This window comes from Psammomys obesus, unplaced genomic scaffold, assembly GCF_907164565.1.
Source record: "Psammomys obesus unplaced genomic scaffold, mPsaObe1.curated_primary_1811, whole genome shotgun sequence".
Classification (NCBI taxonomy): Eukaryota; Metazoa; Chordata; class Mammalia; order Rodentia; family Muridae; genus Psammomys; species Psammomys obesus.
This window is the reverse complement of record NW_026596051.1, coordinates 15,359,604-15,425,980: the sequence shown is the minus strand read 5'-3', so window position 1 is coordinate 15,425,980 and position 66,377 is coordinate 15,359,604. Positions and strand designations below refer to the sequence as shown.

General features: G+C 48.3%; 5 protein-coding genes across 9 annotated transcripts in view; 2 read left to right on the top strand and 3 right to left on the bottom strand.

The window, feature by feature from the left end:
* Nucleotides 1–7,635: 7,635 nt before the first annotated feature.
* CUNH5orf52 (chromosome unknown C5orf52 homolog) lies at nucleotides 7,636–12,981 on the bottom strand. Its single transcript, XM_055624058.1, has 3 exons — nucleotides 12,627–12,981; nucleotides 9,423–9,531; nucleotides 7,636–7,800 (listed from the first exon to the last, which is right to left on the bottom strand). Exons 1-3 carry the CDS (start codon nucleotides 12,872–12,874, stop codon nucleotides 7,636–7,638), a joined length of 522 nt encoding a protein of 173 aa, XP_055480033.1. The 5' UTR covers nucleotides 12,875–12,981.
* Nucleotides 12,982–13,075: 94 nt separating this feature from the next.
* Nucleotides 13,076–21,203, top strand: Dusp18 (dual specificity phosphatase 18). Of its 3 annotated transcripts, none has more exons than XR_008722015.1 (3): nucleotides 13,076–13,362; nucleotides 15,608–16,446; nucleotides 20,347–21,203. XR_008722015.1 is itself a non-coding variant. In XM_055623970.1 (2 exons), the coding sequence occupies exon 2, from the start codon at nucleotides 15,677–15,679 to the stop codon at nucleotides 16,241–16,243; it is 567 nt and encodes a 188-aa protein (XP_055479945.1). In that variant the 5' UTR covers nucleotides 13,076–13,362; nucleotides 15,608–15,676; the 3' UTR covers nucleotides 16,244–21,203. The 3 variants fall into 3 exon arrangements, 1 of the variants encoding a protein (XP_055479945.1); XR_008722014.1 differs by having other exon boundaries at nucleotides 17,947–21,203; XM_055623970.1 differs by having other exon boundaries at nucleotides 15,608–21,203.
* Nucleotides 21,204–25,848: 4,645 nt separating this feature from the next.
* Slc35e4 (solute carrier family 35 member E4) lies at nucleotides 25,849–33,473 on the bottom strand. The gene is made up of 2 exons (XM_055623969.1): nucleotides 31,478–33,473; nucleotides 25,849–26,784 (listed from the first exon to the last, which is right to left on the bottom strand). The coding sequence occupies exons 1-2, from the start codon at nucleotides 32,094–32,096 to the stop codon at nucleotides 26,351–26,353; spliced, it is 1,053 nt and encodes a 350-aa protein (XP_055479944.1). The 5' UTR covers nucleotides 32,097–33,473; the 3' UTR covers nucleotides 25,849–26,350.
* A 2,481-nt stretch (nucleotides 33,474–35,954) lies between these two features.
* On the bottom strand, nucleotides 35,955–51,417 carry Tcn2 (transcobalamin 2). Of its 2 annotated transcripts, none has more exons than XM_055624240.1 (10): nucleotides 51,323–51,417; nucleotides 50,756–50,961; nucleotides 47,519–47,711; nucleotides 46,328–46,497; nucleotides 45,234–45,395; nucleotides 43,997–44,169; nucleotides 43,694–43,880; nucleotides 42,289–42,460; nucleotides 38,323–38,438; nucleotides 35,955–36,469 (listed from the first exon to the last, which is right to left on the bottom strand). In XM_055624240.1, the coding sequence occupies exons 2-10, from the start codon at nucleotides 50,817–50,819 to the stop codon at nucleotides 36,408–36,410; spliced, it is 1,299 nt and encodes a 432-aa protein (XP_055480215.1). In that variant the 5' UTR covers nucleotides 50,820–50,961; nucleotides 51,323–51,417; the 3' UTR covers nucleotides 35,955–36,407. The 2 variants fall into 2 exon arrangements, with proteins under 2 accessions (XP_055480215.1, XP_055480216.1); XM_055624241.1 differs by having other exon boundaries at nucleotides 50,756–50,958; nucleotides 51,323–51,411.
* A 10,033-nt stretch (nucleotides 51,418–61,450) lies between these two features.
* Nucleotides 61,451–66,377, top strand: part of Pes1 (pescadillo ribosomal biogenesis factor 1) — a 16,376-nt gene continuing 11,449 nt past the window's right edge. For both annotated transcript variants that reach the window (XM_055624238.1, XM_055624237.1), the window contains exon 1: nucleotides 61,451–61,541. In XM_055624238.1, the coding sequence (XP_055480213.1) occupies nucleotides 61,518–61,541 (24 nt within the window). In that variant the 5' untranslated portion in view covers nucleotides 61,451–61,517. The remainder of the gene's footprint in view (nucleotides 61,542–66,377) is intronic.

The following is a 66,377-nucleotide window of genomic DNA, read 5'->3' as shown; positions in this document are numbered from 1 at the left end:
GGATGGATGGATGGATGGATGGATGGATGGATGGATGGATGGATGGATCCAATACAAATAGGTGAGGGGACAAATGAACAGGCAGATGGGTAGATGTATAGATCAATGAGCATATGGATATGACCTAAGAACCTTGAAATCACTCTTAGCAAATGGAAGCTTCCACAGACTGCACTCTGATTCCAGCCGCCGTGCCCCTTTTCCAGGTGGATTCCACTTGCTGCGGATCCACCACGCTAGAGTTCTGAGACCACTGCCCCTAGCTGGCAGCTGTGGGGAGCTATGACGTGACTGAAGGAAGGCTTCCTGCTTGCTGTCGTCAACAGCTCCAGCCAAGGGGTTTGGGGATACAAACAGGAGGCTGCAGATGGTCATTCCTCAGAAAGCAGTTTCTTCAGCCAACCATGGCTGAGGGTAAACTCTGACAGAAAGGAAACTGAGGCCATGAGGCTGTAGGCTAGCATGTGAGCAGCATGCACTGTGCTGGCAAACACCTTCAGCTCTGTCTGGGTTTCCTACCTATAAATGGGTGACACCAGGTAAGTGTATGAGGAATGACATAGGTAAATATAAAACAGTGAGTGCTTGTGAAATGGAAGGTCCCTTCCTTTAGTCCTTGATTGTGGAGAAATTCTGGAGAGGGAAGGAACATGGCTGCTGCTCATCTGACAAGTTTTTGTTTGTTTGTTTTTGTTGTTTGTTTGTTTTTCCAGTTGAGAATCTGTCCCAAGTCCTTTGAGGTTATAAAGTGCAATCAAGGGCAGTGGGCTTGGAAATGGATGTATTTACAGTAGAGCTTTAGGCACCGGATGTTCAGCAGAGTCCCTGGTGGTGACGCTTACAACTCCCATACCCTTTGAATCCTGGACAAATGCCACCCATGCCTCCCTTGCCTAATAGCTCCCATTCTCCCAGGATGACAAGTACAGGTCTGATGACGAGGCATTACATCTGAGGCTGTGCAATCCTGGACACTAGATTGAGGGTGAGCTGTGCTGAGGGCTTCAGCTCTCAGTCCTCCACCTCAGTGATGAGCCTGGGAGCCGGGGATTAAGCCTGAGAGACGAACTTCAGCACGAGGCAGGTTTAGATCTGACTTTGACACCTACTAAATGTGCATCTTTGGACAGGATTCAGGCTCTGAGCTTCAGATCTTGCCCATGAATGGGGGCTGTAAAAAACACCAGTTTCTGTTTTGAGTATTCAGTGAGGTCATGTTTGAGACAAGCAGAGCCTCGTGCCTGACACGTGTGTGTTCAGTGGTTTTGTTTAGTTTACATGCTAGGGACAGAACCCAGGTCCTTGCACATGCTATTCACGTGCTCCCCCATGAAGATATGTTGGTTTTTTATTATTGGAAGGGGTTTCTAGGTTGTATTTCACGTGATCTAAGTTCCACGTGTGCAGCCACCCATGTATCCACTGGATGATGGGATCTTCGAGCACTTTCTATTCTCCGATACGATACCTCTCCAGTCTTGTCACCTCCTGTGACAGTCATTTTCCTCCTGTGACCCTTCTGTCCCAGTGCCCGTGCAGCCCCTCCTGAATAGAATCCTTTTGCCCTACTTATGAAAGGACATCCAGCTGGCCAGAGGTGGCTCAGCAAATGCCTCACTGAGTTGACACCCCAGGTCCTTTCCCCTACTCCATTTTGGGGGTCTCACAACCTTGGGTGCTCTTGTTGGTGTGTCACCAGGGGTAGGCGCCAATCCCAGTGTCTGCCTGCCTCTCACCTCTCCTCCTCCTCCCCACCCTTTGCACCACCCCCTCCCTGCCTATTCATGGTTGTGGGTCAAGATGTGAGCTCTCAGCTTCCTTCCCTCCACCATTATGGACTCTAACCCTCTAAAACCATGTTTTGGGGGCTTGGGGGTTGTTTTGGTTTGGTTGGTTGGTTTTGCTTCATTTTCAAGATAGGGTTTCCCTATGTAGCTTTGGCTGTCCTAGACTCGATTTGTAGAGGATATCCATCCGCCTGCCTCTGCTTCCATGAGTGCTGGGATTAGAGGCCTAAATGCTCTGTTTTATGAGCTCCCCTGATCACCATATAAAAGTAACTAAGACATTACAGTCCCTTATTTGTGTAGTGTGTGTGTGTGTGTGTGTGAGAGAGAGAGAGAGAGACAGAGAGAGAGAGAGAGAGCAAAATTGCCACCGTGTGTTTGTGGAGGTCAGAGCTTGATCTCTCGTTCCACCATGTGGGACTCAGGGCTTACACATGTGGTTGGCATGGCAGAAAGTACTGGGTCATCCTGCTGGCTCCATGTCGCTAACTTCCCTTTTTGCTGACTCTTCTCTGAAATGCTGGCTTTCTCCAGGTGCTGGGTTGATTACTCCACTCATTTGCTCTCTTTATGTCCTCTTGAGGCTACTGATGATGTTTGCTTGCATCCCTGTGAGAGCATCTGGCCCACATCAGTGCCTCTGAGTTGAGCAGTTGAGGAGTTACCAGTTAGAGGAGCCCCACTGCCTTGCTCTTTCATGGCTCTCGGGTTTCCATGTTGTGGTTTGTGCATTGGCTGCTTTAGGTAGCTCTTCGGATTTCATTTCATCTGGACATCCTAACAAGCAGCTCACTCTTGAGAACTAGATCCCCACTGCCACTCAGGGGGAACAGCTTTGCTACAGCAGTAGCAACAGCAAAGCATGCAAGATGCCTGATTACATCAGCAGTTACCACAAAACAGAAAGCGCTAAAACTAATAACGTCTGCACCATGACGTTAAAAATTAAGAGCAGGGGCTGGAGAGATGGCTCAGAGGTTAAGATCACTGACTGCTCTTCCAGGGGACGGGGGTTCAATTCCTGGCACCCACATGGTAGCTCACGATTATCTGTAACTCCAAGATCTGACACCCTCACACAGATATACTTGCAGACAAAACACCAATACAATAAAATAAAAATAAATTCGTTTTTAAAAAATTAAGAGTAACCAGGAAAGGATGGAATCAAGGTATGGGGAGAAGTAGAGAAGTAAAAGCAAAAGAAGAGTGCAGAAGAATGCTATGAAGGAGAACAGAAAAGAGTAAGAAATTAGAAAAAGAAAAAAGAAAATAAACAAAGATTTCCCAATGATGAGAAAAAAATGTAATCAAAATTAGATAAATGTAGAAAGGGGAGATACAAAATAAAAATGTGACTACTTTAAGAACAACAGTAAGATACAGTCAAATCACTATTCAAATGTATATTAGAAAGAATAAATGATGAAATATGAAGCCAAAAAAGAAAAAGAAAAAACAAAGACAAAGTTGCCCAATAATGAAAAATGCGTAACTGAAATTAGATAAAGGCATGATGTGATAAAGAATAAAAACAAAAGTTATTTAGCATGTGTGTGTGTGGATGGATGTGAGTGTATGTGTATGAGTATTTGTGTGGTGAGTGTGAGTGACTGAGTGTGTGTGTGTGTGTGTGTGTGTGTGTGTGTGTGTGTGCTGATCTCCACAGCACACATGTGGAGATCAGAGGGCAACTTTGAAGGAGTTGGGTTTTCTCCTATCATGTGTGGACTGAACTCAGGACATAGTGGCAAGCACCCTTATAGTCTGAGCCATTTTTTTTTTTACTTTTTTAATTAATTTTTTAATTACAGTTTATTCACTTTATATCACAGCTGTAGCCCCTTCCCTCATTCTCTCCCAATCCCACCTTCTCTACTTCATCTCTTCCCATGCCCCTCTCCATGTCCACTGATAGGGGAGGTCTTCCTCCTCTTCCATCTGAACCTAGTCTATCAGGTCTCATCAGGACTGGCTGCATTCCTCTGTGGTCTGGTAAGGCTGCTCCTCCATCAGGGGGAGGTGATCAAAGAGCCAGCCACTGAGTTCATGTTAGAGACAGTCCCTGTTCCCATTACTAGGGAACCTACTTGAAGACTGAGCTGCCATGGGCTACATCTGTGCAGGGGTTCTAGGTTATCTCCGTGCATGGTCCTTGGTTGGAGTATCAGTCTCAGAAAAGACCCTTGTGCCCAGATATTTTGGTTCTGTTACGCTCCTTGTGGAGCTCCTGTCCCCTCCAGGTCTTTCTATCCCTCCCTTCTTTCATAAGAGTCCCTGCACTCTGCCCAAAGTTTGGCTATGAGTCTCAGCATCTACTTTGATACCTTGCTGGGTAGAGTCTTTCAGAGGCCCTCTGTGGTAGGCTCCTGTACTGTTCCCTGTTTTCTCCCTCTTCTGATGTCCACCCCATTTGTCTTTCTGAGTGAGGATTGATCATCTTATCCAGGGTCCTCCTTCTTGCTCAGCTTCTTTAGGTGTACAGATTTTAGTATGTTTATCCTACAATATATGTCTAATATCCACTTATAAGTGAATATATACCACGTGTGTCTTTCTGCCTCTGGCATGCCTCACTCAGGATGATCTTTTCTAGATCCCACCACTTGCCTGCAAATTTCATGATTTCCTTGTTTTTAATTGCTCAGTAGTATTCCATTATGTAAATGTACCACAATTTCTGTATCCATTCCTCAGTTGAGGGACATCTGGGTTGTTTCCAGATTCTGGCTGTTATAAATAAAGCTGCTACAAACACAGTTGAGCAAATGTCCTTGTATACTTGAGCATATTTTGGATATATGCCTAGGAGTGGTGTAGCTGGATCAATGGAACTAGATATCAACAGAAACCACAAGAATGCATGTAGACTAAACATACACACTTAATAAACAGTGGTTCACAGATGAAATCAGGGTAAAATTAAAATATTACTAGAATCAAATGAAAATGAAAGCACAACCTATTCGAACCCTTGGCACACAGCTAACTAAGGTAGTTCTAAGGGGAGCGCTCATAGCTAAATTTACACTAAAAAAAAAAAAATAAGAGAGATTTCAAATAAATATCCTAATGATGCGACTATAGTTATCAGAAAAACAAAAACATCACAAGCCTGAAAGCAGGAGACAGCAAGAAATAATGACTACCCAGGTATAAACTGATAAGGACTAAAAGAATTGGGTGGGAAAAAAAATAGGGTATAGGGTGGTTCATAACCATCTATAACGAGATCTGGTGCCCTCTTCTGCATGCAGAAGAACATGCAGGCAGAACACTGCACACATAATAAATAAATCAATAAATCTTAAAAAAAAAAAAAAAGAATAAGGCATAGACAGGCCAGTGACTCCGACATTATATAGCAGTTTCTTAATTGAAGCAGTCCCTCCATGAGGGAGTGGGAGGCTCACAAGACTGTAAAGGACACAAACTCCACATGCTTGGGAAAGCTGAAAACTTAAAAGATCCCTGAGGCTCTTTTAGTGCCAAGGTTAGGGGACCCATAAGCTGCGCTGCAGCAGATGGCGACGCTGACCCACAGAGCCTCCTGGAAGAGAGTCCCAGAGCTGCAGATGGGCAGAGAGGCCCAGGCTGGCAGCTTTTGTGAGTCATCACCACCCCGGGTCTGGCTGGCGGTGATAAAGCTACTTTTGAGTTCCTGCTCCCATAAGTAACCCCTCAGTCATATTCCTGAAACTAGAATAGATGAGCCCATTAGCATACTTACATTCATCAGGTTGGGTTCTGGTGTGACTGGTATTTTTGGTCTGTCATGGGTTCCCCACCTGGGGTGTAGACAAATGCAAGTTGCGTTGCCTCAGGAAGGCTCCCATCTGCAGTCTCAGCTCTCAGGATGGGAGAGGCATGCGGGGACCTGCAGGTAAAAGACGGGGCTGCCAATATGGCTCAGCGGGGAAAGGCACTTGCCACCGAGCCTCACACCACATGGGCTCACTCCATGGTAGAAAGAGAAAACCAGCTCCTGAAAACTGTGCTCTGACCTCCACATGCACACGCGCACACGGACATAAACACAAACTTAAAAACTTTTAAAATAATTATCGACAAAACTCTAGCTAGCCTAACCAAAAGAAAAAGAAAACTCAAATTAATAGAATTAAAATATAGAGATGAGTGTTACAACAGACTTCAGTGAAATCAGAGGATTATTAGGAAGTACTTTGAAAACTTACATTTTAAAGAAAACTTACATTTTAAAAACCGGGGAAGTCAGCTTAGTGAGGTGGCTCAGAGACTTGCCACGCAGGCCCGACAATCACATTCCATCCGCAGGAAGCCATAATAGGTGGTAGGAGAGAACCGGATCCTCCAGGCCCACTGTTCTCTGCCCCTACATCTCCCCTGCAGGTGGGAAGAGCCACACCAAACCTGGGCCACATTTTCTGGTGGACGTGGAAGAAGGAAGCTTTCACTATTTGCCTGCTTGCCCTCGCTCTTGACGGCAAGTTCATCTACTCTGTTGCTAAGGCACTGCATCGTTCGTATTAGAACCCACTTCTTTGGGATTCCAAACTGGAGAGACTAAAGAGCAGCAGCTCTCCGGGAACCCTCTGGGGCTCCAGCACCAGATGGGAGCTGCCGAGACATCCAGCCTCATTGACTGAACGACTTCTTGGCCTATTCATCAGGAAACATCCATGCCAGACCACTCAGCTCACAGCCTGTAAACCACTCTAAGTCCTGATAAATCCCCTCTTAATATATATCTATGTTCATTCTATCAGTTCTGTTCCTGTGGAGAACCTCGACTAATATAACATTAAGATAACTTTAAAACATTGTAAGGCTAGAGGCATAGCTCGATAGTTAAGAGCACTTACTCTCTTGCAGCAGACCTAGGTTCAGTTTCCAGAGCCATGCCAGGAGTCTCAGAGCCTGTAACTCCAGCTTAAGGGGATTACCACCCTCTTCTGGTCTCATCAGGCACTAGGCATATACACATCTGCAAGCAAACACTCTTACACACAACATTTTAATAATAAATATTTTACAAATGTAAAATCTTTTTTTAAAATAGACAAATTATTTATCAGGGAAGCACCAATTAAAACTTTTTGAGATTCCATCTCACTTGAGTCAGAATGACTATGATCAAGGCAGCCAACAGCAGCAAATGCTGGTAAGGGCACACTGCCAGTCATAATAAAGCTACTGCCACCACTACAGAAATTAGAGGTTCCTCAAAAAAAAATAAATAAATAAAACTACTATATTACTGTAAAAGTAACTTTTGTTCGCCTGATATAATTGTTATCTCAGAGGTTTTACTGCCTGTCTGCTAACCTAGGCCTAGTCCTGGAAGCTTCTAGCCTCCGTACAATCTGATCTAGGCCTAGAATGTTTTCAACCTCTGAGACTTACTGCTGAATTAGCTTACCATTTCTAGCTCTTGCTGGACTCCTCTTCTTTTTTTATAATTTACTTACTTATATTTTATGTGCATTGGTGTTTTGCCTGCATGTGCGTCTATGTGAGGGTGTCAGATCTTGGAGTTACAGACAGTTGTGAGCTGCCATGTAGTTGCTAGAAATTGAACCCAGGTCATCTGGAAAAGCAGTCAGTGCTCTTAAGTGCTGAGCCATCTCTCCAGCCCTCTTTCTGAACTCTTGTTGACTGGTTCAGTTCAAGCTGTTCTGGCTTAAACTCCTCTGCAAATGGGGACGACAGAGCAAAGCAGATCAGAAGTGACCTTTGGTGCTCCTACCGTATCCCTTTATTGCGCTACAGTGGTGGAGAGCAGCATGTTCTGAGTCTCCTCAGCTCTCCCCAGGGTGGTTTTGTGCTTCCGAATGATCTGCCCCAGTTACGATGTCTGGCCTGCCACCTAAGTGGAGCCCCTGGAAGTCCGTTGGCTGTCCAAGTACTGCTGGGTGCTCAGGGATTCCCGCTTCCAGCGCAGCATCTTTCTCAGCTGGTCTGACATGAACTTTTTTTTCAGGTGCTCGTATAAGCCACTCATCTTTCTCTTGGTCTTGTCGGAGGAGTGCATCTTATGAAAAACAGAGGTGGGTTTAGGATAAACAAGTCATGTAGTAGCAAGAGGCGTCTGAGGCGGCTGACCTGGAGGTGGCATGGTGCCTGCTCAACCCAATAGTAACTCCATGAAACAGCTAGGATTTCAGGGAACTCAGTTTCCCTGTTCGTAAAGAATGGACATTGGGCTGGATAGATTACCATGGTGCCCTCTGGTGCTCTGCAGTTTAGGAGCCTGATTTCAACCTTAACCGTCTGAAGATTGAGCTAAGGAAATAGGGATTAGCAGGGCCAGGAATAGAGAACTGGCCTAGCATATAAGAAACCCTTGGTTCACTTACAAAAACCACAAAATAAATAATAAACAGAGAAAAACTGTAAGGAAATAAAAAAAAAAATGGAGGCTGCTGGAGCAAGGAGGTCCTTCTTGTTTTATGAATTTTTTTTTTTTTTTAAAGACAGTAGCCCTGGCTCTTCTGGAACTCATTCTGTAGACTAGGCCGACCTCGAACTCAGAGGTCCACCTCCCTGTGCCTCTCGAGTGCTGGGATCAAAGGTGTGTGCCACCGCTGCCTGGCTTCCATCTTGTTTCTTTCTCCTTTCATAAACTCTACCACCATGTCCCTATTAATAATTGTGCTGTTTACGTATTGTCTGCAACTTATAGATACATATGCTAGCTAACTTGTGTCTACACCTCACCTGTGAGAGCTCTTCTATCACAGGGAATCCTAATTTCATCCATTTCATAACTCCTGTCCTAGACTGTAAGGTCTGAATGGACAAATCCTTTCTCACTCAGTTGAATTCAATTGTGTATTACCATGAACTGGCTGCAGGAAGGGATGTGGGGGCCCAACTGTAGGCAACCTCCCCAATCCAATCAGAATGTGAAATAATGCTCAACATTTCTAAGCCAGGATCGAACGTGAGATACCCCTAAAGTAGATCCAGACTTCAAAAGACAGATGGCAAAAGCTGCAAAGGAAGCCAGGAAGCATCGGCTGTCCTGTCCTGTCCTGTCCTGTCCATCCTGCTGTGTGAACTCCACTTCCTTGTTTTACTTCAACGACTTCAGGTTTACATTACAGAACCCATAACTAACAGTTTCAAACCCCACTTTACAAATGAAGAAAGTGTGACTCACCCAAGATCACATAAAACTGGCCCATCTCTGGGTCCCGTAGAGTCTCTACTGGACCCTAGCATGGGAAGCTTAACACTGGGAGCACACATGGAGCCCTGCTTGGCTTGTGTCTTCTTGTGGGTTTGTTGTTGCTACGGCTAGCCTCAGTTTTCCTCTGTAAATGGGATAAGTTTTCAAAAGGGAAAAAAGCTAACCAGACTAATGCTGATGTCAGTTCGAGCTGTACAGCCTGAAGCTCTGTATGTGGGAGATACTGTGTTTCAGGAAACAAAAAAGACATGAGCCAGGAGGCAAGGTCTTCCTCTCTGAGTCTCTTCAGCTAGGCAGAGGCATTTGACACTTTGGGCAAGACACCAACCCCATGTGCCATCTGTCTCCTCTGGAAAGATGGGGCCCCCTATTAGCATGAGGAAGGAAGGAGAGAGCTATGACAAGTGTGGAGTGGTCAGGCCACTAAGAGGCTCCAGCACAGAACCTGGTGGATACTTCACCTCCATCTCGTAGATGCGCTGTGCGTTGAGGTTGTCCCGAATAATCACCCGAGATAAATGGCTCTTGGGTAAAAGTTTCTTCACGTTTGCATCATTGGCACTCAATCGGCTAGAGTGGAGAGGGAAAGATGGGACAGGTTAGACACAGCAGCTCAAGGCCTGATTCAATAGGTGCTGGGATGGTGGAGGGTACCTCTTTGGGTTTATTTTGTTTTTGAGACAGGGTCTTGCTTTGTAGCCCTGACTGTCCTAGAACTCGCTCTGTAGACCCAGTTAGCCTGGAGCTCACAGAGAGCCACCTGTCTCTGCTTCCCAAGTACTGGAAAATGCAGGCCTTTGCCCTCCAACTACCCCTGCCCCATTCTCCATTGTTCCCTTTCCCCTCTCCTCTATTTCCTGTGGTTGGCAATGGGGTGGAATGTAGAGCAGCGCATGCCAGTCAAGCGTTCTACCACTGAGCTCCGCCTGCAATGCTGGGCAAGGCCAGCTGTGAGAAAATCCAGGCTAAGAGCAAAGGTGGAGAGTCTCAGATGAATAGACATTGGAAGGGGAAAAGATTAAAGGAGAGAGGTGGAGGTAGGGGATCTTCCTTTGCAGCCTAGATCGAAAGGGGATCTGGGAAGAGGGGATACAGCAGAACAGGATAGAAAAAAAAGAAAGAAGAATGTGTGCCTGTGATCTCTGCACTCGAGAAGCTGAAAGCAAGTAGGAGAGCTCAAGACCAGCCAGGGCTACACAGACAACTGTCTTTAAAAGGAAGAAAGGAAGGAAGGAAGAAATTTAGAAAAAAAAAAAAAAGAAGGGATAAGGGAGGAATTTAGGTAGACACAGGGTTAGTTAATAAGGAAAGTCTAAGGAAAGAGTTCGGGAAATGTTTAAAAGAGGGAAATCTGAGGTGCTACGGGGCTTTTGGGACTCTAACAAGTGTGTTCCACGTTTTGACACTGCAAAACAACAACGTCGTTGATAAAGTTCACCCTTGGGGACCATGCAATCAGTGAATGTTTATGTTTGCTACGTCATGTTGTGCTGAATGTTGGTATTCATAGGAATCCTGGTCCCGTGGCTGGTCTCAGGGGGCTGGAGACACCTACAAGGATGGAAAGTACTGAGCAATATGAGCAGAAAAGAGAACTGGGAATGAGGCTCAGCTGGTAGAATGTGTGCCTAGCAGGCACATAGTCCTGGGTGGTCTCCAGCACCAGTAAAAACTCACCTATAATCCAGGCACTTGGGAGGCCGAAGCAGGAGGATCAGAAGTTCAAAGCCATTCTTAGTTATACTGTGAATTTAAGTCAACCTGGGCTCCATGTCTCAACAAATAAATAGCAAAGGATGTTGCTAGCCAGTGTTTTCATTTTTTTTATAATTTAATCACATTATGAAGTGTTTTAAAATAATTTTCCCTTTAAAAATAATTGTTCATTCATTCTAAAACTTGGAGGCCAAATGTCCAAGGAAGCAAGTGGATAATTGTGCTCTATCATCTGATAAAATACATGTGATCAAGTATAAAGCAGGTTACAAAATGAATTTTTTTGTGCTGTATGTTATTTAAAAATACAATATAAATACATTTATATGTGGATTATCTCAGCCTCTCTCAGTTGCTGTGATAAAACACTAACCAAAAACAACTTGAAGAAAGTGTTTACGGATTATAGTCACTCATCAAGTAAAGCTGAGGCAGGACCCAAGGAAGGAACCTGAAGGCAGGAACTTAAGCAGAGGCCGTCTGTGGAAGACTGCTTACTGGCTTGCTTTTTTGACTTGCTCAACTGGCCTTCTTAGACAACACCTGCACCACCCAAGTTGGCTGAATAGTCCTACATCAATCATTAGGAAAATACCCACAGACTTGCCCCCAGGCCAATTGGGCAATTTCCCAACTGAGGTTCCTTCCTCTAGGGTAACTCTAATTTGTTTCAAGTTGACAAAAAAACTAACCAGCACAGGACCTTAAACATATACATTAAAATGTTAACAGTGATTGTTTCTGATCATTTGTTTTGCTGCCCTGGCTTCTGTTTCCTTGGTGGTGGTGGTGTTTAATTAGTGTACATTACTTTTGCAATGATCCACAAACCATTTTAAAAGAAACCTGAGAAATGACAGATGTGCTAGTGAAGTGTTCCCTGAATACAGACTCCCAACCAAACAGCAGCAAAAAGGGAAGAACTCCACACACATTTCCACGAATTGACTGCAACAGAAATGGCTGCCAGATACACACAAGAACGGAAGGAACCACAAACACGAAAGCTTACACTAAACTCATGGTTAGCACATCAGAGCAGTAAGACCATCTTAAAATACACCACTTTTATAATTAAAACCAAAAAAAAAAAAAAACATATAGTCTGTGTGTGACAAGGTCTTGCGCATCCAAGCTGGCCTAAACTCCCTCTAAAGCTGAGGGTGAACTTCAATTTCTGATCCTCCTGCCTCCTGCACCGGAGTGATATGATTACAAGCATGTGCAACCATGCCCAGATTAAAAAGAAAACAAACAAACAAAAAAAACCTATAGAGAAATTAGAAAATGTTTTCCAATTTATTTTCTGTCAGTATGTAAGAACTGTCTTGGTGTGCTTACATTTATAAACTACTACAAAGAAACTAACATCCCAGGCCTACTTCTATTTTTCTGGCTTTTACGTAGGATTACTCAACATACCCAGGTGCTGATGGTTCAAAGGTCAGGAATTCACATACAAGTCTAAATCCTATTTTCAACAAGAGACTAAATATTTAAAGACCCTCTTTATTCAGTGATGCACCAAATTCATCAAAATCGGAAATGAAAAAGGAGAAAGATGTTAACATAATCTCTTCCAAGTAATAAATAATGGTCATTTTGAACCAAATTGCTTTTCCAGAATAAGTCCTCTGTAGGAACTTGGCTGATCCTGGGTGAGGGGTTGAGGAAGTAAGCGTGGGCTCGGAACCAAACAAAGGGGAACTGAAGGCTTTTCTGGGACCGCTGGAGAATGGAAAGTCAAAAAATTTGGCCCTGAGTCCTAAGCCTCCCCAGGCGTCACCTCAAAGTGTGCTCGGACTGCAAGGTGTCAAGTCAGGATTCCATTCGAAGGTTGGAAACCTGACAGGGCCTTCAGCCCGGGGTCCCGGCTTCTGAGGGTCCCACAGGTTGGCCTGGGGGATGAGTGGGCGGAGCTACGACCGCTCTGCACATCCGAGCCACACCTGGCTATATAAACCAAAGGGGTCCGCGGCCTCAGGAAGCGGGTCTGCGGCTGGACGCGGACGCCATGGTCCCACTGCAGGCTGTCTAGTCTCTCGCGCCGGAAGTCCGTGCCGTGCCCGGTGGTCTCCTTGGCAACGTGTTCGTACTCCGAGTTCAGGTTCCATTTGACCGAAGGCCTTCTGGTCTGTGTAGAGGAATCTGAGTGGATGAAGTACGACTTGGGAGAGCGAGCTAAAGGGAAATCCATGACGGAAGGGAGCGCGGACGCGGAGCAACTTCCTACGCTCAAGTCTAAGGAGGAACTCTGCGCGTTACCCGGGAGACGGCAAGCGGGCGGGGCCTGCGGGCGGCGGAGCTCGCCGAGCTCGCGGCGCTCTTTGTGACGCTCGGCCGGGCGCGTTGCCTGGGTGACGGGCGAGGGGCCGGGCCGAGCGATGGCTTCTTCCGGGCTCCCTGAGACACGCCGCCCGGCGCGTCGCCGTGGAGACGGGCCCGTAGGCCCTGCGGCGCGCCACCCGGCTTTTCCGCGAGCCCTGGCAGCTGCGCGAGTCCTGCGAGGCCGCGGCCCCCACCGCCACCCGCCCCAGGCCCGGAACTGCCCATTTTTGCGCGAGGAGGAGCCGTTGCCGCCGAGATCGGGGATCAGGACGGGCCCTCCCTTTCTTGGAGATGGTCGCCCGCGGCTCCGCCCTGCCTTGGCTCCCTGAAAGATTCCCGGGGTACCGCGGGAAGGAGGTAAGGTCGTCGGAGTCTTGTCACCACGTAGGGAATCATTCCGAGGCCAACTCCCGAGGAAGCTTCCCGCTCATCCAACTTGTGGACTCTGTTCCACGTTTATAACCCAGAACTTAACCAACGCCCCACCTGTATCTGCCAGCTTTCTCCAGAAAGCGTAATACACCAGACTTCAGAACTTGCTGTCTGATGGTGAACAAACGGTTTTCCCTCGGGTCTCGCTTGCCAAAGGCCTGGTTGAATGTAAAATGGGAAAACAATCGTGAGCAAGTTTCTGTTTCCTCCTCGTCAAACTGTTCAGATTTTTGTGGGAAGTGGAATTGGGTTTGTTCTTTTGTTGTGTTTTTTTTTGGTTGTTGTTGTTCTGCTTTTTAATTTATTTAATGTGTATGAGTGCTCTTATCTGCATGTACACCTGTCTGCCGGAAGAGGGCAACAGATCCTAGTAGAGATGACTGTGAGCTACCAGGGGGCTGGGAGCTGAATTCAGGACCTCTGGAAGAACAGAGGTCTTAGCTGCTGGGCCATCTCTCCAGCCCCTGTGGCTTGTTTTGATTTCTTTTTGAAAGAGTTTAGGTAGTCCAGGCTGGTCTGGAACTTTGCCTCCTCTTTAAGGTCTGCCCTACTGTCTGTGATTGCCCGACTATCCTTGCAACTATAACCCCCAACCTGAAGCAGATACCTTTCTTTCTCATTCCCCACAAGGCTTTGCATTTTAACTTTCCTACTAACCCACTATAAGGTAGGTGTGTTGCTCCTATTGGTCAACAGTTTGAAGATCTTATTTGGCTTTATTTTCTATTCTAAAATTGCACAACATTTCATTCTGTACAATAGAACGTACCATTAAGCCAAGCAGACGTGGTCTGTGGTTTGTGGACAGACAAGGACTGAAAAGAGCAGAAGCAAAAACATCAGTCACTTCAAAGTCACATTTCTTGGAAGGCAGTAACAGGGAGAAAGAACAGTAGAAAAATAACTGACTGGCCTGAGGTTATGAGGTTACTTTTGTTATGAGGGGATTAAGACTGGTGATATCCTTATGCTACCTGGAACTGGCCTTCTTGGGAAATCCCAGTTTCTCAAAGGTTAATTTTTAAGTAGACAGTTTTGTTTCAGTGCGCCCCCCCCCCCAATCTAAAAACAAACAAAACTCTGTAGTCTGTTTCCCTGGCTCTTTGTTGGGGGGAGGGGACCATGCATCTGGATCCACCTTCCTCTTCTGCCTCCTGAATGCTAGTATTCCAGGTGAGCACCACCAGGCCTTATTTTTCACTTGCTCTCTGTTGACTTAGAGGTCATTAATATTAGAAGTCACACAGCTGATCAAATAGATGACGAGTTTCCATTAGTCTTGCTGTAGATGACACCATCTGTGTGTCTGGTTGTGTGGGTACTCCTCAGGGACTGAGGTCTCCCTTTAGAAGATGGAGAGACTTAGCATATTGTCTTCCCTTGTTATCCTTAACCTTTAGGTCTAGTTCTATAATGTAGTTGGAACACATTCACCCTAATGTTCTTTCAGCAGCTGCATTTCCCTCAGCTTCTAACCACCCTTTTTATCCTGAACCCACCCCAGTAAACCCAAGGTCTGCCCCTTCCTTTGTTCATGGTCCCTCTGGCCATAGCTGACTTCCTTCCACTCCTTTAGCTGAAGTCCCTTCAATATCTTCTGTATTGTATGGATGCATTCCCTGTCAGTTGAAAAACCTACAGACTATAGGAAAGGGTAGAATAGAAGGCAGGACATCCTCAGGCAAAGAGGGATAGAGCCAAGCACAGGAGATTCGCCTGGGTAGGTGTGAGGGTGACATGGCACCTGAGCAGAGGTAACCAGCCATGTGGCAGAACTTAGAATAGAATAAATAGGTTATTTTAAGTTATGAGCTAGTCAAACAAGTGCCTACCTATATGGCCTAAGTATTTGTAAATATATTTTGAGTCTCATGAGTCATTATTCCAGGAGTTTAGGGACCGGAGGAAAAGCTGCCCACCCTACTAGAGTCTTTTCGATATTCCCCTCATGTTAGCTGTTCTCATTTCCAATGTTTTCTGTGTGGAAAAACCCTGAACACTCAGGTAACAGTTTTGGCTTAGTGACACAAACTTCAGTGTAACTAATGAGTTCTTTGCCTACTTCTGCACGGTGGTCACAAGACTGCCTTGGCTAGCCTTAGAGGCCCAGCCGTCCATCCCAGAAGTCTTTTGAGTTCTCACCCTCCAAACTACTTCTTCCTTCCTGCAGTGTTCAGTGGGCACAGCCTAGCAGAAAGATGCAAGTTTAACACATCACAGCTATTGACCTGTCACCTTGATGACTTCACCTTTGGGTGCCTTCCCAGTTCAGTTCCCACAGCCTTCCATCAGTGGCCTCTCACAGATCACCAAGAGCCTATTTATCAGCAATGGTGTGGCTGCCAACAACAAATCCCTACTGTCCAACAAGCAGATCACCACGGTCATCAATGTCTCAGTAGAGGTAGCAAACACCTTCTATGAGGACATCCAGTACACGCAGGTGCCTGTGGTCGACACTCCAATCGCACGTCTCTGTGATTTCTTCGACCCCATCTCTGACCACATCCACTCGGTGGAGATGAAGCAGGGCCGCACACTGCTGCACTGTGCCGCTGGCGTGAGCCGCTCAGCTGCCCTGTGCCTCGCCTACCTCATGAAGTACCATGCCATGTCCCTTCTAGATGCTCACACTTGGACTAAATCATGCCGGCCCATCATCAGGCCCAACAGTGGCTTTTGGGAGCAGCTCATCCATTATGAGTTCCGGCTGTTTGGCAAGAATACAGTGCACATGATTAACTCTCCAATGGGACTGATTCCAGACATCTATGAGAAGGAGACCCGCTTGATGATTCCTCTGTAAGCCAACCCACCAGCCCCTCTATTGGGGTCAGCCATAGAGCTCTGTCATTAACAGCACACCAAGGGCTAAACTTGAACATTCTACTTTTGTTGCTCCAGGAGCACACCAGATGGTGCAAGAAAAGAACTTTTACTCTTGTGACCCAGCCAGGTTTGGTGGTGCATGCCTGTAACCTCAAATGGCTGAAGCAGAAAGCTCGTAAGGTGAGTTTGAGGTCAGCCTGGGCCACATAGTGAGACCTGTCTCACAAACAAACAAAAACCAACAATTGCTGTGTTATAGCCCGTTTTTAGAGGTTAAGTCTGTTTATTATAATAGGGTGAAGGTAAATTTCTGTTGAGTGATAGGTCCCAGCTGCTGTCTAGAGTGTGGAGGAGGCAAGTGGCGCCAGGCCACAGAGAGCAGTGCCCAGTGCATATGGCAGACCCAATTGGGCCCCTGCAGCTTCCCCCCTAGGTGACCAGCCCAGAGGTGACTGTCACAGTTCCACCTCACTCCTTCAGAGGCAGAGCCTTAATTAAGCATCCTGGTTCTCTCCAGTGTCTCACAGTAAGTGCCAGCCTGCTAGATGAGGGGCCTTCAAGCAGAGCTCCAGAGGCCACCCTTTACCACGTGGCCCAACTCTGGTTTTCTAGATCCATTTACACAGTGGTTGGATCACAGATCAGTAGTCATTAGCATAAATGCAATTCTACCTGCACATAACCTTTTGTGGGGTTTTTGTTTGTTTTTGTTTTTGGTTGGTTTGTTTTGATTTTTTGAGATAGGGTTTCTCTGTGTGTAGCCCTGGCTGTCCTGGACTCACTTTGTAGACCAGGCTGGCCTCAAACTCACAGAGATCTGCCTGCCTCTGCCTCCCAGAGCACTAGGATTACAGGTGTGCACCACAACACCTGGCTCAGCCCTCTGTTTATACGTGTGCTCAGAAGCCTGTATGAGAGAGAAGAAGAGATGGCTTAATCTTTGCTAGGCCTCATCTGAGAGGCCTTTTCAGGAGCTTCCCACTTTGCAACCTAGGAGTTGAGCCCTTATGCAGAATTACAGACTATGAGATGCAGGGTCCCAGGCTGGCTGTCTCTTCAGGAGCTCTGAGGTCAGAGGTTAGAACAAGTGAGTTGGCTCCAGTAGGCCCTGAAATTCAGGCCTGCTCAAGACTCGTTGGTGTCAGATCTGACTTTATAGGCTTTATAGGCTTTGTTTTTGTTTGTTTGTCTGTTTGTTTGTTTGTTTAAGATGTGGTTCCCAAGCTGTGTAGCCTTGAGCTCCCATTAACCTTGCCTATACTTTAGGAATGCTGAGCTCACAGGTGTATGCCACCATGCCCAGCCAAGATCAGGGTTCTAGTTTGCTTTTTGTAGTTACAACACTCAGCAAAAGCAGTTTGCGGAGGGAAAGAGTATTTGACTTACAGGTTATAGTCTGTCATGAAGAGACATCAGGACAGGAACTCAAAGCAGGAACAGAAGCAGAACCATAGGGGAATGCTGTTTACTGGCATGTTCCCTGTGGCTTGCTCAGCCCAATCCAGGACCACCTGCCCAGGTGGCACAACTCACAGTGGACTAAGCCTTCTTATATCAATTCCTAGTCAAGAAGCTCCACAGACGGGCCCGTCTCAGTGGAAGGTCCCTTTTCCCAGGTGACTGTAGTTTATGTCACATTGACAAACACTAACCAGTTAGTCTAATCTAGAGCTTTTTCAGGCCATTTTTGAGGCAAACAGCAGCAAGACTGCCCTGTCAGATGGTTTGATGCAGAGCTGAATACAAGGAGATCTTCTCCCACGTTAGTGGGTTCCCTGGAGCCACAGACCTGGTAAGGGGAAAATAAGAAGAATTTATTAATCTAACACATGGTAAAATGGTAACCAGGTTGTCTTATACCGAGAGGCCAAAAACCCCATCATTGCTTGGCCTTTCAGGCTGGCTGCCCAGCCGTGGGAGCAGTCCCACCATGACTGCCTCGCTGCAGAGGCCCACAACCCAGCAGCTGCTCAGTCCACGAGGCTGGGACTTCATCACTTCTAACCTGGCCCCCACAACCGTTGGTTGTGAGGTCAGCGGAAGAAATGGAGAGGATAAATCCATTTGGAGGCCAGCAGGAGGGCTGAGAGCACCATGAATGGTCTTCCCGCTTTCCAGTCCTCTTTCCCTGAGCTGCTTCCAAAAGATGCCAACCACGCTTGGGCGGCTCTTCCCACATCCATTGAAGGCAACCAGGACAAGTCTCCAGGTGTGGCTCCCTACTCAGCTGAGTCTAATTTGTGGCAAATTGACATTTAAACAAACCACCACACTTCTCAAACCATGGCCCATTTTCACAAAGGGGCTGCCTAGGGGTTAGGTCTGAGGCAGGCAGGGGAAGAGGGAGACCACTGCTCTAGAAAATGTCGCCTTTCAACAAGAGCAACTCCCACACCCTACTTACATCCCTTTCACACGGCTGGCAGGTGTGGCCAAGCCCTTGACATCTCACCTGTCCAAAGAACTAGGCCCTCTACACAGCAAGAGGGCGTGCAGGGCCCCAAACGTACAACTCTCCAGATTTAAAAGAATGGTATTCAGATCTTTCAGTCGTTAAAAAAAAAAAAAATCTGGGAGTAGAAAGATGGCTCAGTGATTATAAGCACTCAACTATTCCTGCAAGGACCTGGGTTCAGTTCCCAGCACCCTCATAGTGGCTCACAACTGTCTGTGGCTCCAGTTCCTAGGAATCCATTGCCCTTTTCTAACCACCTAGGGCACCAGGCACACATGCAGTACAGATACATACATGTAGGAAAAACACTCATACACAGAAAATAAAAATAATCTAAAAAAAAAAAAAAAAAAGCAAAAACCTTCAAGCTGGGTATGGTGGTGCACTCAGGGAGGCAGAGGCGCAGAGGCAGGCAGATTACAGAGTTGGAGGCCAGCCTGGTCTACAAAGCAAGTCCAGGACAGCCAAGGCTGCACAGGGAAACTGCCTGGAAAAACAAACAAGCAAACACCTAAATTAAAATGTAAACTTAACTTGAATTCACAATACCCTGGTCATCCCACCCACAAGTGAGACTGAAACCCCAGGCCCCACCGATGCTGGGCAGGTGCTCCCCACCAAGCTAATCCCCAGTCCGGTTCTTTGAAGTTTGTTTTGGGTCAGGGTCTCTCTCTGTAACTCTGGCTGGCCTATAACTCGATATGTAGTCTAGGCTGGCCTCCAGCTCACAGAGATCAGCCTGCCTCTGCCTCCTAAGTATACATACTACCACCACACCAAGCTTATTCCATAGGTGCACAGATTTACGTATTTATCACAAATCAGTTCTACTGCCCAAAAGATCCCTTTTGTGGTCAGACCCCAGCCCAGCCTCTGGACAGCACATACCTGTGTAGATCCTAGGGTTTGCAGCTCTTGGTGCACCCTGTGTCTTTGTTCTGTGGTATTGTGTATGGCTCTGCCATACTTTACTCACTGAAGTATATTTGAGTTGTCAGTTTTAGGGGATTATAGATAAAATTACTGTAAATATTTGTATACAGGTTAATGCGCTGTGACCTAAGTCTTCATTTCTCTAGGGGGTACTCAGAATGGGATACTAGTCATATGATGACGGTGTGTGTATTTATTTTTATTTTTAAAATGCTAATGTGAAAGAAGGCCATTTTGCCTTCTCACCAGAATTGGATGAACACTGATCATATTCACCCTCATATCCTCTTATCCCCTCTCTACTTTTCCTGAACCCCTCTTTCTCCCTAATAAGTTCCCCTCCATGTTTTATGACCTTTCTGTGGCTTTATAAAGAAGTGTTCATATCTTTTTTGTTTTGTTTGTTTGTTTTTTGAGACAGGGTTTCTCTGTATAGCCCTGGCTGTCCTGGAACCTGCTTTGTAGACCAGGCTGGCCTCGAACTCACAGATCCACCTGGCTCTGCCTTGAGAGTGCTGGGACTAAAGGTGTGCGCTACCATGCCCAGCATGTTCATGTTCTTAATAACCCTGAATCCAGTTAGTGCTGCCATATGCTCATGGGTGTGGGATCATCCACTTGGGTGTGGGCACCTGATCACCGGCCAGATGGCCAAAGGAGAGTGACCCTCTGCTCCTTCCTCCTTCCCTCAGCAGCCATCAACTGCCAATAGCGCCCCACCAAGGGTGGGGCTTGATCTCTGTGTGTGTATCCATGGCTGCTACGAGCTGACTTTACGGCAGCCAGCCTACCTCCTCATCCTCCAGCTCTGACGCTCTTTCCACTATGGGAGCATGAGAAGGAACAGGAAGCAAATTGGCATCTCCTGCAGAATTCCAGCACAATTGACGTTTGTTGTAAAGATTGCCAGCTGGAAGTTACCCTTATTTTTTGTTTGTTTGTTTTTATTTTTGTTTTTCAAGACGGCTTTCTCTGTGTAGCCTTGACTGCCCTGGACTCGATTTGTACACCAGGTAGGCCTTAAACTCACAAGAGATCAACTGCCTCTGCCTCCCAGAGTGCTGGGATTACAGGCATGTGCCAGGAGGCCCGGCTCTGGAAGTTACCTCTCTGAGTCATAGATATTTTGTGTTAAAATAATACTGAAACATGCTTCTAGCCTAAACATAAATGACCTTCAATTGTGCCCTTACTCCTGGGAATTTTCTGGGAATTTCAAAAACAAGACTAACCTTTATTTTAATTTTTGCAGTAAAAATGTCTTAACTTCCCTTGCAACTCTGTGCCCTAAGGTTTCACCTTAGCTGTGATCCTGATTCCTGGAAACGAGCCATAATCACGTTAGGCTCAGTTCCAACACTACCAGAAACAGTGCGTATAGCTGCTATAAAGACACTGAACTGTGACTCTGAGACTCTGAGACACACGCTCTGGGGAGTGTGTCCTTTCTGCCCCTGCCCCTCTTTTTCTAAATCCTTGTGCTTAAAATGTTTGTTTGGTTTTTTGTTTGTTTGTTTGTTTGTTTTCAATAAACTCTAACTCTGCTTCAGACCAGCTCATTCTGAAATTTTTTTCTACTTGGAGGTCAAGAATCCAGCTCCACTTGAATGGAGCTCCACTCTAAAACTGTCGGGGAAGCCCAGAGGCTGCCTCGGGGAGACAGAATGTGTCTACACTGCAGCCCTTGAACAAAGGAACCTTCGAGATTATCTTCTGGGAGCCTGTGCAGATTCACACAGGAGCTGGCCCATTCTTGAACACACTCGGTTGAGCTTCATAACTGAAGGAGAAAAGAATAGACGCATCTTGGGGCATGCTGAGCCTGAGGGTCATGGAGCCCAGGTTTAAGGGTAAAGCTGGAAGTCAGGACTACCTCAGTGTGCTCAGCTTGCCTCATAAGGAATTAGCTGAAAACAAATGAAAGAGCACTTTGTGGGGACATTAGTACAGGGTTCTGCCATCCAGGGTTCTGCCATCAAAGGTGCCTTTCCCAACTAGTGGTTAGCAGAGGCGAGGTTGTCAGGGGTCCCTGAGGTGAGCAGTGTCCTGTCCTCAGGCTCAGCTGCTCAGCAGAAGCCTCTCTGGGTGGGCAAATGTTAAAGCACACATCCCTCAGACTTTCTTTTGGTGTTTTGAGACAGGGTCCCAATATTCCAGGCTGACCTGGAATGTACTTGCTCTGTAGCCTAGGCTGATCTCAGACTTAAACATATAGCAATCCTGCCTAAGCCTGCCAAGTGCTGTGGTTATAGGCATATAGTGTTTCTAGAAAAGGGGAACATTTGCTGTATAAAATAGTGTTCTGATAACTGAGCAGAAGAAGTCCAATTTATAGAAAATGGCTGACAAAAGCAGAAAGGTGTATTTGAAGACAAGACCTTGAAATAGGTATTTAAAACCACAGGAAGCTGCTCATTTCAATTTATGTGTTGTGGACTGGGGAGTAAGAGGGTGAGGGAGTGTGTGGAGAGAGGTGAGGACATGAGACCAGGATTAGCAATCCTTTCTGGCCTCCAGAGTGCTGGAATTACTGGCCTATGTGGCCTGCCAGGGAGAGGGACACATCAGGTTACTTCAGGTTACGATTTGGTAAGGATTAAAGCACAGGCAACCTCCTTGCCATACCAGTTACAGTTGCCTGTTTGGGAACGTGGGCCATCCTTCCTTCCTTCCTTGGTTTCTATTAAGATAGTCACTTAGGAAACCCTGTCTGGAAAAAGCAAACAAACACTTAGTATCTGTCTGACAGTTGGAACTTTAGCAGTTTTATTTGTAACGTCACAGTAAGGCCTAGTGCAAAGGCTGGTTCGAAATACTGAATTTGCAGATTTTTTGTTTTGTTTTGTTTTTTCAATACAGGCTTTCTCTGTATAGCCCTAGTAGTCCCAGAACTCCCTCTGTAGACCAGGATGTTCTCCAACTCAAAGATCCACCTGCCCACCTCCCCAGAGCTGGGATTAAAGGTGTGAGTCACCACACAAACTTAGAGACTTTTTAAACAATCCATTGTGCCCATAGCTCTTTCACCATTGTCTTCTTAGCCCTGTGCCTTCTGGTTCAGCTCCTCCAGAATTTCCTTCATGGAGGCTTAACCTGAAGGTCTGATTTCTCAACAAAGGAGTGGTCTGGGCCCGATGGCTCAGTGGGTGTAAGGGTTCACCTGTAGAGTTTCCTGGGGGGAGAAAACAGAGCAAGAAGAGTCCTTTGTTTTGTTTTGCTGTTACTGTCGGTTTGGTTTAGGTTTTGTCCCCGTGTAGCCTAGGCTAGCCTCAGAATCACAGCGTAGCTGAAGATGACTGAATTTCTAAACCTCCTGAAGGCTTGAGCTACTGGCGGGTTGAACCTAGGCTAGTATTTTGTGCATTCTACTAATGGAGCCATATCCCCAGTCCCAAGGAAGTCTTCTAGAACTCGAGTGAGAGCTCGCCTAACAATCCCTAGCCCTGAAAAAAGGAGTCCTTGTTTGCCCTGGCCTTCTAGAATGACAAGCCAAGGGTACCAGGGCAGGGTGGGAGGGGAGCCCTGGTAGCTAAGGCCGAGACAAGGCTTTGCCTGCAGTCCACAATGGCAGGATGCCCAAGCACAGCTTCCGCTTCCTGGCTGCCCCAAGACCTGGCAAGGAGCCTGGGGGCCCTTGTTCTGTCCAGCAGGAGCATGCTCCAGGCAGGATCATGCCCTGGGGCACAGGAACAGTGGAGAGAAGACCAAGTTGCCCAGGGGAGGAACTCAGCTCACTGGCATCTGTGAATATGTGACACTTGTGCCTCCCAAGCTGCTCCCTTGGAGCTATAGGGAGTCAGGTTTCACTGCTGCCCCATTTACAGCTCAGAGGCATGGGAACAGAGGGCTCTTGCTCCAGGTCACAGCATGCCAGAGGCAGGACTCAAAATCAGGTTCTGCCCCCAGTTCTCCTGCTTTTCACTACTGCAGTAGCATAACCCTGTCCCCATGTTCGCTTTCCACTATTTCTGATACGGGTCTTTGGGAAGGGCAGTCTCCGCTGTCAACCTGATAAGGCCTAGCCTTGTCCAGGCAGGCCTCTGGGTTTGCCTGTGGCATTCTGTCTTGACTGGCCTAACTGAGGTGGGAGGATCTGCCCACTGTGCTTGGGTCCTAGGGGGAGACCAGCACAGGGAGTAATCGCTCCCTGATCCCTGCCTGTGGATTGGATGGGACCAGCTGCTTCAGCTCCTGCACTCGACTTCCTTGGCATGATAGACTGTAACTTCAAACCTGAGCCAAGTAAGCCCTTTCTTCCTCAAAAGCTGCTTTTGTCGGGGAGTTAGCAAGTATCAAATGGTTAATCCCAAAAATAAATTCCTGCGCTTTCAATCACGCGCCGTTCCATGTATTGGTGTGATGTCATATCCTCCTCCTGCTTGCCCAGATCACTGGGTCATCTCTGTCCAGTGTATCTTCACAGATGCCTACAGTCACACAGTAGGCATCTTACTTATGGTTATCAGATGTGGTATCACCATGGCTGTGTATAGGTAACTGTTATTTTACTTAATAATAGCCCACAAAACAAGAACAGCAGAGCGAACTTTTCGTTTTGGATATGCCCAACAGCAGCTTTAAAGTGCGCGCTTTAAGTGAAAAGGAGTAAGCTGTCGCCTTAATAAGAAAGGCATTGAACACTGACAGCTAAAGTCAAGACTTGTCAGAACAAGTCTGTGACGTGAGAAAGAAGAAAGTTACTTGTCTAGTTTGCTGTTGTACCTCAGACCGCAAAAGTTAAGGCCAAGTGTGAGATAAAGGTTTAGTTAAGTAGAAATCACGTGAAATGCTTGTGTAAAAAGAACATAGCCAGTATAGGGCTGTTATCTGTCATCAGTGGAGGTCTTGCAATGGCTATTATAGCTGCTTCCTACCATACCCTATGCCAGTGCTGAAGACAGTGGTCTGGGAGCTGGGTCTGGCGAGGAAGAAGAGCTGATCCAGCTTTCAGGTAAGACTAGCCTAGGATCCTGCTGTGAATGGAAAGGTGTGAGACCCGAGCTTTCTGCAGCTGCTCTGTGTGCTCCTGCTGGAAACTTGGAGGGCCTTGGAGCATAAATTCAGTGACTGGTAATAAGTAATCTTAGGGCTAACACCTAAGATCCAAGCACAGATCCATCTAACCCGTCCTGTCCCTTTACCACCGGGCAGCAGGCATCTCCTAAGGCCAAAGAGCCTGGAGGGCTGGCCAGGGAGGCTCCTGTGGCACGGGGGAACCCCTCTAATAAGGAAAACAAGGATCCCCTAAAAGGCCCCCCCCCCCCCCCCCAAAGCACCTCTCCTGTCCTGCCTGAGAGTGGAATCCAGAGATGGGCAGGCTGCATAGGGTGGGACAGAGCCAGCCAGTGGCATCTCTGAGTCATAGAGGGGTGGGTGGCAGTGACTCAGCAAGGCCCTCTAGAAGACCAGCCTGGGTGGAGACCGAGGCTAGGAAACCCTGTGCCCGTCTGTGCTCCTTGGCATTTATCACCTGGTCCTCTCCCACCCAGCCTCAGGCTACCCTCCCTATGCCCTGGCACAGGAGCTGCTTTATGAGTTATGGCTGTGTGAATGAATATGTCAGTCTTCTCTTGCCCCCGGCCTACTCTAATGCTAGCCTCAAAAGGAACCCATTTCCAGGTGGATCTGCAGCCATGGTGGAGTGTCGGGTGGGGAGTAGCCACCTGAGATGACAGGCATTTGGTACCGGTTACCCCCTCCTTCCTTGCCACTGGGCTCATTCAGTCTCACCATAGGACTCACTGTAACCCTGAGCATCATTAACCAACGCTCAGGAAGGGGCTAGAGATGGTAGGATGCTGCTTGCCAGCAATGCTTGAAGCTCCAGTATTGCATAAACTCATTGTTATAGATGCAGGAAGATCAAGAGTTCAAAGTCACCCTCAGGTACAGAGTGGCTTTGAAGCCAGCCTAGGCTATATGGAACCTTATAGCCCTACTTCTGTCCTCAGTGCAGAGCATGTGTTCCAGGAAGAGCTCTCCAAGGGAAGAGTGCCTGGAAGATGGCAGAGGCGGGCCAGGGTAGGGCAGGCGGGGCCCGCTACCACCATCCTGAGGCTGGACAAAGGATTAGCACTGTAGAGAACAGTGTTATGGAGGCCAACACAGGACCAGGGAGTTGAGGAGAACCACGTGGTCGCCAACCACGCCCTTTTATGTTCCCATGGCTATAGCCCCAAGGAATGACACAGGTGTCCAAGAAAAAAATAGTTTATTTGAGGATGGAAGACCCAAATCCGGGGGAGGAAGCACCAGAGCGAGGCTGCAGCAGCTACCTGAAGTTGGCACAGACTACCCTGTCTATACGGGAGCCCAAGAATGAAGAAGCCTCCTCTGGTGTCCCTCATGGTCTCCCCCGCCCCACAGGAAGGATTGTGCAACTGCTGGGCTTTCTCTTCATTATAACACGTTGAGGTTTTCTAAGTTTGCTCAGCAATCTTCATCATAGTAGTTGACTAGTCACGATTCATCTAACGAGCATATGTGGCAGACTTGGGACCCACCATCCAGTGGCAGGCTTTGTTGTGACAGGAGGTGGGTCTCTGAAAGTCCTTGACCTAGCCTCCCAGGCAGCCCTTCCAGAGGGCACCTCCTTTCCCTAGCCTGGCAGACATAGCACCTCTCTGTTCAGTTCCTCATGGCCATTCAGAGTCAGGCTGGGGCTGTCCAGGTATGGCTCATGAGCTCCCCCAGGTCTCAGGGACCTTTGCCAGGCTGGTCCCTGTTCCACAACCCCCGGCGGGTAGCCCAGGAGGCCACAAACTCACAGTTGTGATAAAGAAACATTCCTGAAAGGGTGAGTGCGATGCCCAAGTAGCTGAGAGCGCTGAGGTGGCTGCCAAACAGGAGCCTGGACAGGATGAGATTGCCCACAACAGTGAGGTTGCCTAGCACATGGACGGTGAGGGCGGATGTGAGTGCCAGCAAGGAGAAGCTGGCAAGGTTGTAGACCACAGACAAGAAGCAGCTGAGCAGGACACAGGCCCAGAGGCGAGGGTCAGTGGACGGCAGCGGCGGGGCCGTGCCAGCCTCCAGCACCAGAGCCGCGCCTGCCAGCAGGCAGAGGCTGGGCAGAGAGGTGGCATACAGCAGAGTCATGGCGTCCAGCCTCGCTTCCTGCAGCAGAGCACCTGCAACCGGAACAGTGACCGTCATCACCTGCTACAGAGACAGCACCCGCTGACCCAGCCCCATGTAGCCCCGTCCTCAAGAGCCCGCCTCCCGGAAGCCGGCCCTGACTCTGAAAAGCCTCAGTGGCTCCTGCTCTGAAGTATGACTTGCAAGCAAGTGGTGGAGGAGCCAGGCCACCTGGGCTTGCGAACTGTGCCCACTCCTCCCCCGTAGAGTTGGGTAAAATATGACATTTTCACAAAGGGAGCATATACAAAAGTCTTGTGTGTGGCTCAAAATGTAAAGAACAAACTCATCTCTGTAGTTCCAGCCAGGAAGCAGGGACAGGACAGTAGAGGACCCAGCTATGGCACCTGCCAGCTTTACCAGGACAAAAAGGTGAAGGGGCTAGGAAGGGAAGAAGAGCGTACAGAGGTGGAGGAGGAAGGAAAAAGGAAAACCGACGTTTAAGAAAATAGTTTTGAAAAAGAAAATAGTTTTGAGTGAAAAAGAGTGAAAGCAGTTATCACCCCATTCACTTATGACCACAGGGTGACAAGAACTAACAACACAGTCATTGTTGGCTCTTGGCAGCCACTCACTGTTTATGATCGAGAATCGGGGTTTTTGTTTGTTTGCTTTTGTTTTCTGACACAAGTTCTCATGCAGCCAAGGGGGGCTTTGAGCTCTCCATGTTACTGAGACTTGCCTTGAATTCTTCACCCTCTTGTCCTCCTGCTATGCTGTCAACCCCAAAAGCTGGGATTACAGGTGTGCACCACAGGGTCTTCTTGATAATCTGCATATAATCTCTCTTTTTTTTAAACTACCAACAGTGGGGCTTGCCAAGATGAATCCAGAATTAAAAGAAAATCTTTGTTTTCAAGGACAGAGGGGATCCTGCTGCCCACACATGGGCATGGCTGAGTCACAAAAAAAGCATGGCCACCACCAAAGGCCAACACAGCCCGGGTGAAATGGCAGTATGTGCCCCAGGGCAGAGACTAGCCCAGAGCCTTCTCCAAGTCTCAGCAGAGGACAGGTAATAATTGATGCCGGTGCCATCCTGGGCCTAGATTTTAGATCGCTGTGTTTCCTGATACATGCTTTCCAGAGAGCCCCACAGTGCTTATGCACAGCCAGTGCTCAGAAGAGGAAATGGTATGATTCCTCTCTGCTGTTTGGGCTTGGTTCTCTAGGCAACAGTCTCGCTAGCTCAAGCATGTGTAGAAATGAACAGGTAATCAGAATGCCTCCGCTCATTTGCTCCAAATGTAGTACCCGAGGAGCTGTCCACGGCTTGGGCCTTCCAGACACCAGTACAGGAAGGGTTCTAGCTTCAGGCAGACTTCACCCTCAGGGACAGGCCCTGCATCTGTCCTGCATCCTGTCCAACCCTCCCCACCCCACAGCCTACTAGAGAGCAGTGATCCCCGTGGCAGAAGTGACCGACTCCCCAAACGTTAGCCTGCTGCCCTGCCTCCTCGGTGACCCCGCCCTTGCCAAAACCCTCTACCTCATCCTCTGCGTTTCCAAAGACATTCTGTTGCTGTTTCCTTCTGGTATCAGGGGTCCAACCCAGATCTTTCCCCAAAGAAAGCATCACTGGGCTACACAGCTCCAGCCCCTCCAGAGGCATTTTCATTTAGTGATGTGTATGTGTGTGTGTGTGTGGGGGGGGGGTGAGCTGTACTGAGACAGGGTCTTTAACATCAAAAATATTACATTGTGTGTAAGCATGATGTGTGTACATGCATATCACATCCATGCAATTTGTGTGATATACGTGTGTGTCTGTGGACTATGTGAGGGTCACAGGACAACTTGCAGGAGTTGGTTCTCTCCCTCCGCTGTGGGGTCTGAGGATCTGACTCTGGTGATCTGTGCAGCAATTGCTTTTACCCACTGAGCAGTCTCACCAGCCTTGAGACAAGGACTTTCCAAGGAGCTCATGCTAGAGATCCCAGGCTGGCCTACACTAACCGTGCAACCTTCCCACCTCGATGTTCAAAGTGACGGAATTACATGCCAGGCTGAAAAGGTGTTTTATTTTTCTGCTTCCAGACAGACTGACTCTGAAGGCCCAGCTGGCTTTGAACTCACGATACTCCCAGAGTCCTGGGGTTGCAGGCCTGCTTCAAAGGCACTTTCATACCAGCATCTAAACATGCTTGACCCCTGCCACATGCACACAGCAGTTTGTAAACCCTAGCCTCTTGGCCTGTCCCCGCTCTGTCCCTTGCCTTGCTGTGTGACAGTCACCTGGTGGATAGCATGGGGAGGGAGAGCTTACATACTCAGTGTACACACTCAGCACTGAGGCTGACAGGGCTCTGCTGCAGCCGGGTCCCACCCAAGGGTGCCCTTCTCTGCTCTGTCACCACCACTGTGGCTGTACAGCCCCCTCAGCGGCCTTACGGAGCCCCCACCACACCTGTGCCCACCTTGCTCCACAACTCCCCTCTTGCTAAATACAGCTGCCTCTCTGGGTATGAGGGTGGCACTGTTCCACTCAGCAGAGCCCCTAGGCCTGCCACTGGCCCAAGTAGGAAGGAAGAGGCTGTCTGTGGCTGCCTGAGCTCTCTCTCTCTCTGGACTCCCACCCCCTGACCTCAAGGCATTTGCTCTCAAGGAAGGAGCAGCACAGTACACTGTAGTCGGCATCAGGCCCTAAAGCCTTGAGTGAAAAGAAACTTCCTCTTTTTAAAAATCCATTGCAAAGCAGGGTGTGGTGGTACACACCTTTAATCCTGGGGTGGGTTCAGGGCCAGCCTGACCTACAAATCCAGGACAGCCAGTACTACACAGAGAAACCCTGTCTTGAAAAACCAAAAACAAATAAAAAATCCATTCTAAGTCCTGGATCCAGTTCTCTCCCCCCTCTCTGCTGGGCCCCCACTTCTGTCAGGGGAACTTCTAGCTTTCTAAGTGCTCTCTTTAGCATATGGTCCAAATCCGAGGTGCTAATCAGTTTATCAACTGATTTATCAGTTTATCAATTTATCAGTTTATCAATTTATCAACGACACAATTGATAGGAAAACCATCAGCTAAAGACATCATTTGATCTTACCCACCACACCAGGTGGCGAGGACACAGAGATGTCCCGGTACACAGCCTGTCTGGTCGGAGGCAGAGGGGTGATCAATAGCTCTGAATGCCCCACAGCTGGTGAAGCAGAGGGCACCCAACACACTCAAACTTCCCTCTCAGGAAGCTGAAGAAGCGAGCTGGCAGAAGCCAAGGAGCGGCTGGATGCCAGTCACATGCCACTGTGAACATGCCTGGGCGCACTAATGTCTGCCTGGTCATAGCCCCTCCTACCACAGGAGCTGCCCAGAGCCCAGCATGACTCCTTGGCTCTAGCAGGTGCAATGTGGGGCTGGAAGCTGGGGCCTTCTCTGCTTGGTGTGCCTGCCTAGGAGGGCCCTTACAGGGTCAGGTTTCCCTGGGCCAACTCAAGGCTGAACTCAGGCCTCAGCTCATGTAACCTGAGGGCTAAAATAGAACTGTGTTTTCACCCTACCGGTGGCCCGGGGAGATGGGGACAGGACCTTTGGGTCCCAGATGGAAGAAGATGCCAGGCAGGGCTGAGTCCTCACTTCACTTCCCAGCTACAGGCTGTCCTGACCATAGCTCAGCACCCCTGGGAACCCCTTGCTGTCCCCCCTCCTACTTCTTCCTTGTGTTACGGTGGAGGGGGAGTAGGTAGGACTCAAAAGCCCCCCACTGCTCAGGCAGGAAGTCAGCCTCCACCCCCCTCCCAGGCACACTGGAACTGGGTGGGGCAGTCTACCTTACTTCTGCTCTGAGTCCTGAGGTCTACTCCCAGTCCCACACAGCAGACTTGGAGTCCTTGGGAGCCACATCACCCTGGGCCAATCATAAACCTCTTTAGCAGCATTTGGGAGGCTGAGACAGGGGGATCAAAAGTTTGAGGCGAGCCTGAGCTTAGAGCCTCCCCTCTCCTGCCCCCCCCCCCCCCAGTAAAAGGCTCTCTTATTGTGCCACCACCTGGATGGTGGAAGTTACTGTGGAAATTACTGTGACAACTGACAGTCAACACCCAGCACCAGGATTGCCACACTGTAGCTCCCGGTAAACTCTCCTCTGGTAAACCCTTCCCCTATTTCCAGACCGGCAAGGTGGTTCACGTCTTTAATCCCAGCTCTAGGGAGGCAGAGGCAGGCAGATCTTTATGAGTTCAAGGCCATTCTGGTCTACAAATCCAGGACAGCCAGAGCTACACCCAGAAACCCTGTATAGAAAAAAAAAAAAAAAGACAAAAAACCCACCTGTGTTCCCAACTACTTTGCCTTTTCTTCCCTAGTTCACACTTCCTGGCCTTCTGGGTTCATAATACTAGGACACAGAGCTTGGACAGCACCGTGTCTGAACGTCTCATTCAAATCTTGCCTCTGCTGTTCACTGGCACAAGGCCTAAGTGAGACTCTCCACATCTGTCAAATGGGGATAATAAAGTACCTGCCTCAATGAGAGGCAGGAGGACTGAGTGGGACAAAAGGCTTCTCACGTTCTAGAACACAGTTCAACAACTGTTATTAACTATGCCTCTAAGGCTTAAGTTTGAGCCCTGAACTCACTGACTTTTCTGAGCCTTGTCTACAAAAGGGGATCATCACTGCCACCCCCTTCACGGGAACATTCAGGCCACCCACCTTATCCCCTCCGATGGAGACCCAAGTACTCACTCTGCTGAACGGACTTGAAGCCTCGGAGACAGGTGGCCACTAGCAAGAAGCCACAGCCGGCTGGAGGTGCCCGGAGCTCTCCAGCCAGGCTGCACGCCGCCCCTAGGCAGAGAGGGCCCATGGCAACAAATTGCAGAGGATGGTGTCTTCGGCCAAGCAGCAGCGCAGACAAGGCCAGGGTGAACAGTGGTGTGGTGGTGGTGGCCAGCTGGGCTAGGTCCAAGGGTACACTGCTCAGGCCCACATTGCCGCAGGCCATGGAGGTACCAAAGGTGAGACTGAGCAGCAGCACCCTGCGTTGGATGCTGCGGGGCATGGGTCGCTGGGCCCCCCAGCGGCACGCCAGGGCAGCTGCCAGCATGTGCAGTGCTGAAAGTAGCAGGGGCCGCCCGAAGCCATGCACTGTGAAGATCCACTTGTTGAGGCTTGACATACTGGCTCCTGCCAACAGCCACACCAGTGCTGCCACAACCACTCTGGCCCGAGCAGGCTGCCCAAGGACCTGAGGGTTGTCAGGAGGCCACTTGGGGCGGCCATGCTCCCGGGCACTTCCAGCCACAGCCACTGCTTCGGCTGAGGTCATCCTGCCTTCATGGCGCTCCAGTGGGCAGCGGCACATCCGCACCAGTGGGGCTGGATTAGGAGGGAGGCTTCCCGGGGACTCGCTGGGCCAGGTCCTGATCCCTCAGACAGGAGAGGACACCGCTTCTAAGGCTAAACCCGAGCCGGCCGATTATCGGGCTCCGTCAGGGCAGAACCGAGGCTGTTGAGATGCCGGACTGGCTGGTGCCCACCCAGGCCTCGTAAGCCCTGGGCACCTCCCGCGCCAGGGGAAGTCTCCTCTCTCCTGCGCGCGCCCCGAGCTCACGCGATGCTCTCACACTGAATCCTCTTGGCTTTTTCCCTCTTCGGTCCCCAGACCGTCAGGGTGAGGACACTGACTGACCCCGACCCCTGGCGTGTCTGGTGCTCAGGCCGTGCCCAGGCCGGGTAGGGGCGATAGCGCTCCGAGCGTGGGAGCGGAGGTCGCGGCCGGCGGGCCCCCAGCCTCGCTTCGCCGTGAATGGAGGAGGACAGGCCGGCGGGCGCGGAGCTGCGAGCTCGGCCTGGCGGCGGCTGCTCCCGCTGCTCCGGCTGCCGCCCGGCTCCCGCCGTGAATCTGGCAGCTCGGGGCGCGGGGCTCCAGTCCCGCCCACCGCGCCCGCGCAGCTCCCGGCCCCGCCCTCTCCGCCGCTACCGAAGCTGACCTCCACCCGGAAAATTGGGCTCAGCCGGGGGCCCGCCCCGCAAGGCCCCGCCTCGGAGCCCTCTGGCCCCTCCCACGGCCTTGGCGGCTCCGGGCTCGGCTCGCGCAGCCGCCGGCGGAGTCCCTCAGCGGAGAGTGTGGACTGCACCAGCCATCAGTGGGAATCCGGGTGGTCCCCAGCTGCTGGAACCCCGGGTACCCTGCAGAGCCGTCCCGAAGCGGTCTGTCATCAAGGAGCAGGGCGTTGAGGACGGACCACAAGCGTCTCCCGAGACCTTGGGATTCGGCTTAGCCGGACCACGTGGTCCCTCAAGGCTGCCTCATCTTGCTCCCCTCCCAGGCCAGGGCGGCGCCCCCTCTGGGCCAAGCCGAAGGGGAAATGAATCACCGTGGCTAAGCGGAGCTGCGGGAGGCAGGGTACCGCGGGTTGGCATCCGTCTCGGGCTAGCCGACTCTGCTCCCTGGCCCCTCCGAGGTGACTCACAGCTGGACTCCCTGCGGCCCACACGACAGAAGCTTGGATGGTTCTCGGGTTTCCCATCCGAAAAATAGATGTTCTGCGAATTCAGGATAGGGTTAAGCAGCTGCACTCCAGGGGCCGATTCCAGGCCGCGCTTGCTCCGGGTGAGCGAGAATCAAGACCCATCCTGGAACCCAGCTTCCTTCCAGTAATTGCATTTCTGGGGGAAGCCTCCGCCCACCTCGACCGGCCTCGCCGGGCTCCGCTGTCTGACAAACCTACCTAGAGAGAAAAGATCGCAAAGCCAAGCCAGACTGTGTGGCTCGGCTCGCAGCGCCCCCTGGTGGTCGTGACCCCGCACGGCTGCAAGCGTCCCAAATCCCTTCGCAATCAAATTCAGGTGAAAATAAACTAGCCCCACCGGAGACTGGAGTCCCGGATGAACCAGGAATCTACGTTGTCACGCTTGCCTTGTCACACTTGATGAGTGTAATCCTGCGGGAGCCCGTAGGTCGCCGCTGAGTAACCCAAGCTGAAGGACAGGGAATGTAGATAGGGGACTTCCAGGGGAGGACCAAAATCTGGGGCATTCAGACTATTTTTCCAAGAAGAGTTTTGGGGGAACCGAGTCAGACACAAACACACACACACACATTTTTTTTTTTTAAGAGGAGCCTCTGGGCTTCCTGTGAGCTATATTCCTCTGGGATTTGTAATCCGTTTATCCATTAAGCTTTCAATTAAAAATTTTTACTTCCAATTTAATTTTTTTTCTGCTTATTATTTGTTGTGCCTGTGTCTGTATGGGAGTGCTGAGACTACAGGCATGTGCCGCTGCCCACTTCTGAAGCCCATTTTAACCTGTCACAACATCACAGGCAGCAGGGCTCTCAGTAGAAGGAAATTTGCATGTGGGGGAATGGAAGGCCAGATTCAAGGAGGACATCGCTGGGCCGGAGGGCTCTTTCACATTCCCTGGGGTCCGCTCAAAATCTCAGCGCAGTCTGTGCTTCCCACCGGAGCCCTACAGATGTGAGCTCTGCTGTCAGAGGGGCAGGTGGTGCAGAGAACAGGGCAGAGGGGTGCTGGGGAGGAAAGAAGCTGTCCCTAGCGCTGACAGGCTCAGCCTGACACTCGGATGGCTTCAAGCCTGACCAGATCATGCATTTCTATCCTCGCCCTCTAGCGTCCTGAGTGTGACCTAGGAGGAGATCACAGTCCCAAACACACCATAAGCCAGAGCACCACCCCGGAGTTCTGAGTCAGCCACCAGGCCTGGGGAGGAGCTGCCGAGTCTTCGATGATACAGCCTGGCCCCCCAGACCCGAAAAGGGGACCCTGCACCAAAAATGACTGTCTTCTCATCCCCTGGCTTCTCTGGGTCCCCCCTGAATGTGGCAGACTAGACACCTGCTTGAGGGCATAAGCTCAGAAAGTAAGAGGGACTTGGGGCTTGAATTGGAGGTGACAACAGTTGTGACTGGCTACATTCAGAAGAAGAGGTTCAGAGTCCTGGGGTGTAGATGAGACAGCCCCAAATCCCAAATTCAAGTTTTTGATTGCCCTCTGCCATCTTCCAGTTAGTGGGTAGTCGTTGGGGCAAATATAGGTTCATTTTTTTGTTTCGAGGCAGTTTCCTTTTTTGTTGTGTTTGGGGAGGTTGGTTTTGGTTTTGGTTTTGGTTTTTTTTTTCTGTCCTCCTCTCCCCCCACCCCCTGTTTTTGTTTTGAGACAGGGTTTCTCTGTATAGCCTTGGTTGTCCTGAACTTACTTTGTAGACCAGGCTGGCCTCAGAACTCACAGAGATCCACCTGCCTCTGCCTCCCTGAGTGCTGGGATTACAGGCATGTGCCACTGAAGCCGGTGGTTGTTTGGGTTTTTCAAAACAGGGTTTTTTAATTTAGCCCTGGCTGTCCTTGAACTTGCTCTGTAGACCATGCTGGCCTCGAACTCAGAGACCCACCTGTGTCTGTCTCCCAAGTGCTGGAATTAGAGACATGCGCAGCCACCATCCGCCTGGAGGCAGAGTTGTATTCCAGGCTGGCCTCAAATTCCTTACGCAGAAGAGGATGACCTTAAACTTCGGATGCTCTGTCTCCCAAGCACTGGGATTTCAGGTGTGCTCCACCTTGCCTGAATTTGGTTTGTTGTTGTTTTGTTTTTGTTTTTCAAGACCAGTTTTTCTGTGTAGCCTTGGCTGTCCTGGACTCACTCTGTAGACCAGGCTGGCCTCAAATTCACAGAGATCTGCCTGCCTCTGCCTCCTTGAGCGCTGGGATCAAAGGTGTGCGCGACCAAGCCCAGCCCAAGCCTGATTTTATATGGTGCTAAATTCTGGGCTTTGTTCATGCTAGGCAGACACTGTAACAATGGAGCAATCCCTAGCCCATCCAATAGTGTTTCGTGCAGTTCTGGGAACAGAACCCAAGGCTTTGTATGGGTAGGCAAGTGCTCTACCACTCAGCTCCAGCCTCAGGCCCCAGCAAACATTCATCGGGATCAACATCTGTCTCCTGCCTGACATTGCCCAGCTGTGACCTTGGGTGAGTCACTAGTTCCCTTATCTTCATAGTGAGAGATGAAAATGCTGACAACCCCAGTCTGTTCTACACAATATTTAGAAAGGTGTAGTCAGCTGTTTGTGCCAGTTCATCACCTGATAAGCAGAAGAGCACTCACCAAAGCCTGCTAGATTCCCCAGACATCCCTGCTCCTTCCTCCCACCCCTCGGCCCCGCAAAGAACATGAGGCCCCAGGACACTGAAGCCATGTAAGGGAAATCAGGGCTTTAATTGTGTTGGAAGGCCCAGCTGAGGCCTGGCCACCAGCTGCCTCATGCCCAGCTCTGGGACCAGCACCCTGATAATGGGGGGTGTGGGTGTGGGGTCAGAGCCACAGTCCCTGGGCCATGGAGGTCCTTCTTGCAGGACCCAAGTCCCAGAGCAGCCATATTCACAACACCCACAGCCAGACTTCCTTACGCAGAGGTCAAGGGCAGCTGGTTCTTCAGATCATAGGGCAGCCTTCACAAAAGGCCTGTGGAGTCAGGCAGAGCCAGACTCAGACTAGCAGCCTCCCTAGGAGAGGTTTGGTTTTGGTTTGTTTTTTTTTACTTCCTGCTCTCAGGTGGGCTGTAGCTTAGGGTCCTCTCTGTGGAGACAGCTGAGGTGATCTGGGGGACGATGCATTTGAGGTGGCAGCCGGGTCCAAGGACATCCCCGGGGCTACCATCTAACTAGTTGAAACATAATGGTTTCCCCATCGGCTGGTTTGTAGTCAGCAATGCCTGCAGAAAGAAATGAAGCAAACGGGGTTAGCAAGGCAATATCCCACCCCCAAGTGTGTCATGTGACCACTACCCAGAGGCCACATCTGTAAAACCCACTCAGGGTTTGGGGGTGGGAAGCGGGGAGCTGTCCAGAGCCAGCTGGACACTCAGAAACAGCTTGGGCTGGATCCCTCAGGCCACAGGCTCAGATAGCAGAGAGGGTGCCCCCCCCACCCGGTGGGTAGACATGAACTAACAGCTGGATAACAGTGCAAGAAAACAGGGCAGTGCCTGCTTGCAAGGTCAACCCCTCCAAAATGGAGTTGTCAGGCAAAGAAAGTGGCTCAGTGTGGTCCAGAGAATGTCATGATTGAGTGTCCCACAGTGACCCTTCAGCCCAGGAGGATACTTGTTTTCAAGTCCCAGCTCTGTCACTCACTAGCATGATGAACAGCACATCCTCCATTGGAGAAAGGGGAAAATAATAAAAACAGCATCCTGGCCAGGTGTGGCTCAGTGGAAGATGGACTGCCTGACAGACCTGAGACCCTCGTTCATTCTTAGCTCCAACCAACAAACTTGGAAGAATTAGAAAGCTTCCTTGAGAACCCAGGTGCCCAGGGACAGCTCCATTTGCTGAGTCATTTTTATTTGGTAGGGACAGTGGTTGAGTCAGCGTCCAGCTATATAGACCAGGCTATCATCAAACTCATAGCGATCCTCCCACCCCAGTCTCCTGAGGCATGTAACACCAAGAACGAATTCCTTTTAAACAAGCATGCTTTGGTATGAATGTCCCTGACCCTCAAAGTCCGAATGCTCAAACCTAACCCAACAGTGATGGCGTCAGGTGACTGGAGGTGATTAAGTGAAGAAGCAGAGCCTTCCATGGTGTGGTGGCACACGCCTTTGATCCCAGCACTCGGGGAGGGAGAGACAGGTGGATCCCTGTGAGTTCAAGGCCAGCCTGGTCTACAAAGTGAGTCCAGAACGGCCAAGGTTACACAGAGAAACCCTGTCTTGAAAAATATCAAGTAAACAAACAAAAGAAGGGAATCCTTCAAAGCCAGGATGGTGGGAACACACCAGAAATCTCAGGAGGCTGAGACATGCCAGCCTAGGCTGTGTGCTCAAAGCATTAATTTAATTAAAAAAGAAAAGAAAAGAAAGCATGTAAGTGATTTTACATTAGGATTTTACATCCTGGAGTGATAATATATGAGATATATGGGCTAAATAAGATATATCATGTAATGCTAGTTTATCAACTAGAAAAAATTTACACATCTGACATTTTATATCTGTTGGACAGTGTTGACAAAATAGGATTCCATTTTTAAATGAAAACAAGCATTGTACATATTTCTTGTAGATATAAGAAAATGTATCAAAAATTAAAAAGACTTGGGCTGGAGAAAGGGCTCTGCAGTTATGAGCACTGCCCCCTCTTCCAGAGAACCTGAGTTTAGTTCCCAGGACTCACATGGCAGCTCACAGCCACCAGGGATCCACCCCTCTGCTGGCCTCCTTGAGTACTGCACTCATGTGCACAACCCCACCCCCACAGATGCACACATAACATACATAATTAAAAATAATTTTTAAAAAAATCTCAATTTAAATTTAGAACTTAAACTTCCAGGTAGTGAAATGTAGGATTTCATTCTTTTCTGTTTCTTGAACTCTCCAAGACTTCCATAAAAGTTTTAAGAATTCAGTGAAATATTTTGGATTCGGCTTTGAGCGTGAGTGGTTTTCTGAGGCTGTGGCCCAGGAAGCATCAAGGGAAAGCCTGGGCTAGGGCTGATGCAGCCTTGCTTGGTCAGGACTTGGGTAGGAGGCACATCCAGGGCGACAGGCCACAGACTCACCTTGCAGCAGTGGGGTGTCAGGGGCTCGAAGAATCTGCCAGAATTCTCGCTCCCCAACTTCTTTCCCCAGAACAGATGTCAGGTAGGGGCCTGACAAGGAGGCCTGTGTCCCATACCTAGAAAATAGAAACAAAAAGAGAGGAAGCAGCTGCTGTATCCAAAGAGGAAATCGGGGCTCACCCACACCAGCAGAGACCTGCTCCCCCAGGGCCGGCATTCTCCTAGCCCTCTGTGCTGCTGATCAACCTAAAGCAAACTAGTGACACCTGGAAAGAGGAAATTGAGAGGCTGTCTCCATCAGATTGGCCAACGGACGTGTCTTTGGGGCATTGTCTTGATTGATGATTGACTGTGGGTAACACCCACATCCCTGCCACCCTCCGCACCTAACCCTTGGTTTGCTCCCCATCACTTTATAAACTGACTGTGGAAGCACAACCCCTCATCTCGGCACTTGGGAAGTGGAGGCAAAAGGACTAGATGGTTGATCATACTAAGCAATATCAAACGGAAAACATTTAAAGGTGAGAAAGAGGGGGCTCAGGGCATGGCTTGGTAGTCGACAGCTGTCACCATGTATAAGGGACTAAGTTCAACCTACAGGACCACAAGTAACACAAAAACCAGAAACCCGCCTTGGCGATTTAGACAAAGAGGAAGTACAGTCACCTTCTCATATCTTCAGAGGATTGGTTCAAAGCCCCAGACAAACACTAAAATCCAAGAATGTGCAAGTCTGCCATATATACTGGGGGGGGGGGAGGTATTCACGCAAACACCTGTGTGCATCTTCCTGCATACTTTATGCCACCACTAGGTCACTTATAATATTAATACATCGTAAATGCTATTGAAATGGTTGTTGTGACGCACTGACAAAGAAAAGTCTGTGTTCGGCACAGATGGATACAAGTTGGCTAAATTTGTGAATTGTAGACACAGCAGACTTGGTAGAAATGGATTGTCTAGGGAATGGCGTAGAACAGCCCTTTTCATGTTTTAAAAATTGTGTGTGTGTGTACACACATAAATGTAGGCATCCGTGGAGGTCAGAGGAGGGCCTTGGATCCCCTGGGTCTGGAGACACAGGCAGCTGTGAGCCCTGCTGTGTGGATGCTGGGGACTGAACTTGGATTTTGTAAGAACAGTACAGTTTTTCACTGTCATCCAGCCCAGGAACAGCCCTTTCCCTTTTCTTTTTCTTTGCTGTAAAAATTTATTTATTTATTATTTGTACAGTGTTCTGCCCACAGGCCAGAAGAGGGCACAGATCTCTTTATAGATGGTTATGAGCCATCATGTGGTTTCTGGGAATTGAACTCAGGACCTCTAGAAGAGCAGCCAGTGCTCTTAACCTCTGAACCATCTCTCCATCTCTCTAGCCCCTCTTTTATTTTCCTTTCTTTCTTGTTTTTAATTCAGCCCCATGAACCCATGAACAACCCTTTCTTTTTCTTTCTTTTCCCTCTCTCACACACACTCGCTCTTTGTTTTTTTTTTTTTTTTTTTTTTTGAGACAGAGTTTCTCTGTGTAGCCCTGATTGTCCTGGAATTTACTCTGTACATCAGGCTGGCCTCAAACTCACAGAGATCCACCTGCCTCTGCCTCTGAGCGCTGGGCTTAAAGGCATTCACCACCACTGCCGGACGTGAACAGCCCTTTTCAATGGTCTTAACTCTGAGGCCCTACACGGCTGCTCTGGGCCACTTCTCTGCACATCTGTTTGTCTGCTGTGAAATCCTGTGCCTCAGCCAGGCATGGTGGTCCACGCCTGTAATCCTAGCAGTCAGGGAGGAAGAGGCAGGTGGATCTCTGTGTGTTTGAGGCCAGCCTGGTCTACAAAAGGGAGTCCAGGATAGTCAAGGCTACACAGGAAAACTGTCTCAGAAGGAAACACACACACACACACACACAAAAAAAAAAAAAATTGAGGTCATCCAGAACTAGGGAGGCAGAGGAAGGAAGGAAGGAAGGAAGGAAGGAAGGAAGGAAGGAAGGAAGGAAGGAAGGAAGGAAGGAAGAAAGAAAGGAAGGAAGGAAGGAAGGGAGGGAGGGAGGGGAAAGGAAAGGAAGGACTTTACACTGAGCAAACTCATTAGTGCCTCTAAGTAACCTTATGGAACTGACTTAGGACAGGCCTGGTGCCATAGCAGGACTGAAAGTTCAAGGCCAGCCTGGAAACTCTGAGACACATGATGATTAATCCTGACTGTCAGCTTACAGGGATTTAGAGTCACCATGGACACAGATTTCTAGGCATGTTTGCAGAGGATTTTGTAGATTATCTTAATTGAAGAAAGACCCACTCCAAATTCTGGTGGTCCTGTTGCATGGACCGGGGCATGCACTGAGCAGAAAGGAGAGCAGACTTAGAACAGCTGCGTTCATCACTGTGCTTTCCCAACTGAACAGGACATTGTCACCTGCTGCCACACCGTTCTACCATAATGAACTGTTTCCCAGGAACTATGAGCCCAAAACAGCCCTTCTCCTCTCAACTTGCTTTTTTAAGGTCCTTTGTCACAGCAATAAGACAAGTGACTAATGCAGATCTTGTTTCCAAATAAAAAGTAAAACTCTGATGGCTTCCATAGTACAGCTTGTGTTTAGTCTGTAAGAGGCTCTAGATTCAACCTTCCCTGGGAGATATGTCACTTAACCCGGAAGTGGGAGTATTTTTGTCCCTTCAAGACAGTGGTATTGGGGCTGGAGAGATAGCTCAGAGGTTAAGAGCACTAGCTGCTCTTCCAGAGATTGAGTTCAATTCCCAGCAACCACATGGTGGCTCACAACCATCTATAATGAGATCTGGTGCCTTCTTCTGGCATGCAGGTGTATATATAGAGAGAAAATTGTATACATAATAAATAATCTTAAAAAAAAAGACAGTGGTATTGCTGGGCACACACTTTTAATCTCAGCATTGGGGAGGCAAAAACAGGTGGGTCTCTGTGGGTTGGAGGCCAGCCTGATCTACAGAGCGAGTTCCAGGACAGCCAGGGCTATACAGAGAAGCCCTGTCTCAAAAAACAAAAAACAAAACAAACAAAAAATACAGTGGTGTTAACACATCTCTGGTCTAAGAGTTCCCAGCCCAAAGGACCAAACAGTCCCCACTGACAGCACTTCCTAGAACTCTGATGGGAGCAGAAAGCAGGGATTTCTTGAGATGAGGCAAGAATCCAAGGGACAGAGCAGCTGGTAATAAGGATTCGATTGCTCTGAGCCCCTGACGGAGCATGTCCACCTCCAGGTATGGCCAGGGCCCAGCAAGGAGAAGCAAAGAAGATGTGCTCTTTCTCAGGCTTGTAAAACCTCAAGGGACAAGTACATTGTCTACCTTCTCAGGGTTATTTTTTTTTTTTAGATTTATTTATCATGCATACATTGTTCTGAATGCATGCCAGAGGAGGTGGTTGGGAGCCAACCATGTGATTCCTGGGAATTGAACTCAGGACCTTTGGAAGAGCAGCCAGTGCTCTTACCCTCTAAGCCATCTCTCCAGCCCTTCTCAGGGTTATTAATGGCAATATTTTATCAAGGTTATTAGATATTATTACTCTTCCCAGAGCTCTCACTGTGTACCAGGCATTAGACCTACTCAAAGAATGTCTACCAATGACCATGGGCTCCTCACTGCAGCCCTATTAGGAAGAAGAATACTTCATGCCCTCACTAAATAACTGTCCCGCTCACTTCTGGGGGGTGGGGCAGAGGAACTGGGATTCCAAGTCTGGGTCTCTGATTCTAGAGCCAGCTCCCTTGATGACAGTGGCGGTTCATACTACAGGCCAAACACCACAGGTCCAAAACACAGGCCAAAAGGAAGTGTAGAAGGCAGAAGCAGAAGTTAAGCCAGAACTTCTCCCAAGAAACTCTTCTGTTCCCCACTTTTCCCCTGATACCATTTCAAGCACAGAGGGCTGAGAGGAGTGAGAGCCAGAGAGTGGGATGGGGAGTCTCACGTGAATCTTCCTACGTCTTGAGCCATCTTCAGGACATCTTCCAAGGTGGACCCAGCAAGGACAAAAAATGTATGTTTGTATCGTGGCAGGACACTGGAGACCTCCAGCGTGACACTGATGACCTCTGGGGTGTAGACTGATGCAGGGTCCTCAACAGCTGGAACCAACATGACTGGGCCAGGGAGGAAGGAGGAAGCAGCTGTCATTAGGAAAGGGAGCGTGGCTATGTGTCCTCCTTTCTTCCCGTGGACACCCATGTGGCCCATGGCCTGCCCTCCTGGCTCAGTAAGTGCCGTGCACACCTGCTCAGCTGAAACCTGGCTCTTTTCCCATCCCCCTGGCCTTCAGCCTCCATATTCTTCCACAGCCCAATTCTGAGCCCCTGGCTGGTGTCTCTTGCTTTTTGCCTCCCTCCTCTCTGCCACACTGCACCTCATTTGTTCACATCACTTCCTGGTCACCTCTAGCAGACTCATCTTCTTCCTATGTATCTGTCTAATGCCCCTGTTCACTCTCCCAGATGCACTCTTTTCCAAGATGGTACCCCTCTCCCCCGCATTACTGGTCTCTGTGCCTTTGGTTTTGCCTTCTCTGCTCCTTTGCCCATTCGTGCCACTTTTCTGGAACACCCCATTCACTACTTTTAAGTTTCTCACCAAAGTGCTGCCCAAATGATTCAATGCTGCGAATTAAGGCTCCTTAAGTATCAAAATTAAACCAAATATGTGTCTCTCTACTCATTTATTCATTCACTCATCTGTGATAGTTGGCTCTAGAGTCAACTAAAATGTAAGTCTCTGGGGCCTTCCTATGGTGGAGGGTTCTTGATCATATTATTCAAAGCAGGGAAGGCCTTCTGCAGGCGTAGGCAGCGCCTTCTGGTGGCAGCCCAGACAAAAGGACGTGGCAGGAGGAACCTGGTTTTCAGCTGCTTGCCCTCACCCTCACTCCCAGCTTCATCTGTCCTATTGTTACAGTACTCCTTTGCTGATATTAAAACTAACTTCTTCAGACTCCAGTGGAGACGAAAGGCTAGCAGTTCTCCAGAATCCTTCAGGCCTTCTGCACCATGCTGGGACTGCGGAGACATCCAGCTTCACAGACTGAACCTCTGGGATTCCGCACCTCTCCAGAGGGACAGAGCCGCTCCGCTGTTGGGCCATCTGGCCCAACCTATCAGTTCTGCTCCTTTAGAGGACCTTGACTAATAAACTACTCCGTCCATTTTTTTTTTGTACCTGTGTCTACACTATGAGCATCAAAAGGCTTTGACCATGTTTTAGCTGTGGTGCCCTATTCAGACCCACACACTCATGCTGGCTAAGCAAAGCAAAACCAACTGATTCCCCCATCACTGGGACCCACAGACATCAAATCACTCGGGGAAACAGAAAGGTTCGGCTACCCCTGGGCGCCTGGCAGTCTGGAGAGATAAGATCCAGGTAGGTCTTGTGGTTCAGGACAGGAAGCAGCTGGGAAATCATCATTGGGTTCTGGAAGGCCCCACCATGGAGGCTGGCCAGCAGAGATGCCCTTGCCTTGAGGCATGCTGTGCCCAGCTCTGCCCCATGTGCAGGGGAGACCATCAGAAACTGTGGGGAAGAGAAGGAAGAGGTAGGTCAGTCAGTGGGATGGAGCCAGGTCTTCCAGCCCCACACCAGCCCACCCTTCACAGACCTGCTGAGTGCTCATAGGATCGCTTTCCCACCTGTAGTGCCAGCGGGGTGCTATAAACATTTCCAAAGTTGCCCTCAGAGGTCTGGGCCTTCAGGATCTTCTCTCGAACTGTCTCAATGGCCATGGTGATTCGTGGTCTCAGATCAGGGTTGAAATTGAAGCGATCCAAACAGGTGAAGGCCAAGCCAGCCATGGCTTCAGTGTCTAGGGAATAGATCTAGTATGAATGATAGCCTGATAGGACCCGTTAAGTGGGTTTGGGGACTCAGGATCATCTAGGGTACCAATCCGAGCAATTTGTCCAGGACTCTCTGGGTCCCAACACTGGATACACTAGGCCCAGAGAACCTCTCAGACCTAGACAAACTGATTTGCTGGGTCACTGAGTACCTTGAGAGCAACAGGTCTGACGGACAGACTGAAGAAGAGGGTCCCAAGGGGACAGATCCTACAGCACCTGCTCCCAAACCAGGTGCATACTGGGACCATAGAGGGGGCTTTATTTTATTGATTAACTAATTCATATTGTTTTTGCGGTGTTGAGTATTGAATTTAGGGTCCCAGGCTAAGTACTGTGCCACTGGACTATATCTCTAGCCCCTCAGAGAGTCTGACCCTAATGGTGGCCTTATTAGCTTTCAGGCAGTCTGATTTAATTGCTAGGAAAGCTGCCAGGGCCTGGGAATTTTTAAGTCTTCTCCCTAAAGGTAGCTATAATGTGTCTACTGTGTTTCTCTAAAAGCCTCTGAGACAAGTCCCTTATTGACAAAGGTCTCTCTGGGCAACATCTACCAACCCCCCCTCCACCCCACCACCCCTGCTGCATTCTGCCCACCCTACAAGAGGCCCTACTCATCCACTCACAGAAGCCCCTGGCAGAGACCTTGAATCACGATGATTAAAAAGGGGATTCGGTGGCCTAAGGTCATACAGTGAGGAACCAGATAAGTATCTTCAGGTTGTATGGTGGCCACAGCACCCAGGTGTGCTGGGTACTCTGTTTATAAAGCACCTTTTATTGAGATGCTGCTGGGAGGTCATTTTATAGGAAATCTGTGACTGACAGCTGATGGGGGCGGGGGACTTGGACTACAGTGAACATTTGATGGAGCTGGGGTCAGGATCCAAGCCCAGTTTCAAAGCTGGTTCACAGCCCCCATCTCAATTGGGATCTGACGAGGAGATGTTTCAAAAAAAGGTGAGCATAGGGGTGGGTCATAGAAGGCCTTCTCCTGGGGCTCGAGGCAGCCTAGGCTTTGTCCACTCACCCACAGAGAGGTAGCCCTGGGAGGTACGGTAGCTGTGTTCAATGGCGTACAGGAGCTTGCCCACCACGCTGTCGTGGACCCGCTTCTGGTGGACACACAGCGCAAGGATGCCGAGGCTGTACTGGTAAAAGCTGGTGCGGAGCTGGCCTTCATGATCGTGCCCTGGGATTAGAAAGGCAAGGAGTAAAGAGATATGTCAGGCTTGAGGGCTTCTCTTCCAGTCTGTTCCCTGCAAGAAGCCCCAGAGCTCATGGGAACGATGGTCTGCATGCTTCAACACATTACGTGGAGACCATGGCATCCTACTCCTTCAGTGTCTAGATGAGTTCCCAGAGATTATGCCAGGTTCTGTCTTTGCAGGTCAGAGTAGATGACAACTCAACATAAGCCCACGGGATAGCATAATTGTAACAGAAATGTGGCCTGAAGGTCCCTATAGCCACATAACACAAGTCTTTAAATAGCTGGGAAGTTGAGACAGGATTCTTCACAGAAGTAGCTCTATGTGGCACATACAAATACCCCGACTTGTTTGGGAAGGCCAATGTAGCTGGAGCTCACAGAGAAGCAAACAGAACAATGCCTAGAGAACGTAAGAGACAAGCCAGGCTGGGCCTGAGAGTTATGAATGGGACGGTGAGGGGCCCTGCAGGGTTTAAGCTGCCTGAAGAACAGGTTGATATTGAAAAGCCTTGCTTCAGCCGTTGAGCACTGGGTCCAAGTCAGGAGGCTGGGAAGTTGTCAGAGAGGCTAGGGAATAAGTGGAAAGGAGGCTGTGCAAGTCCCAGAGGTGGATAACCAGTCAGTCTTGGTGGCTGAGCATCCCAACACCTTTGTAAAGCACCTTTTATGGTATGGGGAAAGGCTTGGCCAAGCATGGCAACTGGGTTTGACCTGAGCATCTAGGTAGACTTGATGTGGGCAAAAGAGAGAGTTGGAAGAAGCCCAGAAAGCCCAAAGTTCTGATTCCCACCAAGAACCTCACCTAATGAGAACAGTTATGAATCTGAGGCCTGCTTCAAAACTCCAAACCACAAAACCTTTTGATGAGTCTCACAGATGTTCCCTGCCCATTCAAATGTTGTTCTCCTTACCAATGGCCTTCTTCTCATCCTCCAGGAACCACTTGAGCTGTGAGACCAGCCTGTCACCCTTTCGGCTCCCAATGAACTCACAGTTGGCCCTGAGAGCAAGCAGGTAGAGGGCCAGGTCGCCCCCAGAAGGCTTGGTCTGGCAGTTACTGTGATCATCGCTGGAGGTGGACCTAGGACGAGGCAAGGTTTTCTCAGCACCTTCATGAGAAAACCTTCATAAGTCTGGCTTGAATCACACTAAGGTCACAAAGTGGAATTAGCTGTCATCTGGCCTGGTATGAGATGTATCCCACGGATAGTTAAAAAGAAGAAAGGTTAAAGTCAGGGCTAAAGCATAAGGGTGCCTGCATCCAGATCACCTGCTTTGACCCCCAGTCAAACCATGCACTCTCTCCTTTATTTCCTCTCCCTTCCCTTCATTCTTGAGAAGGAATGGAATCCAGAAGGTACTTCATGGCTTTTCCCTCCCTTTTTTTTGTTTGTTTTTTTGAGACAGTTTTTTTCTGTGTAGCCCTGGGTGTCCTGGAGCTCGCTCTGCAGACTAGACTGGCCTCGAACTTACAGAGCAATGCTTGTCTCTGCCTCACAAGTGCTGGGATTAAAGGTGTGTGCTATTACATCTAATGAGTGATGTGGGGTTTTTTTGTTTTTGTTTTCTTATTCACCTCTCATTCAAACTCCAGAGCAGGCCTCTCTTTAATGGCCACTCTTTGGAGGAAAAGCACAGAAATATGCTACTTCCAGACTCTGCACGAAAGAAAAATTAGCAGTGTCTGTCTTCAGTCCAAGAGTAAATGATAGAAATCATTAGACACCGCTTTTTGTATCAATATACAACCATATGTTTGGTTATAGATTAGTGATGTCTGCCTTAGGTATAGGTCGGGGTGCACAGAAAGAGTCAGGTGTTGCTTGGGGGCTCATGGATTAGTGACATCTGCCTCAGACAAAGGTGGGGAGCACAGTAAGAATTAGGTGCTGCTTCAGGAATCAGGGGGATGCAGTTTCAGGACAAAAATGCATCTCTGACCTAGTGCCACTTACTCCTTCACTCTGAAGATGGAGAAAAGCCCAGAAAAGACAAAATACGCCTAGTTTGTCGAAAAGCCATAAATACCCCAATTAGAACCCAGTCTCCTATGTCTTATAACACTGATCAAGTCATAGGTAAAGACTGGAGAGTGGCAATACCCCAGGAGGCACTGCTGGTAAGTGAGCTTAAGGCTGTGCAGGTAGAGGTCCTCCTTGGTCCCAGCCTGCATGCTGGAAAGGCGCAGGCCAACATAGATGCTGGGATTCAGTTGTTCCAGGGAGAGCCGATCCATCCAAAGTAAGAGTCGCTGGCCCAGCCTCTCTACCAGCTGGCTGTCCATCTGTGGTATTACTGAGGAAAGAAAATGGTATGAGAGAGGTCTCTAGGCTATTCTCTAGCAAACAACTATTCTTACCGCTTTACCAGACAAAACCTTTTCTATTCCTGTTACCACGTGGCCTACATCCCACCTGTGTGGGGAAAGGCAGCGGGTAAAAAGGAAAGCTGGCATCTCCTAGGAGGGATGAATGGGTCAAGGAGAGATGATGGGCAGAGATCAAAGGGTGCTGCTGCCAGGCAACCACCCACCTGTCAGGAGTGACTGCAGGCCAAGCCCAGCAGCAAGCCCAAGCACCCATCTCCTTTGACCCTCACACCAGCCCCTGTGGTATAAATATCTTCATCATCGTTTTGCATAGAAGAGGAGTCAGAAGCTCAAAGTCGGGCTGTGTAGTATGTGATGCTGCAGACCCAAGACTAGGTCAGACTGCAATCCCCTTCCCTTGCTCTTTGGCACCCTCATGAATGTGTGTGCTACATATTGGTCAAAGGTCCAGCCTCCAAGCAGTGAATGTTCCACATCGAAGTCCACACGCTGTAGGCTGCCAACTGATTCCCCCAGCTACCCGAGGAAATTCCGCCACACAAGCCTTAAAAGACAGTGAAAAGAGTCTGACACTGGGAGACCAGCTTCTGACAGCCTGTCACGACCTGGGATTTACCTGAAGATATGTAAGCAACACACAGAAATCTCAGGGATATGCCCCAATTCCAGCTGATGGCTGACTTCCTTCCTTGAGAAGGGTCCACACATAATGGAGCAAAGTCTTGAAGGCACTGTGTACTTTCTGCCCCTTTTACTGACTCCCAGTCACCATCCACTCCAGCTGACCAATGGGCTTATATTCCAACATTGCAGGGTGGGGGAAAGGCCTGCCCTGGAGCCCTTTGTTGCTTTCTTGGGTTTCCGTGCCTGAGGACCAGGGCCCCTTGACCATAGCCCCCTCTTTCTAACCTGTTTTTCCAGAAGTCATAGGTATCTACAGATGTAGGGGGCCATTCCCTACTACAAACTCTAAATGACTGTTTGCCTTGTGGACCAGGCCAAGGCACCTGGCTGGCTCCTCACGAAATGTTGCTTCTGACAGTCAGGCACAAGCTGGACATGGTGACACAGGCCTAAAAACCTCAGCACCCAGGAGGCCAAGGCCTGAAATACATCACAGTGAGGCCCTGATGGAAAGAGGGAAGACTTACTTTTGGGGGATCTGTCTCTATTTTTCCAGAGTTCTATCAGTATCTCTGAGGTCCTCTGCTCTGGTGCTCTATCTTTCTGACTGTCTCTGTAGAACTTTTTTTTTTTTTAATTATTTAAGCAGGGTTAAATAATTTTTTAAAATACTTTTTAAAAAAATATTAAAGCAGTATTGCAGGCTGGCCTCAAACCCAGTATGTTGTTGGGAATGACCTTGAACTCCTGATCCTCCTGCCTCTCTACTCCCCACATGCTGGGGTGACAGGGGCATGCCACCACACCTGGATGACACAATGCTGGACATTGAGCCCAGGGCTTCATTTGTGGTAGGCAGGCACTCTACCAACTGAGCTACATCTCAGCTCTAGAACTCTGCTCTTCCACACTTCCTTGAAATTAGTAAGGGAGCCCAGACACCCCACCCAAGGTTCTGACCGCCGTCCTGAGCCAGCTGCTGCCTCTAACAGGAGTCTGGTAACCATAATTTATCATCTTTAGAAGGAAGGAGCTAGGCAGATTCACTCAAGCCAATAAAAGTGGCCCCAAGCAAGGCCCCCATGATGGCTAATCTTGCTTGTCAACCTGATTGCATCTGGAGTCAATTAGAACCCAAACTGCTGGCCACACCTATGCAGAGTTTTCTTATTGAGATTACAATTCAAAGCAAGAAAATACACTCAAAATCAGAGCCAAACCTTCTGGTGGCAGCCCAGATAAGAGAAAGGAGGAAACTTTCCCTTTTTTTCCTGCTTGCCCTCACTCTCACTCGCAAGTTCTTTTACCCTATTGTTGCGGCTGGTATTAAGTCTACCTTCTTTATGATTTCAACAGACACTGAAGACCAGCAACTCTCCAGGAAATCCTCCAGGACTCCAGCACCAGATTGGGTCTGCAGAGATAACCAGCCCCATAGGATAAACAGCTCCGGGATTCTCAGCCCTTCTTCCAACGAGAGGCAGCCACTGCTGTACTTCCATGACTATCCCCTGTAAGCCAGTCTTTCAAAACACAAACTCATGCTATCGGTTCTGTGCCTCCAGAGAAGTGGTTCTCAACCTGTGGGTCATGACTTCTTTAGCAAACTTCTATCTCCAAAAATATTTACATTAACAAAATTACAGTTATGAGGTAGCAGCAAAGTGATTTTATGGTTGGGGGTCAACACAACATGAGGAGCGTGTTAAAGGGTCACAGCATTAGGAAGGTGAGAAACACTGTTCTAAAGAACCCTAATACAGCCCGACACACACACTCTCGCACTAGGGCAGCCTCTCACTGGAGGATTGACTGGATTCAGAAGCCCGGGAGCCTTCTTTGTGTAGTCTTTAGTGCATAGTCCTGTCCATTTCATTATGTACAGAGCCTTAACTGATGATGAAACTGTGGTGTCCTCACCCTACAAGCAAGGCGGAAGGCCGGAAGAACAGCCTCAGCTCACCTCACAAGACACAAGGAGGTCAGGAGTAATAAAGGGACTATATCCCAAGCCCTCAGAGTTTTCATGATGGTGAAGGAGCTCTTCGGTGGTCCTGCGTGCTCCCGACTCTTTCTTCAAACTAAATACTGGGCCTACCCCAGGGAGGCCTCCTACGTGCTGAGTGCATAAATGAACACATTGCTGGATGAGCTGGGGAGATCCTGTCTCGGATCCTGAGCAGGTGTCTGCTCAGCATGCCCAAGCACTAAGGTGCATTTAAACCTAAACTGCTGTGGGAGACTTGAGGGACAGATGAGGTTCTTCATTCCCCCACCCCCAGTTTCCGATCCCTCAAATATCTAAGAAGGGGACTGGACAAGGCAGCCATCCATCCCTCTTGTGACTCCGGGGGAAACAGGTTCCAGACAGTAGCTGGTTACTCACCACAGAGCTCAGCTAGAGCCCCCAGGACTCCCGACAGGAGCAGCAGCGCCTTCAGGAGCTCCATGGCAGGCACAGGTGGGAGCTGGGAGACTCCTGGGACCAGCGTCGAGGGGCTTGTCTGACGGCAACTGGTCACTTGTTTAGAGGTCGCTTCCTGTCACTGATTAATTGTCCCGCCAACGCCCCGAAGCGCCCGAGCGCAGCTGCTAAGTCAGCAGAGAGAAAAGGGGAAAGGTCTGTTACCCGGCAGGAGGCCAAAGAACAGAGGAAGGAAGGGCAGGGCAGCCGTCCTCCAGGTGGGGAACAAAAGCAGGGGAAGGGCCAGTGGGGACCCAGTGGGACAACTGGGAGCCAACCGATCCGTCCCCAAAGAGTTAAAGACCCGGGAAGCAGCACAGAAAGCCCAATGTCTAGTCTGTCCCAAGTCTGTCTGTCTGGCAGTGCTTGTCGTCGTCCCGTCCTCCCCCGCACCCCTCCCCCCCGCAACCTCGGCCTGCGGCCCCCCACCCCCCCTCACTCTCCCACCTCGCTGCCCTGGCTGCAGACATTCAGGATTAGGGTTCCTACCTGGTGCACCTGGAATCCCCTGGACGTACCCGCTCTGACTTGAGGACAAGGAACAGAACAAGTAATTGCGTCGATCACGTGAGCGAGCTCTCCGGAGTCAGCTGTTTTCTGCCATCAGCCTGCCAAGGAGGTGGGGCAACCCCTGGCCCCGGCCCAGACAAACAAGTTTCCTCAGTCGGCTGAAGAGTCCTGGAGGAATCAAGGAAGTCAGGAGACCTTCGGGGACAGAGCTGCGGGGCTGCTTGCCCTGAACTAGGAAAAATCACTTTAAAACATCCTGGTAGAGAGAACAAAAGATTCCTTTTCTGCCCAGCCCCACTGGAGACTCAAGTATGACTCTAGCAGTGCTGTGTGACCTCGGCTAGAGTGTTTAAGCTCTCTGAGTTTCAGGTTGCTCCCCATATATAAGGTGAGCGTGTTGAACAAGGTTATCGTAACCACGTTTTCGCACTTCCACTTGTGAGGATGTTGGGACTATAATAAAATGCCTCTAATCGTCTTCTGATGAGATGTCTGTTACAAGGCGAACTGCCAAAGGTCACCTTCAAGAGAACCTACTTTTGTGCCAGGTTGATTGTCACAAGCCAAGCCTCAACTCGGATAAGCATGGACCTGTATAGCAGCTATTAATTAGCAGTGCTCATTAATGTAATGCATGTGCTGTTGTCAGAGAAAGTGAAAAAGACTGCGGGTTACATCATAACGCGGAGATTTCTCTCTGAAGGGCCACAGCGAGAAAGTGAAATCTTGGCGGTCACATCGGGGGGGTGCACACCCTCAGCCCCAGCCACTCAGGAGACTGAAGTGGGACAGATCGATCCCAGGAATTCCCTGCCAGCCTGGGAATTCCCATGAAGACCCTGTCTCTTTAAAAGGAGGAAGAGAAGATGGAAGAGGAGGGGGTGGAGAGCCAAGCATGGTTCTTGGTATACAGCTATATCCAGAACATGAGAAGATGAGAGGCTGAGGCAGGAGAATCATTGCAAGTTCCCAGCCAGGCTGGGCGACTGAGTGAGTCCTCATTTCAAAACTCAAGGAAATAAGAGAAGAGAAAAAAGGAAGGAAGAAAGGACGGAGGGGAGGGAGGGAAGAAGGAGGAAGGACAGAGGAAGCAGCCATTAGCTCGGGGTGAGGGGAGTTGGCGTGCACATGTGTTTTGCAGGGATAAGAGGCTACAGTGTTGCAGGGTACTCTCCAGAGGAGACTGCTCTGACACAGGTTTGACCATTAGAAAGTCTTTATTAGCCAGTGGCACTACTCTGGGTGTTCAGGATCCCAGTGTAGCACTGAGCCTTTCTCAAAGTGAGCTTTTAAGCATTAACCACATTCTGGGTTGACATACTTCCGTTAACAAGAACAGTTAGCCAGAAGCAAAACTACAGAAGCCAAAAAGCAAGGTGAGTACATTTAGAGACGTTCCCAGGACTATGGACTTTGATGGATTAGGCCTTTGTTTTAGTTTTGGCAGGTGGTGCTGTCCGCACGCTGAATTTTACAGCCTGAATGGCACTTCCATCATGGAGTTAGTTGTGCTAAGGTCTGGGGGCCTGTTATACTGTCACCAGGAAACTGTATTTCAACCAAGGCTATGTGTTCAGGTGTAAAGTGTTCCAATAACCAATAATCTTTGAGAATCTACTACTTTTTTAAACATATATTTTTGTTTTCTTCCCCGAACATTACAAGCTCTCAAACTTGTGCTGTTCAAAAACATTTTAGTAAAAAAACGAAGCTCCCCACTCTAGCCTAAGCCACTAAGTCACTTTGACTAAGACCAGGAGCTACAAGGAAGGAATTTCTGGACTTCACATTTCACACCTGCCTTAACTTTGCAGTTTTTCAGAAAACAGTGGAGTCACTGAGCTGTCCAGACCTGAAGTTGACCCTCCCACACTGCCCTGATTGCTTGGAACACCCTTCAAAATCTGTTTGGTTGACCTTTTGCTCGACTCTACCTTCCGTCTGGCCTTCAGTGACCTTGTCTGTGAAGAGTCTATAGTTGCTTTGTGGGGAGTCTCCCCAACAGGGAAAGGTCGGCACCTCCTGGTGCTCTTGGGTGAACGAGCTAGAACATAGCCCATTGTTAGAAATATAATCCCAAAGACGAAAATACTCTCGTAGGCATGCGGCTGGCATGAGAAGAATGGACAGATGGAACAAATATGGACACATGTGGGTATACAGAGAACATTTATTGCGTAATAAAAATACACCTGTTGCTATCTTAGTTTACACAGGTGAATGAAAAATGAGCACATGACTGCTCCTAGATATGCTTGAGGAGAAGATTTTTATTGAAGATGTGAGGGAGGGTACAGCCAAGGGCAGCTGGAAGGGTTCAGGCTGAACTAGGCCATGAGAGGAGAGAGATGGGGGAAGGGTGAAAGAGGGGGCAGAAAGAGAAGCCAAGGACCAAGAGGCAAAGAGCACTAAGAGAATGTGCAGCCAAAATGGGCGAGTTATACAAGAGAAAACAAAGAATAGAAGACAATACTAGGCGGAAGGGAAGTGACACTCAGGGGCTGGAGAGGTTTAGGGTAGGGCACAGAGTTTGCATGCTGGCCAGGATGACTCTGCAACAGGTACTTGTAAGTAGGGACTGAGGAAGCCTAGAGGTATCAAGATCTGCTAACAGGCACCAACAGGCCTAGGTTAGTGGAGGCGCCATACGTCCCTTTGCCAGAGATCAGCGGAATGACTCCTTTTACCAAATAGGAACTATTTCTTTAAATCCCCGAGGGAATGCTGGCTTATCTAAATGCCAGACTTTGGAAAAAGGAATTTCTTGGGACCCAACAATTGAAGAGATTTGAAGGGAAGAGAGGGTGATGGAAACAGGAGAGGACCTAGTGGGATGTGGGAACCAGCAAGGGGTGGGGAGGGAAGAGAATAGTGGGAGGAGGGACGGGTAAGAATGAGCACAATGGCATACATGTGTCACTATAAAACTCATTACTCTGTATGTTAACCTGAATGCTGATAGGGGCTGGGGGTGCAGCACAGTAGGTGGGGGCCTTGCCCAGCTTGTTCCATTTAGGCCTCATGAAATGGGTGTGGGAGCACGTGCTTATCATCCAAATGCCCCAGAGGCTGAGGCAGAAGCATTGCTGAGGGTCTGGAGCCATCCTGTGCTACAGTTCGGAGACCTTGTCAAAAGTAAATAAATAAATAAACTAATAAATAAAAATTTAAAAAGTATATGCCTTTCTTCTTTTTGATTTTGTTTAGTTTGTTTATTTTGCTATGGTTTGGTTTTTGAGACAGGCTCTCACTATGTAAGCTAGGCCAGCCTCAAACTGTTCAACCGCCTTCCTTCACCCTTCAAGGCAGGGTTACAGTGTCGTGCACCATGGTAGCTAGCCTAGGAATACACCGGATAGCGTGGCGACAGGAACAACTGATTACATCTCCAGAGCAAAGCAAGACTACTGGAAGGACTTGGGCTTCACATATCCACATCCACACAAACACAAAAGCACAAGCCTCAGCCTTCGGGAGAAAGTAGAACAATGAAAACACTCAATATTTGTCCTCGCTTTTCCTGGAGCCATTTTACTTTTCACACTCCCTGAGGCCATCTATAGCAATTAATTGGTCTTATGAAAAAGTACAACAAAGCCTGTCTCCCTAAGAGAGACTGCCTGATGGGTACAGCCCAGATGGGCTCCAGGGCAAGCTCTCATGCTGGTGGGCAGACTCCATGCTGCCAGGAATGTTAACCTACTGAAAAATGAAGCTCTGGCTTCGGAAACATTTGTATTAACGTGACAGCCAAGCCACTGGCTGATGGCTCCACAGTTGTGGGATTAACAGTTTCAGTATTAACCTACTGAAAAATGAAGCTCTGGCTTTGGAAACATTTGTATTAACGTGACAGCCAAGCCACAGGCTGATGGCTTCACAGTTGCGAGTTTCTCACTGTCAGAGCTGGCACTCATGGACTGAAAATGCCTGGGGACAGGTTACACCGGGTGGTGAGTGATGAGCACTCTCAGCCCAGGGACAACCTTGCAGAGCTGTCAGGCCTTCAGTCTTTTTTTCAGTCAAAATGCCTACAATCCCAGAATTTGGGAAGCAGAGGTCGGGGGGGGGCTGGGGGGATGGGACTGTAATGAAGGTCTCTTCCAGAAGGAAATGTCAACACTGAACATTTCCGGGGAGGCTTATACACTCATGGCAGATACATGAATGAGTTTCATTATGAAATTTTACAAATTTATATTGTGTGTTTTGTTCATGTCTCCCATTACAATCTCTCAAAACCCATCCCTGTTAGTCCCTTTCTTCCCAAATAATTCCTATTCTACTTGTATGTCGAGAGAGAAAGAGAGAGAGAGAGAGAGAGAGGAGAGAGAGAGGAGTTCCACACATGGGCAGCCAATGCTTGTGTTTCTAAGTCTGGCCTATTTCATTTACCCTGATGGTCTCTGGTTCCACCCTCCCGTTCCATCTCCCTGAACCCTTTATGGCCTAGTCTACTCCATTGTGTATGTATCACATGTTCTTGGTTTTTTTTTTGTTGTTGTTGTTTTGTTTTGTTTTTAAGGATTTTTAGTGTATGTCCTAGTTTGCTTTCTACTAATGTGGTGAACACCACGACCAAAAGTAACTTGTAGAAAAAAAAAATTATTTGACTCACATGTCCCGATGACATTCCATCATAGAGAACAGTCAAGGCAGGAGAAGAAACAGGAAGCTGGAAGCAGAAAAGAAAGCAGAGACCATAGAATAATGCTGCTTGCTGGCTTGCTCTCCAGGCTCATAGGCATCTACTTTTGTTTTTTAAGAGAAAAGAAAATTCTTAAATTTCTAAGAGAAAGAAAATTCTCCCTTTTTTCTTTTTTTTTTTTTTTTAACATTTTTTAAAAAATTTTATGTGCATTGCTGTTTTGCCTATGCATATCTGGGTGACAGGGTCAGATCTTGGAATTACAGACAGTTGTGAGCTGCCATGTGGGTGCTGGGAATTGAGCCTGGAAGAGCAGTCAGTGCTGTTAACCACCGAACAATCTCTCCAGCCACACCCCCATTCTTATTTCATATTTCTGAGTGTTTTACCTACATGTATGTCTGAGCACTGTGTGCATGCAATGCCTCCAGCGGCCAGAAGAAGCGGATCTGGTGTCAGACTCCCCAAGACTTATGTTACAGATGATTGTGAACATCCACTGAGATCCTGGGAATTGAACCCAATCCTCTGGAAGAACAACCAGTGCTTTTAACAGCCATCTCTCTATCCCTCAGAGGCCACAGGAGGGCATTAGATCCTCTAAAACTGGAGTTATAAGCTGTTGCCATTTGGGTGCTGAACCTGGGTCCTCTGCAAGAGAAGGAAGTATTTTTAACCATGGAGACATCTCTCCAGCCCCCTTAAGTTTTTGTTTGTTTGTTTGTTTGTTTTTTGAGATTTATTTATTATATATACAATGTTCTGTCTGCATATACATCTCCAGGCCAGAAGAGGGCACCAGATCTCATTATAGAGGGTTGTGAGCCACCATGTGGTTGCTGGGAATCGACCTCAGGACTTTGGAAGAGCAACCAGTGCTCTTAACCAGCACCCCAACCCAACCCATAGAGTTTGTTAAAAAAAAAAAAAAAAAAAAGAACAAAAACAAAAAAAACCCACTTACTTTTAAAAAACATTTCTTACTTGCTGGTGGTAGATGCTTCTAATTGCTGCACCACTGATGACCCTGGTATGCTTGTGGTCCCTGTGCCTTCTACAGGGCAAGGCCGTCATAGCCACAAAAGTAGTGCCTCTGTTGCACAAAGGGCCTTTGCAGCCTCACAGTTTATTCTCATGTCTAATATAACATTAAAATAATAAGTATAGGCATTCATCTTGAAAAAAGTCCCACCTAAATAAGCTTGTTCAGACTCGTGTGTGTGTGTGTGTGTGTGTGTGTTGCTGGAGATTAAAGCAAGGGCCTCACTCATGGTAGACAGGAGCCTTACCACTGAACTATATCTTAGACTTTTATATTATTTTTATTTTGAAGCTGTGTCTTAATAGGTTTCCCAGGCTGGCTTTAGACACAACACCCCTGTCTTGGCCTCAAGTACTGGTGATTTCAGGCCTGGCTAAGCCTCTCTTATCAGTGGTTCTTCACACACACAAAAGCTCAGAATTTACCCTTCGACAGGTATTAGACCTCCAGAGATCATTTAAAAGACCTTGGAGATCTCAACAGGATGCTCCATTGTTGCAGCTGAAACCTCACTGCTGAGGGTCTAAAAACCAAAAGCCAAAATCTAAAGCCCCAGGCCCAAAGCTTGCTAGCTCAGCTAATGGCCCAGGAGGAAAAGATCTACTAGCTCACCCCACAGCCCACAAGGAGAAAGCCAAAAGCCAAAGAGCCAAAGACCTTTTTCTTCTTCTACATGCTGTCTTAAAGATCCTTCTTACTGCTTAATCCCTTAACATGATCCTTTACAAGCCAGAGGAATTCCATGTGTCCATTCAGAGTCAAAATGGACAAAGACGTGGCAAGAGGTGTGGGTCATCTGGGCTTTCCTCATTCTGCCTGTGTCCCTGTCTTGTCAAAACAACCCAAGCTATTCCTGTTGGTCAGAGTCTGTTATCCTGCCACGCACAGAGGTCAAAACACAGAGGTGGAGACTTTAATCAATAGTTCAGTGGGAACTTTTCTGTGTCTCCTGGGAATAGCAGGCAGGGCGTGGAGCATATTCTCTTTGGGGACCAGAGTCTCCATTCACACAGAGTCCAAGGTTGAGGGACATAGAAGCCTCACATGCTCAAGTTGGTCACTGACAGCATGCTAACACAACATAAGACTTTATAGAGTGTGTCCTCCAAGATGGCACTGAGTCTTGCCTTCAGAAGGCTGGCCAGCATTCTGCCATGCTGGCTGCCTCTGGGTGAGGCAGTGCATGGTAGGCCCATTGGATCTTATGCCCACCTCCTGAGGTTTAAAATAAGTCTCTGATTAAATGCTATGTTCCTTGCAATTCCACAACTGCATGTCAGACATTCTACAATGTTAGATTAGTGGTGTTTGCAGGATATTTGATCCCATTGTGAACCCCAAGATTGAGAACTGTAAAAACCTGTTTTTGTTTTGTTTTGTTTTTCTTTGTTGTTGTTGTTGTTTGGAGTGATTCAGCCCTAACACATACCTTTAATCCAAGAGCTTTCTGTACACAGGATTTAATAAAGTTAACCCTAGGTCAAGAGGTGAAGCAAGAAACCAGCTGACGGGAATTAAGCGGTAAGGAGGGACTTTGAGGAAAGGGTATTTAAGGCATCGTGTAGAAGAAAGTCTTCAGCTCTTGGCTTTTGACTTTCTCCTGGGTTGTGGGGTGAGCTAGTAGGTCTTTTCCTCCTGGGCCATAAGCTGAGTTAGCAAGCTTTTGGCCTTGGGCTTTTAGCTTTTTCCCTCAGAATGTAAGCTGGGTAAGAAGGTCAGCTGGGTGCTTTCTCTGCCTCTCTGAGCTAGCAGGTTTTCACCCCAGCATCTGGCTCCTGAATCTTCATTGCCAAAATAGAATGATTTGGGATTTTCTTTCTTAATAACAACAACTCTGCAGGCAGAAAAGGCAAGGTATGTACTCTCTTGAGGATGAACCAATGATATTTTCAGAAAAGATATTCTTATAGCTAAGTTGCCACTGTGAGAAAAAACAATCCTCACTTCGTAATAAGAGCACTGAAGAGCCAGAGGAGCGGAAACAGGGCAGTTTATTTTACAACCTTACTAAGTCTGCCTGGAGAAAAGGCAAAATGGCTACCGCCATGATTTGGTGTAAGATGTTGCATTTTATATTCCTAATTGGATTTCCATGCCCCTGATTTCATTATTGGCTGAGTTCTTTAAGGAGCTCCAGTCTCTCCCAGTGTCTATTATTATTCCCTCCCCTGATTCCTCCTTTCATTGATTCAGAGCACAATAATGAAGTGTAATACGTGATCTATGGGTTGACTGAGGTTGGAACAAAGAAACCGCCAATGGCTAGCGAGCAAACAAAATTGGCATCAGTTGACAAACTGCAGCCAAGGAAACTGACATACTTTGTGAATTCATTGGTTATTAAATAAAGTTTGCCACTGTGAAAAGACACATCCATTTCTGTCATTGCACACACGTGCAACAGCCACCTAACGCAGGTGTAAAATATGAATCTTGCGATTGTTAAGGAAAGCAATATGGAACTTGTCTTTTATGTGTGTGTACTGTGTGTGTATAGTGTGCACAGCTTTGTGCCCGTTCCTGTGTCTGAGTGTAGGTGTACATAGAGGACAACTTCAGGTATTGGTCCTCACCTTCCTCTACTTGAGGTACACTTTCTGGTTGCAGGGAACAAGTATACATCAGTGAGAGGCATGCTCTAGCTGTGCTTTGAGCTTCCCAGGGTCTGGTTCTCACAGGAGGCCCAGAATTAAAAATTTAGCTTTACACGGGCTCTGAGGACCCAACGAGTCCTCATGATTGCCCTCAAGTGCTCTATCTCTGGAGCCATGCCCTCAACGCCATCGTGGAACTTCCTTGCTTAGCTTTTATCTAAGCTCAGATGTGTTAAATATGCATTTTAAATAGTCCATTAATTAGCTAGCTCTGCTCAGCTGTAGGGGTGTGTGTGTGTTGTATTATATGCCTGTGTAAGATTTACAGGCATCTGGAGGTGCAGAGTGGCCAGGCACTGCCCCCAGACTACTCTAAAAGGCCCTCCTACAGAGGGGGGGGGGAGGGGGAAAGACAGAAAAGCCCAAGATCAACAGAATCCCACCAAATCCCAGGCCATCCTGAAAAAGCCCTGCTCAGCCCAAAGAAACCCTATATAAAGCCTGCCCCTGCTCAACTCTTCCCTGCTTCTCTCTCAATAGGCAATCACTCTCTTGCATCTTTTCCAATAAATCTCGTGTGAGGTTTGCTGTGCTGTGTGGTGACTTTGTGTTATTTCTTAGTTCCTGATTGCCAAGATACCTTTCCTTTCAGAACTGTTAACACTTAACGTTCATGTGGGTGGGTGTGAATGTTGGATGTTTTATATGATATTTTTTCTTTTTCTTTGGTTTTGTTGTTTTGTTTTTTGAGACAGGGTTTCTCTGTGTGGTCCTGGCTGTCCTAGAACTCACTCTATAGACCAAGATGGCCTCATACTCAGATATCCCACCTGCCTCTGCCTCCTGAGTGCTGGGATTAAAGGTGTGTGCCACCACACCCAGCTGATGTCTTCCTTTCTTGAAAACAGAAAATCTAGTAACTCACTAAATCTAGAGCTACTAGATTTTGTTATGCTAGGCTGGGTGGCCAGTGAGTTTAAGGGATCTGCCTAACCCATGTCCTCTGTCACTGCAACTTTTTTTGTTTTCCAGACAGAAATTTCTGCGTAGCCCTGGCTGTCCTGCTCTGTAGGACAGGCTGGCCTCGAACTCAAGAGATCCACCGATCTCTGCCTCCCTGGGTGCTGGGATCAAAGGCGTATGCCACCATGCCGGGCTCTTCTTTTTATTTATTTTACTTTGTCATTTTATTCTGTTATTGAGACAAGGTCTCACTACATATGTAGCCCTGGATGCTCTGGAACTCACAACGTAGATCCGGTTGGCCTCGAAATCCTAAGAGATTCGCCTGCTTTTGCCTCAACTCATTTCCAAAATTTAAGTGGCTGCTCAGATCTCTCTATCGTGTGAAGTAAAACGTAGGCCTTTGCTCCATTTTATCCTAAAATGAGCAAACGAACTAGGAGCAGCTGAACCTAAGGCCAACAAGGCAAACCCTGGCCAGCCAGGTTTTAAATACTTAGCAACGGTTACAATTCAACTTTGCTCTCGCCAAAGGAAAGCTGGGCCCTCGGCATCCCAGACGGTGCAGTCTCCCAGCCTTCAGCCGTGCTCTATCCCGAAATGCAATGGGGCTCACGTTGTCAAAAAACAGCCTTTAGGGTGGTCATAAAACTGCCTAAATTTCCACGCTAGTTTAAAGCTTATCTACATAAAGTTGGCAAATGAGGAAAGCATTGAAAGAACGGCCCCAATGACTGAGCAGTAGAGAGATTGGTCGTAAATAACGAGGTCGTCAACAGCCCAGCTTTCCCTGCACTCGCACAGGCATGTTTTCGGACAGCCCTGAGCTGGCGGCGTGGGGTCCTTCAGGGGCCTAGGCAAGGCACGTGTGGGAGGAAGTGGCTCTGCCTTTCCGCGCCGCCTTTGGGGGTTTCTCAACGTGGAGCTATGGGAGGTCTGGAGAAGAAGAAGGTGAGTGAGTTGCCGGGGTGGTGGGGCTTCGGACTTGTCACTTCCCTTGGCTTTTGGGGACCGAGCGGTCAGAAGGCGGCGACCCGAGTGTACCCACTGCACGCGGCTCTCTTGGAAGCCACAGAAGAACTGTGATGTGCTCTCTGTGAAACTGTGAGGGACAGGCAGAGCCTCCAGACAATTACAGAGGAATCGGCGGGACGTGGAGTTCATCATTAAGACTTAGGACTTCTTCAGTTGAGCCAAACCCGGTCAATCAGATGTGGCCTCTTTACTGGTGTCACTTTTCCCGATGGACCAAATAGCGAGAGGAAGTGGCCAGGGATTGTTAAGTGCGCTCTAAAAGAAGCTGAGGAGGAGCAATAAAGTGGGGAGTAACGCAGAACACTTCAGACAGGTCTGGGACATGAAAGTGTTGGGAGGTGGGGGTGGTCCTTAACCTTCCCCAACGGAATTCGCGCACTCAGGTAAAGAAGAGACTTAGGTCTGTGTGCAGCTGTAGCCTCTAGCTGTAGCTTAAAGAGGCTCAGGCTCCTACCGAAGTGTTTCGTGGTTTATATAGGCTTAGGCATTGTCACAGTCCTGTGAATGAATGTCTCAGGGTGGTCTTTTTCTCCTTACCAGTTTCACAGAAGCTGAAATTTGCAGGTTTCTGATTAAGACGGTTTTATCTTTAGCAGAGGGAACTTGCTGTCGGAGTGGGCATTAGTGGTGATCACTTCTCAAGGAAGAAAAGCAGATACATACCTTTTTGAGAAAAGGGGAAAGGGTGATCAGGTTAACCAAAGCAGAAGTCAGTACAGTTTTGGCTTTCTTGTCTCAGATCAGAGACAGAGTTTTTTATTCCTCTGCAACCTTGTGTTTCCTCAGCAGGAATTGATCATAATGTGAAAACTTGCTGTTTTTCATTTCTCCTTCAGAAGCACTCAGCAAAGGAAACTGCAGGGGAAACTAAATGCCGAAGCCAGTAGGTAGAAAAGGCTGGCAGTGTGCAGGGTTTTGGAAAGACAGCAATCTGGCTGTGATACAGTAAATATCACAGGGAGGTGCTGGCTAGGTGAGGTTGGGGGCCGTATCATGGAAGGCTTGGGATTTATTCTGCATGGAGAAGACAACTAAAGAAAGTGACTTGATCTGAGTTATTCTTGCTTCTGTAACGAGAAAGCGTGGGATTGAAGAGACTTTAGGATGGGATGAGGAAGATGAGATGGGCTCAATTCTTTGCTTTGGCTTGTAAGTTTCTGATACCAATCTGTTTTGTTGTTGTTTTTAATTATTTTTTGAGGCTATGATTACATTATTTCCCACTTTACTTTACCTCCAAACCTTCCCACATATTCCAGCTTGCTCTCTTTCAAATTCATGGCCTCTTTAAAATTATTTGTTGTTACATACATACATGATTGTACATATATGTTCCTAAATATAAATACAACCTGAGCTGGGATGGGGGGTGCAGGCCTCTGGGAGGCAGAGGCAGTCAGATCACTGTGAGTTCCAGGCCAGCCTGGTCTACAAATTGAGTCTAGGACAGCCAAAGCTATGCAGAGAAACCCTGTTTCTAAACAAATAAAAAAAACCCAACTCAGTTGTGCTCAGTTGGTATAATATTGCTTACATATGTTTTCAGGGCTGACCACTTGGTATTGGATAGCCACCTGCTGTGCTCTTTCCTGAGGAAGACTGTTTCTCCCACTCAGCAGTCCTTAGTTGCCTGTAGTCCTTTATGTAGGGTTCAGGTCTCTTGGGCTTTCTTGCATGTACATTAGCAAGTCTGTTGTTTTTGTCCAGTGTTCGGGCAGTCATGTTGGTGAGACTTTATGGGTGTAGCTTCTGACATCCTTAGGAGACACAATCTCAGCCAACTCCTTGGTCCTCTGGCTCTTAAATTTTTTCTCATTCCTTCTTCCACAATTATCCCTGAGCCTTTGGTGTGGGAGTATTTTGTAAATGTATCCAATGGGATTGGGCTCCACAACTCTGCATTTTGACCGGTGGTGGTTTTTTGTAATGTAAAGAAGTTTCTTTGATGAGAGGTGAGGATTACACTTACCTGTGGGTATAAGGACAAATATTTAGAATGTAGTTAGGGGTTGTACTGTTTAGCAAAGTGGTGGTTATAGATTCTTCAGGATTAGTGACTTTACTAGCTCTGGGTAGGTTTCTAGTACTGGGCATGATTTTTCAATGTTGAGAGAGGCTTTTTTTTTTTTTTTTTTTTTTTTTTTCATTTTTTGTTTTGTTTTGTTTTTTCCAGTCAGGGTTTCTCTATGTAGCCTTGTCTGTCCTGGACTCAGTTTGCAGACCAGGCTAGCCTCAAACTCACAGAGAGCCACCTGCCACTGCCTCCCCAAATGCTGGGATTACGGGTGTGCACCACTGTGGCTGGATGTTGAGAGGGTCTTCAGTCCACGTAGAAACCTGTTGGTTACTGCCATGGTATTCGTACCGCTACTGCACCTTTCAGGTTATTGCATTAAGCTGACTGTTGTGGTTCATTGACGTAATAGCTGGGTAGGACTGTTGGTTGCTTCCTTCCTTTGGAAGCTTGGGTGACTCCTTCTAAAACCTTGAAAGCTAGTCCTCAGGGAGGAGACTTTCAGATCAGTGGCTTCTGACCCCTGTATCTGAAGTAGATAGGACTTACATCCACTCTGGGAGTGACTAGGGCAACAGCCATAGCTTTTAATGTTTTGAAAGTCTTTTGAACAGCCCTGACCAGCAACTGAAAAGAGGGTTTCTCATGCCTGTGTTGGGGCTTTTGTTGGGTGATCTTTGACTCTTGGAGCATTGCCAGCCCCAATGAGAGAATTTCATGATATATGTATATTTATACACAGGCTCTCTGAATTATAGGTTTGTTCTGTTTTGTTTGTAGACAGATAATTAATACTATGGTCCCTTAGGACTTTTTCAGACATTCATACTGTTACTTTACCCTCCTCACTCCTTCTGTATTTACCTCCATTCTTCCTGTTTTTCTCATTTACATCTGTCTGATCACTTGTTCCCTGATAATCCCCCTCTCTGTTCACCCCACTTCCCAACTCCACTCAGTGGTCCCTTCTTACTTTCCTGGTTCCTACAGTTACTCCAGGATCTATTCTCACATCTGAAGTGTAGAGCCCAGAGCCTCTGATAAGAGAGAAGATGTGATGCTTATCTCTCTGGTGTACTTCACTATGATCTTTTTAGTTCCATTCGTTTACTAGACTAGGCTAGACCCTGAAGCAGGATCCCAATTTGTTTTTAACCTTACACACTCTTAAGCATCCAGAAAGTGCTAGCCGTTTGGAACTACAAACTATAAGAAGGAAAACCTGATTCTGCAGGCAGAGGTAGGCAGAGCTCTATGAATTTGAGGCTAGTCTGATCTACATTACAAATTCCAGACCAGCCAGTCCTACATAATGAGACTTTGTCTCAAAATAAAAAGGGAAACCCTTGAGGTCCAGGTGGAACTGTGTCAGCAAGCTAGTTCACTCCTCACCCTGGGTTTGACATCTGAGGCCAAATGATTTGTTGTGGGAAGGGCTTGTCTTACACATCGTGAGGTGTTTAGCAAAGTGTTGTACTGTCCGACACACATATTCTAATCCAAAAAGTTAAATCACCATGTGAACCAGGTTTAATGTTTGAAATGGGAGTGCACAGTAATAAGAGATACATGTGGCACAGGAAAATGGACGTTTTGTTTTTCAGTATTGGGGTTAGTGGTGGGATTGAGGTCTCAGTGTATATCACAGGCTGGCCTGGAACTCATGCTCCTCCTGTTTCTACTTTCTGAAAATTGGAATTATAGGTGTTTACCACCATGGCAGACTCAGCAGGAAATACTTTTCTATTTTTACATTTGCTTATTTTGTGTATATGTATGTGTGTGCGCACTCCCAAGAGCCACGGTGCACATATGGAGGTCAGACACTTTGCAGGAGTCAGTTCTCTCCTTCGCCTGTATGTGTTCTGGGCTCAAACGTAGGTCCCCAGGATTGGCAACAAGTGCTTTTGCCTGCTGAGGCATCTCATTGGTCTCAGTGGAAAGCACTTGTAGTGACCTGTGAAGCTCATCTTTGGCTACCCCAGGACTTTGCATGCACCTGTTCTCAGTGGACAGTGGGTGTCTGCAGGAAAGGAGGGATAGCGTTTCACGGTTGTGTGGTTATTTGTAACAGGTAGTTCAGGGGGCTTTGACTCTAGCGCTGCACCCGGGTACAGAAACTCCTCCTATCTCACTACAGAGGAAGACCTTGTCTGGTGTGGACGTGGTTGGTTATGTTTCAGGCTCTTTGAAATAGGATGCCGTTTCTTTCTAGCAGTGATGTGAATGAGAAGCAGCATCTTAACAGCACAGACGATCAGATGATTGACAGGACAACTTGTTTTTTTGGAGGCAAGTTAGAAACCAGGCTAGTTGTCTTCCTCACCCTCATAGTATCTAGCTTAATGCTTTGAACATACTTGCAGTCTGGTGAATGAAGGGGGCTGGGAGACAAGCATGATATTACCCCTGAAGGAGGGGGAAATGGCCAGGAGATAACTTAGATGTTACAGTGGCTTGCGCTCTACCTCAAAAGAACATGCTCTGTACTCAGATCTGTAGTAAGTCTGTAGTACCAACATTTCATGGGGCTGTGAGGAGGAAGGTGTGAATGTTTGTGGGGTCCATATAAAAAAATCTAGTGGTGATGAGGTGATTATAATGACAAATAAGATTATGAACACAGGATTACTTAGGCATGCAGGCTCTGGACTCAGGCCTGGGTTTGGAAACCCAACCCCTGCTTGCTTTCTTTCTTTCTTTCTTTCTTTCTTTCTTTCTTTCTTTCTTTCTTTCTT

Coding starts and splice junctions, on each gene's coding strand:
- Tcn2 (XM_055624240.1), bottom strand. CDS start 50,819: ATGGAGCTCCTGAAGGCGCTGCTGCTCCTGTCGGGAGTCCTGGGGGCT. Junction 47,712..50,755: donor GGCTCTAGCTGAGCTCTGTG/GTGAGTAACCAG, acceptor TTCTTTCCTCAG/TAATACCACAGATGGACAGC. Junction 38,439..42,288: donor CAAGACGTAGGAAGATTCAC/GTGAGACTCCCC, acceptor TCTATTTTCTAG/GTATGGGACACAGGCCTCCT.
- Slc35e4 (XM_055623969.1), bottom strand. CDS start 32,096: ATGTGCCGCTGCCCACTGGAGCGCCATGAAGGCAGGATGACCTCAGCC. Junction 26,785..31,477: donor CTTCAAGTCCGTTCAGCAGA/GTGAGTACTTGG, acceptor TTCCGGTTGCAG/GTGCTCTGCTGCAGGAAGCG.
- CUNH5orf52 (XM_055624058.1), bottom strand. CDS start 12,874: ATGGATTTCCCTTTAGCTCGCTCTCCCAAGTCGTACTTCATCCACTCA. Junction 9,532..12,626: donor CCTTTGGTTTATATAGCCAG/GTGTGGCTCGGA, acceptor TCTCCACTCTAG/CCGATTGAGTGCCAATGATG. Junction 7,801..9,422: donor AGCGCATCTACGAGATGGAG/GTGAAGTATCCA, acceptor GTTTTTCATAAG/ATGCACTCCTCCGACAAGAC.
- Dusp18 (XM_055623970.1), top strand. CDS start 15,677: ATGACTTCACCTTTGGGTGCCTTCCCAGTTCAGTTCCCACAGCCTTCC.